This window comes from Euleptes europaea, chromosome 8, assembly GCF_029931775.1.
Source record: "Euleptes europaea isolate rEulEur1 chromosome 8, rEulEur1.hap1, whole genome shotgun sequence".
In the NCBI taxonomy this organism is placed as follows: domain Eukaryota; kingdom Metazoa; phylum Chordata; class Lepidosauria; order Squamata; family Sphaerodactylidae; genus Euleptes; species Euleptes europaea.
In genome coordinates this window covers 20,491,854-20,563,942 of record NC_079319.1, presented here as the reverse complement: position 1 = coordinate 20,563,942, position 72,089 = coordinate 20,491,854, and the positions used below count along the sequence as shown (strand labels likewise).

Sequence of the window (72,089 nt, the reverse complement as noted above, 5' to 3'; positions counted from 1 at the left end):
GAACGCCAAAGTTCTTGCGGATAAGGATGCCGCCGAAGCGGCTAAGGTCGCAAGAGAGAGAGAGGCTGCTGAAGCAGCCAAGGCGGCAGCAGCAAGGGTTAGGGATCGGGCGAGAATGGATACGCGCCCCAAGGACACTGTACAAGGGCTATCAGGTCTGTCTTTTTCCCCGGCGTTCGTCCCGTCGCGCGCGACCCAACGCGCACGCCGTTTGGCTGACCGACGTCGAGACTCAGGAGAGTCTGAAGACGAGGATCTTTATGGAGATAGCTCTCAATGGGCCACGAGCTTCCGGACCAGTAAACCTCATCTCACTGGTGGCCCAAGTGAGGAGGTTCACCTCTTACGAGCCCAGAATCGGGAGCTCTCCGACCGTGTTGATCAACTCCAAGAACTAATGGAACGTATGCTTCAGGATAACAGGCAATTACAACAAACCCTGATAGCCCAAGCACAGCCCGTTCCGATACCGGGTCAGGGGGTGCCCATCCAGCCACCCCAACCACCCGCTAATGTGCCTGCTCCACCCTTGCCTCCCGGAGCTCCCGTTGTTCCTCCGCCCGGACCACCCGTGCAACCGGGCCAACCTGCGCCCGGCCCTTGGAAGCAACTTAAATTGAGGACTACGTACGACGGATCTCTCGAGACTTTGCCTTGTTTCTTGCATCAAGTGGACAGTTATATGCGAGAACAAGGACAACTTTTCCCCATGGAAGATAGCCGGGTGCGTTATGTAGCTTCCCTTCTGACAGGTAAAGCAGCTGACTGGATGGTCCTCCAGTTTGACACCCGCTCTCGGGCTATTCGTTCCCTCAACAACTTCATGACTGCTCTAAGAAGGAGGTTTGAAGACCCCTTCCTGGGGGAAAGAGCCAAAACGGAACTCTTACAACTAAAACAAGGCTCTGCTACAGTTCGAGAATTTGCCGATGAATTTCAACGACTGGCAAGTAAAATTGTAGGCTGGCCCGAGACCACCCTAATTCATCATTTCAGGGAAGCCTTGCACCCTGACGTCCTGAACTGGTCATACATGCGGGGCGATCCCGATACCCTTGAAGACTGGATTCTATTGGCCGAGGAAGTGGAAAGCCGCTGACGCTTTATTTCCCTAGTCCGTCAAAAACACAAGGAAAAAGGCACCCAAAAGCCTCAATCCAAGGCACCACCGCCCGTCCCACGAAATCCTCCACGTCCGCCCCAGGAACGTGAAGCCCGATTTCAGAGAGGTGCCTGTCTTACTTGCGGAGAAATGGGCCACTTTGCAGCTGTTTGCCCGCACCGCCATGAATTATTTCGTCCCAGCACGACAACCCGCGCCAGAGGTCGTCCACCACGCAGAGGCACCGCGGCCACCCGCAGCGCAGCTCCGGGAAGACCCACACCCTCTGCACTCCATGCCGGAGACCCAGCCTCCCTGCCTACTACCAATGACCCCGCCGGGTCTCGGATTACAAGTGCCCCATTGGGGGACAGCTTTCCCTCTTCGGATGAGGAAAATCCTTGGAATTCTCTAGCCTTAAACCTGGAATCTCCCCTCGACTTGTCAAAAAATGGCTCCGGTCTGTGGTGAATGGAGCGTCTCCACAGACCTCTCAGGATCCTCCTGTTAAACCGAATGCTCCTACCAAAATCAAAGAAGTGGACTCCACCGTCTACGTGGATGCAGTTTTACAACACATTAACGGTGGCCCACAACTACCCGTCAAAGCACTAATCGACTCCGGTTGCTGTCGCACTCTCATAAGCGAAGCCACTTTTGCTGCACTCAGAGCCGAATCTGAGGCTTTACCCGCCCCTGTCCAATTTGCCCAAATGGACGGCAGCCATTTCCAGGGGGGTCCAGTTGATCACCGCACCATAGGGGTGGCAATGGGAATTGGCTCCCACTGGGAGCAAATAGACTTCACTATAGCCCCTATCCGTTTTGAAGTGGTCTTGGGTATTAACTGGATTAAAGGACATAGTCCCAGTATTAACTGGGAAACAAACACTATCTCCTTCGCCAGCCCCATGTGCGATCAGCACCGGCAGAACTTTGCACTGTTATATCAGCCCGTCCCAGCATTGGCCTCCGATGTCCCAGCACTTCCAGTCCTACCTAATGTATACCGAGACTTTGCGGATGTCTTCGACCTTAAAGAATGTGATACCTTACCCCCCCCACCGGGCCTCGGACTGTACAATTGAGGTGGTCAAGGACTGCACATTAACCAAAAGTAAAATTTACCCTATGAGCGCTTCCGAGCGCACTGTTCTCCGGGACTTCCTTGACAAAAACCTCGCCAGAGGGTTCATTTGCCCATCGAATGCCCCGAACTCGGCCCCCGCGTTTTTTGTTCGAAAAAAAGAGGGCGACCTTCGTTTATGCATTGACTTCAGGAAACTCAATGCGGTTACCCAAACCAACGCCTATCCTATCCCATTAATATCTGATATTTTGGGACAGTTACAGGAGGGCCGGGTATTCTCCAAGTTAGACTTGGTGGAAGCCTACTACCGAGTCCGCATCCGCGAAGGGGATGAGCACCTCACTGCCTTCTCTAGCTGTTTCGGTATGTATGAATTCCTCGTGATGCCGTTCGGATTAAAAGGGGCCCCGGGGGCCTTTATGCAACTCATCAACGAAATCCTTCATGACTTGCTGTATCGCGGGGTGGTGGTTTATTTAGACGACATTCTTATTTATTCAAAAACCATGGAAGAGCATGTAACTCTAGTCCGAGAAGTTCTGCAGCGCCTGCGCGACCACCAACTCTTTGCAAAACTGGCTAAATGCGAGTTTCATCGAAGCCAGATCACATTTTTAGGATACATAATCTCCCACCAAGGTCTTCGCATGGACCCTGTCAAAGTCCAAGCCGTTCTCGATTGGACTCCTCCCACCAACCGCAAGCAAGTGCAACAGTTTTTGGGATTTGCGAACTTTTATCGAGGATTCATTCCTAACTTCGCCCAAGTGGCCCTACCCATTACTGATCTACTAAAAACCAAAGGGAAAGCAAACACAGCTACCTTACCCTCCGCAAAAATCCTGTGGACTGATCAATGCCAAGCCGCGTTTGTGGCTCTCAAACGCCTCTTCACATCCGAACCCGTACTACAGCACCCAGACCCAAACCAAATGTTTATTGTGCAAGTCGATGCCTCCGATGTAGCTATGGGAGGGGCCCTCCTCCAGAAAGGTCCGGATGGCCTCCTTCACCCGTGCGCTTACTTTTCGAGAAAATTTGCGCACGCACAATTGAACTGGCCCATTTGGGAAAAAGAGGCAGCGGCCGTTCACCATGCTCTGACTCTATGGAGACAATTCTTAGAGGGGTCCAATATCCCCTTCGAGGTTTGGACCGATCACAAGAATCTAGCTGCCCTCACGGGGTCCCATAAACTATCAGCAAAACAACAACGTTGGGCTGAATTCTTCGCTCAGTTTCGTTTCGCCCTAAAGCATGTTCCTGGGAAGCAAAACGTTCTCGCAGATGCCCTCTCCCGGTTGCCACAATACCCGGTAAAACTCGAGAGACCAACTGACTCTCTGTTCACCCCTACGCAAAGGGGAGCCCTTCCTGTACTGGCCGTGCAAACTCGATCTCAGCAACAGCATCCCAGATCCAGTTCTCCAGCACCTCCAACCCGAGCGGCTACCCAACCGCCCTCACAACAACAACGAACCGACGATTCCACTCCTCCAACCCCACCGGCTACCCTACCGCCTACAATCTGCGCACCACCGCACGTAAGCACTACCCCCATAGCTGGTCCTAAGACTACTATAGCCGGGGGGGGGGGGGTTCCCGCCAAGGTTCCCATCTCCGAATCCTTTTTAAATACCCTTCGGGACCACTGCCTTTCTGAACGCTCCACTCACACCCTACCCCCTGGGGTAATAGAACAGGGAGGCTCATGGTACAAAGACTCTAAATTGTATGTGCCCAAGGCACTTCGAAAGGACGTTTTACACTTAGCTCATGGAGTAAAAACGGCTGGACACTTTGGAGTCCTAAAATCTCTCCATTTATTGCGCAGACAATTTTGGTGGGGGGGAATGCGTTCCGACGTTGACTCTTTTATTCGCAGCTGCCCTGTTTGCGCCACAGTGAAACGATCACAAGGCAAACCTCTAGAAACACCCAACAGACCATGGGAAGTAATTGCTATGGACTTTATGACTGATCTCCCTCTCAGCGGGGGAAAGACTGTATTATGGGTTGTGACTGATTTGTTTTCCAAGCAAATCCATTTGGTTCCATGCGCAGGGATCCCCTCTGCTCAAAAAATGGCCCGCCTCTTCGTGACACATATCTTCAAATTACATTCGTTTCCGTGCAAAATAATCTGTGACCGCGGCAGTGGCTTTGTTTCCAAGTTTTGGAAAGCATTCCTCAAGTTGGTAGGGGTTGAACAAGGATTGTCTACTGCATACCATCCTCAAACCGATGGTCAAACTGAACGTGTAAATGCTGTCCTTGAATGTTATTTACGCTGTTATGTAAACTACCACCAAGATAACTGGGTAGAACTGTTACCTTTTGCAGAATATGCCTACAATAATGCTGTACATCAATCTACAGGTTTTAGCCCATTCTATGCAGTGTATGGTCAGGATTTTGGTCCTGTTACTCCCAGAAATAATGTGGAGGGGGAGGGAGATCCTGATGTTGCTTCCTGGGCACACACCCTCTGTACCACTTGGCCTTGGCTTGTTAGCAATCTCGACCGAGCCAAACGCAAATACAAAGCACAAGCTGATAAACATCGTTCCCCCGGGGGCGAACTGCGAGTGGGTAAATTGGTCTATCTTTCCACCAAAAACCTACGTTCCACCCGTCCGTGCCTTAAACTCAATGCTAAATTCATTGGCCCATTCCCGATCACATGGGTCATAAATCCTGTCACGGTGGAATTAGCTCTCCCGAAAACCCTGAGGTGTGTGCATCCCGTTTTCCACATTAGCCTCCTGAAGCCCCATACGGCCTCTCCACAATGGCATCCCGATCCGCCCCCCGAACAGCCCATTATGGTGGGGGGGGGGAAGAGCACTTCGAAGTCTCCAAAATCCTTGACTCTCGTGTCCACCATGGAAACCTACAGTATTTGGTCCGTTGGAAACACTTCCCCCCAGCCTACGACGAATGGGTTCGCGCACGAAATGTCTCCGCCCCCAAACTAATCGATGCCTTTCACACTGCCTACCCGGACAGACCATCCCCCTTACAGACTGGGAGGGGGCCTTAAGGGGAGCAGGATGTCAGGCTGCTATCTCGGTTTCAGTATTGTTTCTGTGTCGGTACTGTACTGTCTAGCCTCAAGGCCGACCACACATACCAAGGCCTGGGAATACTGCTCCTGGGAAAGTTGACTCTGTCTGTGTATGCTGATGTTGTATAATCTCCCGCCATTTACTGCCTTATATTATCGTTCGGCTAGTGAGACTCTCATAGCTGCCATAGTTCCCTGTATGCACTGTATTGCCTTTTTGACCAGTAAAAGCCATCTGCTTGGATTCTATATGACTCTGTGGTGATTTCTGGTTCGAAGGGTCAGGAGCTCACACTTACAGGAGCAAGATTAGTCATAACTAAAATGGCGTCCAGAAGGATAACTCTTTACTTCTCTTTTTTTGCCATCAAGTCACAGCTGACTTATGGCGACCTCTAGTGGGGTTTTCAAGGCAAGAGACGTTCAGAGGTGGCTTGACATCACCTGCCTCCACATCATGCCCCTGGTATTCCTTGGAGGTCTCCCATCCATATACTTGCCAGGGTCGAGGCTGAAAGTGTGTGACTGGCAGAGCAACTTTACATGGCAGAGTGGGGATTTGAACCTGGGTTTCCCAGATCCTAGTCCAACACCTTAACCACTATGCCATGCCAGCTCTCGATCACAATCTCTTAGCCTAGCCTATTTCACAGTATTGTTGTGATGACAACCACATATTACAGAAGGCTTGAATGGTGCCCTGAGCTCCATGCAAGAAGGCAAGAGACAAATCTAGCAAATAAAATGTTTGCCTTCTTTTTCCAAAGCAAAAGAAACTTCATTGGCATCCGTTACAAGTTGGTGGGAGTCATTGAGGTAGAAGAACATATGTTGTCCCTGCACAAGGATAAAGATAAGGAGTCTTTATTGGGTAGAAATTACAAATATGTTATGAACGCACATGAACTCATGAAGCTGCCTTCTACTGAATCAGACCATCGGTCCATCAAAGTCAGTATTGTCTACTCAGACCAGCAGCAGCTCTCCAGGGTCTCAGGTGGAGGTCTTTCACATCACCTACTTGCCTAGTCCCTTTAACTGGAGATGGTTATGGCTGATGGTTGCTTTCTGTTGTTTGATAAATGGATGCTTAAGTAATGGGGAAGAAGAATGGGTTTAATACTAGATTAGAATACCCAAATGACATCTAATAGTTCCCATCCCATCAATTATTTCCCCCCAATGAATTAGGAGTCTAACCTATAGCATGCTGGGACTTCAATTCCATAGAGTCCAATGGCCATTTTCTCAAGGTGAACTGATCTCTATCAGCTGAAGATCAGTTGCAACAGCAGGAGATCTCCAGCCAGTACCTGGAGCTTGTCAACCCTACACTGGCTCATTGTCTTAAGTAGAACATTGGAGTTTCTTTAATTTCTTTACCATCCCAATCCCCTTCCACCCACAACACGAGAAAGATAATTACCTCCCTTGCGCTTCCCCGGCTTACTAGATGACAATAAGGCACCAGTCAATACCGACGCTAGTGCCTAGGCAGCTCAGCCAAATCAGTGGGTTCTGTAAGAACCACATTAAATAGCACTGCCAGGCATGAGATGAGCTCATATGGATTCTGCCATCTGTGATGAATAGATGTATGCTGGAAATAGAGGCAGAGGGAAAATTTCTCTCTCTGGTGGGACGAGTTAAAATTCCAGATTCTCTGCCTCTGACAAATGGGGGGAAAGTGTCATTGGTGTGGGAGCTTTGGGCAACAAGCTGGTGTGGGGGGGGATACTAGAATCGCATTCAGGTGACAGGTAAAGTGGAAATTGGGAGCCCAGCGGATTGCACGTTCAAGCATGAAAAAAAAGGAAATACAAAACAGACGGTGAAATACAGTTACAGCGAGATGAGCTGGTTCCAAGGACATCCTTTATTTAGACTCCCACTCTTAAATCTGTTGTAGTCGGTTATGATGCCGAGTTTCCTTTCACTATCCAGAATTAACGGGGAAATTGTATTAACGATGTGCTAAGGGATTGGCCGTGGTGGCAGTGGAGCCTAGGGTTGCCTACATCCAGGTGGTACAGAAACAGGCTGATAACAATGTGTAATGACAATAGTATATTGAATGTAACAACGTGCTACCAAGCCAATTGCGTATATACAACAAAGTATTTCTCAGTCCTGAGTATATAACAACGTGTACAGAAACGGGAGCCCCGTGGCGCAGAGTGTTAAGCTGCAGTACTGCAGTCAAAAGCTCTGCTCACGACCTGAGTTCGATCCCGACGGAAGTCGGTTTCAGGTAGCCGGCTCAAGGTTGACTCAGCCTTCCATCCTTACGAGGTCGGTCAAATGAGTACCCAGCTTGCTGGGGGTAAAGGGAAGATGACTGGGGAAGGCAACCGCAAACCACCCCACAAACAAAGTCTGCCTAGAAAACGTCGGGATGTGACGTCTCCCCATGGGTCAGGAATGACCCGGTGCTTGCACAGGGGACCTTTACCTTTACCTTTTTACAGAAACGGGACTGAGGAAGAATTGAAACGATCGTATCCCTTTCTACCCTTCTTCACTTGAAGACATCGACCTCGGATTGATTGTTACTGTACCAGGACTGAGAAATACTTTGTTATGCATATGCAATTGGCTTGTTAGCAAGTTGTTATATACCCAGGACTGAGAAATACTTTGTTGTATATATGCAATTGGCTTGGTAGCACGTTGTTACATTTAATATACTATTGTCATTACACATTGTTATCAGCCTGTTTCTGTACTAATTTTCTATCCTTAGGTAATGGTGCAGAGGTGTTGATTTTTGGTTGCTTACATCCAGGTGGTGGCTGGAGATCTCCTGCTATTACAACTAATCTCCAGCCGATAGAGATCAGTTCCCCTGGAGAAAATGGCCACTTTGGCAACTGGACTCTGTGGCATTGAAGTCCCTCCCCTCCCCAAACCCCGCCCTCCTCAGGCTCCACCCCAAAACCTCCTGCCAGTGGCAAAGAAGGGCCTGGCCACCCTAGTGCAGCCTCGGTCAGTGAGGGAACAGCTAACACGAGGCCTTGCTGCTCTGCTTCTAGCGAGGGGCAGACTAGGGAAGGGGAAACTCTCAACCCTTTTCCATCTGGCTTATGGGACGGAGATTGCTTTAGTTTCCCTGGTGGATGATCGCCACCTACAACAAAATAAAGGCAGTAACTCACTGCCGATCCTCCTGGATATGTCCGTAGACTTGGATATTGCCTGCCATCAAATGATTTTGCAATGGATGGGGAGACTGATGGGAATAAAAGGAATGGGAATAAAAGGAATGGTCATGTGCTAGTTCCAACTTTTTCTAAGCGATCTCAGATATTGTCGAAGGCTTTCATGGTCAGAGTTCATTGGTTCTTGTAGGTTATCTGGGCTGTGTGACCGTGGTCTTGGTATTTTCTTTCCTGACATTTCGCCCTCATCTGTGGCAGGCATCTTCAGAGGAGTAACTTCAGTGTTACTCCTCTGAAGATGCCTGCCACAGCTGCGGGCGAAACGTCAGGAAAGAAAATACCAAGACCACGGTTACACAGCCCGGATAACCTACAAGAACCAATGATCTCAGATAGTCATTACCTGACAGCCAGAGTCTTCGGTATTTTGTAAAGCATTATATGCTCCCCTCCCCTTACTGCAAAAAGACTCAGAGCAGCTGTATAGGATCTGGAATGTCACAGGTAGGGTTGCCAGCTCCAGGCTGGGAAATACCTGGAGATTTTTGGGGCAGAGCCTGAGGAGGGTGGGGTTGGGGGAGGGGAAGGACTTCAATGTCATAGAGTTCAATGGCCAAAGCGGCCATTTTCTCCAGGTGAAGTGATCTCTATCGGCTGGAGATCAGTTGTAATAGCAGGAAAACCCCAACTAGTACCTGGAGGTTACAGGGCTCTTTAATTTGGCTACTCAATAATATCATCTGAAGCCATGGAGCTGAGTCACAAACATAAATTAGTCCCCCCCTCGCCCAGCAGATAATCCATTATTCATTTGCCTGAGTCCTGTGTTTTCATCCATCCATCCATCCATCCATCCATCCATCCATCCATTTTTTATTGCTTTTTTATCCCCCCCTCCCCAACTCTTAGGCCTGGCTCAGAGTGGCTTACATAATCCAAAATGTAATAAAAACAATAAAACATTTAAAATACAATTTAAAATAGCCCAGACCAAGCTAATAAATAGGACAATAATGCCCCCGATGGAGCTAAAATAAAAAAATAGCTGTCTGCAGCTCGGCAGATGGATCTGACCACCCCCACGATGGTGTAAGGGGGGGTGGCACTCAACAGCGGGGAAGGGGGAAGGATTAGAGAGGCCAGTATTTATAATGAGAATCATCACTTTACTCGAGAGTGCAGTGATAAACCCATTGCGATTGCAAGTGGTTTCAAGTCACAGTCAACTTAAAATGACCTGGTAGGGATTTGAAGGCAAGAGATGAACAGAGGTGGTTTGTCATTGCCCGCCTCTGTTTTCAACCCTGGACTTCCTTGGCGGTCTCCCATCCAAGTACTAAGCAGGGCTGACTCTGCTAAGTTTCTGATATCCGAGATCAGGCTAGCCTGGGCCATCCAGCTCAGAGCGATAAATCGACCAGTTCAAGTTTAATGACCAAAGAGAGCCTAGGCAATCACTCACAGCCTAGCTGAGAAGCTTCACAAGAATGGGGAACCCAAATTTTATTTTAAAACACCCACCACACACCCTACAAACAACAATCCTGCTCTTTCATAGACCCTGGTGTCCCTGCCACATGGCACAAAATGACAAGTTGCGGATAGAAATAAGAAAATAGGAACAGATGCTTTCACTTCTCTTCCAGTCTCAGATAGAAAAGATTCCATCTCGCTCTAGCGTTTTATAATTAAACTAACGATTTCACGATAATCAGCGGTGAGGCTGCCATTTGGCAAACTAAACACATTCAAAAGTATTATTTTCCATCCGTCATTTTGAAAGCAAACAAAAAAGAGGGGGATTGTGTATGGAGTCTACAAGCCATGAATGTCTACAAGGCACTCCACGAGGCAGATTCCCCTCCCCTTGGGATTGGGAACAGTGTCATTGCTGAGTGGCACCATATCTTTAAATAGGGTTGCCAACCTCCGGGTACTGTGTGTGTGTGTTAAGTGCCGTCAAGTCGCTTCCGACTCATGGCGACCCTATGAATGAAAGTCCTCCAAAATGTCCTATCTTTGACAGCCTTGCTCAGATCTTGCAAATTGAAGGCTGTGGCTTCCTTTATTGAGTCAATCCATCTCTTGTTGGGTCTTCCTCTTTTCCTGCTGCCCTCTACTTTTCCTAACATGACGGTCTTTTCCAGTGACTCTTGTCGTCTCATGACGTGACCAAAATACGACAGCCTCAGTTTAGTCATTTTAGCTTCTAGGGTCAGTTCAGGCTTGATTTGATCTATAACCCACTGATTTGTTTTTTTGGCAGTCCACGGAATCCGTAACACTCTCCTCCAACACCACATTTCAAAGGAATCTATTTTCTTCCTATCAGCTTTCTTCACTGTCCAGCTTTCACACCCATACATAGTAATAGGGAATATGATGGCATGAATTAATCTAGTCTTGGTGGCCAGAGTCACATCCTTACACTTCAAAACTTCCGGGTACTAGCTGGAGATTTTTTGCTATTACAACTGACCTCCAGCCGATGGAGATCAGTTCACCTGGAGAAAATGGCCGCTTTGGACATTGGACTCTATGGCATTGAAGTCCCTCCCCTCCCCAAACCCCACCCTCCTCAGGCTCCACTGATGGCAAAGAGGGACCTAGAAACCCTATCATTAAAGCATGTGCCCCAAATATGTTCTCTTGATTCTTGTACTACTGTCATTTAGACATCAGGTGAAGACCTTTCTCTCAGACTTTTCTTTGATTTTTACTATGGTTGGATTTTTGCTGCCACTTTTAATATTTGTTCAGTTGCTGTTCAGGTTCGATGTTGATGTCATAAACCACTTTGAGAGTTATTAACAGACAAGAGAAAAGCAGGGTAGAAATGTTTTAAATGAAGGTCTATGCCATTCTTTTTTTTAGATAAAGGGAATCTGGGTTCTACTAAAAGTTCATTTGGGGACATACCCTTAAAATCTCCTTGTTTAGTAAAATTGACAGATAACACTCTGAAGGGGTGTTTTATCAGACTTTAGAGACTGAAAAGTGAGAATAAGCAGAACATATAAAAGGGTCCTTGTTTACAGGTTATCTGCAGGGAATGAATCTCAAAATTAGCAGTCAGAAAAACTCCAGGTAACCATTTTAGTGCTGTGCTAATTGAGTCCCTTAGCTGAGTGCAATACAGCCTAATTGGCCAACACCGGCTTAGAAATTAGTACAGTGTCCCACTGGGTTACATTTCAGCGTGCTGTACGTCTGCTTTATAGGCATTTATCTTGTTAAGTCAACCATTAGAGAACTTATAATCAAAGCTCAGGAATGGGTTCACCTACCTCAAATTTCAGATAGTGACCCTCAAGTTGAATGGCAATGCTAATTAACTGGAAATAGCTACCCATTGCTCCAAAGAACCTAAAGCCCACCTCGCCTTAAGGGGAAAAAAAGTCAGTCGGGTGATTGCATCCATGCTGGAAAGTGTTTACAGCCAATCCAATTACTATGGAGAGGCCGAGAGCTTTTGTTTAAAAAGAGAGAAAACACTCCTCTTCAGCACAACATTACGTGCCATTTTGCTTTTCCATACCAACTTCAGTGAGCCAGTATGGTGTAGTGGTTAAAGTGTCGGATCCGGGAAATCCAGGTTTGAATCCCCACTGATGCCATGGAAGCTTGCTGGGTGACCTTGGCTGGTCATACTCTCTCAGCCCTAACCCACCTCACAAGGTTGTTGTGAGGATAAAATGGAGGAGAGGAGAATGATGTAAGCGGCTTTGGGTCCCCATTGGGTGTGAAAGGCAGGATATAAATAAAGTAAATAAATAGATATTGAGCAAGATGTATATAACAGCAGAAACCATTAGCCAATTACACTGGGAAATGCCCATCCATAACTCCTTGGATTCGCTTGAGGTACTTCAGTTGATCAGGTAGTATCATTCCTGTATGGAAAGTAACCTTAATCTGTTGAGGAGTGGGGCATATCAAAGAATGTAAGAACATAAGAAGAGCCCTGCTGGATCAGACCAGTGGTCTAGGGCTGTTGGGGGAAAAAAATCGGTAAAATTCAGATTCGGCAAAATTCAGATGGTTTTTATTCGGGAAAAGGCAAATTCCGAATCCCCCCTATTCGGTATAGGGGGAATTTGGCTTGAAATTTGGCATTCCCAAATAAATTCGGCCGAATTTTGCCGATCCGGGCTTTCCATGGCTCTGGGGGGCATTTTTGGAGGTAGAGGTCCCAAACTTCCAGGGTAGCTTGGAAGGACCCTCCTTGCAAGAACCCAAAGTTTGGTGAGGATTGGGTCAGGGGGTCCGGAGTTATAGGGTCTGGAAGGGGGCAACCCCCCTCTCCATTAAAACCAATGCAAACTTTTTGCATTGGTTTTAATGGAGAGGGGGGTTGCTCCCTTCCAGACCCATAACTCCGGACCCCCTGACCCAATCCTCATCAAAATTGGGGGTTCTTGCAAGGAGGATCCCTCCAAGCCACCCTGGATGTTTGGGACCTCTACCCCCAAAAATGGCCCCAGGAGCTGTGGGGGAAAACCCCCCACAGCCTCCATCTTTCCTACCCCATTTTTCTTCTACCCTACCTAACAACTAGTGCAAAATATTGTCGAAGGCTTTCACGGTCAGAGTTCATTGGTTCTTGTAGGTTATCCGGGCTGTGTAACCGTGGTCTTGGAATTTTCTTTCCTGACGTTTCGCCAGCAACTGTGGCAGGCATCTTCAGAGTAGTAACACTGAAGGACAGTGTCTCTCAGTGTCAAGGGTGTAGGAAGAGTAATATATAGTCAGAGAGGGGTTGGGTTTGAGCTGAGTATTGTCCTGCAAAAGTATTGTCCTGTAAGTATCAAGATAATGTGCTAATGTTAACATACCATACCCTCATTAGCACATTATCTTGATACTTACAGGACAATACTTTTGCAGGACAATACTCAGCTCAAACCCAACCCCTCTCTGACTATATATTACTCTTCCTACACCCTTGACACTGAGAGACACTGTCCTTCAGTGTTACTACTCTGAAGATGCCTGCCACAGTTGCTGGCGAAACGTCAGGAAAGAAAATTCCAAGACCACGGTTACACAGCCCGGATAACCTACAAGAACCAATGAACTAGTGCAAAGTTTAACACCACCAGACAACATCACAAACAAGGCGGCTACCTAGAAGCAGAACAATCAACAAGGACAACCACAACCACACTGACAAGTCTAGACTGTTAACAAAAACCCTAAACACAACAAACCACAACAGAATCAAAAGTGCCCTCCCCTGCCAAACCTAACCCTAAGCCAAGCCAACCACAGCAGAAACCCCCCCCCCCCAATCTCTAGCCTGATTTCACACCAGGGAATCACTGCCATGAGGCAGATGAACTGGATCCCCCCACAGGCAGAAATCACACAGGTGAGGTGACACAACACTTCAGGAACCCAAGTTAACCGCTACCAAAGTACACGGGATCCCCCGCAGGCAGAAATCACACTGGTGAGGTGACACAACACTTCAATAGGAAGAAAGCAAAGTTCACAAGACAGGCCAGAGGCTACCCAACAACTGTTTGACCTTGTAATCTATTTAAAAATCAATATCCCTTGCCCTTTTAAAGACCTAGCTGAGCCTAGTTGTTGAGAAGCTGACCGGCCCTACACATAGGGTTTAAATGTGAGGGCCCAATGTAGGCCAGACACTCCCTAACAGTTCTTATTAATGCGGGACAGTCGGTGAAGTCACCTCCAGTCCTCACCCAACAACACCTATGCTTAAAGCCGTTAATCAAATCAGAATTGGCAACAACTTAACTCCAGCCAAAGATGGCAACCGGTAGAAACAGCAAAAATCACACTCCCACAGAGGCAAGCAAGCCCACCCCCAGCAGAACAGGTTACCCCCTTTGGCTCCCCCCCCACAGAATCTGCTTGCCCCCCAAAACACACAAACACACACACCGGAAAACAGTCATAGAGAAAAGCCCCAAAATGGGTCAAACTGTGGATGTCTTCTCTTCCAGCAGGCAGGAGCAGGCAGTCAGGGAGTCAGTGATCTAGTCCAATTCCAGCCAGGAGCAGCAGGCAGCAGGTCACTTTAGGAGCCCAAGGTTCAGATCAGCAGCAGCAGCAAACACTAGCAAGATGGAGGGAGCAGAGTCATGGCAGCCGGGGAATATTTATTCTCCTCCTGGCCAATTCAGAGACGTTCAAATGGAAGAATCCCTTCTCTGATTGGCCAGAAGAAGACCCAGCTTGGCCACCTATTGGCCACCACTGGTTGGTTGTCTCTCCTGGAAGGCAAGTTCGCTTGCCTTCCAGGAGAGCTCTTTGTTTGCAGGTCCAGAGAAGGCGGGAAAAGGCCGAATCAGGGAACACTGAATTTTGCTGAATTAATTCGGCGTTCCCCTGAATTCACCGAATTCGGTTCGGCGTTTCCCCACCTTTTTTCAATTTGGCTCTATCTGAACTGAAAACAGCTGAATTAGGGAAAATTTGGCTGTTTTCCAGTTCAGATAGAAACGAATCGACAGCCCTACAGTGGTCCATCTAACAGGAAGGGAATTTTCTCCCAGCTACCTAATTTTCAGTTATTTCTTTAGCTTTATTACCATCTGAACCCACATCTCAGTTACTACTGCATCTCCATTAATTTCCTTCTCTACCAATTCCTGCCTTTTGTTGACTTCCTCCACATTTGGCAGTAGGGTTGCCAGCTCTGGGCTAGGAAATACCTGGAAATTTGGGGGGTGGAGCCTGAGGAGGGTGGGTTTTGGGGAGAAGAGGGACTTCAGTGGGGTATAATTCCATAGAGTCCACCTTCCATTTTCTCAAGGTGAACTGAACTCTGTCAGCTAGAGATCAATTGTAACAGTGGGAGATCTCCAGCCACCACCTGGAAGTTGGCAACCCTATCTGGCAGTGGTCAAGCCTTCCCAATATATTGCAGCCTTACAGAACTGCCTAGAAGAATACACATGCCAAGTTCTACTGCCCACCCACTCCCACTTTAAAGAAAAAGTCTAAACAAAAGTTACAGCCCATACTGACACTCAAACTCTGATACATGTCTCATTGTCACCTCATGGCCATCTCTGGTTCTTCAGTCAATTGGGTACTGTTCCTTCAAAATCTGTAGCTTTGTACCAGCTTGAAGAAACAGGTTATAGGAGGCACTGAAAACCAGCTGTAGTTCCATTTTCCAATAGGATCTGCCCTTGTGGGTCTGGCAGTATAGGTACAATAAGTCATTTGTTTTTTCATTGCTGGTTATTTGAAGTTGATAGATGGAGATTGGTTGAGTCATTTGATAAGGGAAAGAAGGCACTCATCCTTCCTGAAAATTTTAAAATAACAGAGATAGTAAAGCCTGCAAAATGTATATCTATTTTTATATATATAAAATGTTAAATATTTTGGCCGTTGTGCTTTAGTGTGGTCCTGCTTATGACCTATTGGTCATTCAAGCAGAACCATTAAAGTAAAAAAAACCAGCTGTTGTTGGCACATGGTATGTTTTCTAGTGGACAAATATAATGGGACTCGTAATAAAAGGAATAGCAAAGGTATCCATTGCCTTGTCTGTATTCACTAAAGAATAATTGGGGACCTTTTCATGTAAACATCTTTTAGAGCAGACCTAAATACATGTTTGAGGAATAGATGCAGCTGTAAATATTTGCATTAGTATCTAATTGGGTTGTAAATCAGACTGATAGAGACACAACACCGGCACCGTGATTTGGACAATGTTCTTCCTTATATAATCCATTACACTTTAAATCAATGTTTTCTTCAGCTGGTAATTGATTTTGGATTACATTTATATCAAGTTGCTTGTTTGGAACAGAAGCTGTTATGATCATCAAGCCACTCAAAAGCCCATTTCACACTGATGCATAAGGCAAAAACAGCCCTTAGATCATAAACGGGAGACAGACACTTTATAGACTCATAAATCCTGTGCAATCTCTCTTGCAATCAGGTTTTCGTAAAGGCACGCTTTGATACATAATAAAAACCCTGAATGAATATCCATTGTTAAAGATTTCTCTAATCACCTACTGCTTTATGTTCTACCAAGAAGTTCCAGTTATGACAAGATTCCACTTTAGATTTATATTCCTAAAGTTCGATAATTAGGGTTGCCAAGTGCCAGGTGATGGCGGGTAAACTACCGCCAATCCACCGGGCTGCCCGCCGACCAACTGAGGGCTGGCGGGCAGCCCGTGCATGCGTGCACATGTGACGCGCCTACGTCAATTCAGGGTTTACCCTGAAGCAACGTGGACGCTCTAGCAAATTCAGCCGAAACTCTATGGTTTCCATAGAGTTTCTCTATGGTTTCCATAGAGTTTCGGCCAAGATTGAGAGTGTCCCCATCACTTTCGAGTAAACTGGAAGTGATGTAGGCGCGTCAGCGGCGGGCGCATCAAGCCAGGCGTACGCGTGCACCGCGCACCCCAGAAAACCTCCCGCCGATCAACCGACGGGACCTGGTAATCCTATCAATAATTAGTCAACAGCACAGACTCCATTGATCATCAGTTCTGTTCAAGTATTTTTTGGGTCCACTATGGATGCTCACATTGGAGCAGTTGCATATGTACCTAGGGTTGCCAGTTCTGGGTTGGGAAATACCTGGAGAATTTGGGGATGGAGTCTGAGGGCGGGGTTTGGGGAGGGGAGGGACTTCAACGGGGTATAATGCCACAGAGTCCACCTTCTAAATCAGCCACTTTCTCCAGGTGAACATCTCTGTTGCCTGGAGCCAGCAGGTTGTAGTGGTTAAGAGCGGTTAACTCTAATCGGAAGAACCGGGAGGTTTTTGGGGCGGAGCCCGAAGAGGGTGGGGTTTGGGGAGGGAGGGACTTCAATGCCATAGAGTCCAATTGCCAAAGCGGCCACTTTCTCCAGGGGACCAGATCTCTGTCGATTGGAGATCAGTTGTAATAGCAGGAGATCTCCAGCTAGTATCTAGAGGTTGGCAACCCTATACCATAGATTTTATGTGGCTTGAATATGTGACACGTTACAAGTTTGCCGACCTCAAACAGACCCTTAGATAAGTTATTCCTTCTTTTTCTGCAAACGTATTAGAAGAATGTCTCATTATCATGTTTAGTAACATACCGACTGCCTGCGGAAACGAGGGGAATTTTCTTGCAATTAAAAAATATGACATATGGTGGACCGTATAGTACAGTATATTTTTGAACTCCAAAAGAAATATGGGTGGTTTTGGGTTTTTTTTTGGTTCTTTTAAAGAAACCTCAAGCCATCTTTTAAGCTCAACTAGAGTAATCTAATTAGAAAGAACATCTGTAAGTATCTTTTGGCATTAGTTAACATCCTATTGAGAATCTGGCTCACGTAAGATGTAGTATTATTTCTTGCTGGGTACAATGGATTTTTACCTGACTATTGTATATTTGTTTAAAATCTAGGGATTTATACTCCCCATTTCTCCTTGGTTTAAAATGGCTTACAAAAGATCCATAAAGCAATTAAAATGGGCAACCGTTGCAACAATCACTGAAACCATTTTTTTCTCACCCAGCTAACAACAGTAAACTATATAGCAGCACACATAAGAGAGCCGCAGCTCCAGTTCCTCTCTCTTCCTAGTCACCAGGTCTAAGAGACTAAGAGAGCCAGCGTGGTGTGGTGGTTAAGAGCCATGGTTTGGAGAAGTGGAGTCTGATCTGCAGAATCCGGTTTGATTCCCCACTCCTCCACATGAGCGGCAAATGTCGATCTGGTGAACCAGGTTGGTTTCCCCACTCCTACACATAGAGCCTGCTGGGTGACCTTGGGCTAGTCACAGCTCTCTCCGACCCCTCTCAACCTCACCTACCTCACAGGGCATCTGTTGTGGGGAGGGGAAGGGAAGGTGATTGCAAGCCAGTTTGAGTCTCCCTTAAGTGGTAGAGAAAGTTGGCATATAAAAACCAATTCTTCTAAGTGGAACTTAGTACATGGGATGGAGCCATTTGGGGTTGTCCTCACTTCTTGGCAATGGATCCTCCTTTAGCTGTTTAAAGGGACAAGTCACTACTTCTTGTAACAAAAAGGTCTTGAAGATAATTCTGTAGAAGGGCTTCAATGAGTCAGAAAAAGAAAACATCAATTGAATAATACTGAACAAAGTAACTTAGAATTTCTGGCAGACTGAAGGGGAGAAATGTTGTGAATTTCCTGCATTGTGCAGGGGGTTGGACTTGATGACTTTGGTGGTCCCTTCCAACTCTATGATTCTATGATTCTACATTAAGGAAATGGTACAAAGGCCAAAGTAGAATGTGAGTGTGGTAAGAATCCTAGCAATTTAGATGTTGACCTATCACATATTGTATGTTGTAACACCTCCAGAATTTTAAGTATAATTGATATGGAACCAGAGAAAATCTTATAACCCTCCCACCTCTTCTGTATCCAGTTAATAAGCAGAAAGAAAGATGGGAGACTGTCTCTTTTTGGCTTCTGTTTTAAAAATAAAATATTTTCCATCACATATAAACCATAGTTGAAAAGATCAGTTAAGAAAAAAACTGTGCTTAATTACTTCTCCCCATCTCACTGTTTAGTAAGGTTGAATTAAACGGGTCTAAAAAAAATCAACTTTCTTGGGCCAGTTCTTAACGAGCTTCCTGGATTGATCGTAATGGGTCAGATCCAAATTCCCACGCATGGACTGAAACTTCCCTGCCTCTTCTCCCTCCCTCTGCAGTTCACTCACTAACAAAACAGACCCAAGCACGGTTACATACCAATGTGCCATCAAGTTGCCACCAAGTTCTGGTGACTCCAGCAAAGAGTAATAGAATCATAGAATTGGAAGGGACCACCAGGGTCATCTAGTCCAACCCCTGCACAATGCAGGAAATTCACAACTACCTCTCCCCACACCCCCAGTGACCCCTACTCCATGCCCAGAAGATGGCCAAGATGTCCTCCCTCTCATCATCTGCTCAAAGTCACAGAATCAGCATTGCTGACAGATGGCCATCTAACCTCTTCTTAAAAACCTCCAGGGAAGAAGAGCTTACCACCTCCCAAGGAAGCCTGTTCCACTGAGGAACCGTTCTAACTGTTAGAAAATTCTTCCTAATGTCTACACAGAAACTCTTTTGATTTAATTTCACTCTGTTGGTTCTGGTCCGACCTTCTGGGGCAACAGAAAACAACTGGGCACCCTCCTCTATATGACAGCCCTTCAAGTACTTGAAGATGGTTATCATATCACCCCTCAGTCTTCTCTTCAGGCTAAACATACCCAGCTCCTTCAACCTTTCCTCATAGGACTTGGTCTCCAGACCCCTCACCATCTTTGTTGCCCTCCTCTTTCTTTAAGGCAAGTGAGAAATAGAGGTGGTTTGCCATTGCCTTCCCTTCCAGAGTTTTCCTTGGTGGTCTCTCGTCCAAGTATTGATCCCACTTAGCTTCTGAGATCTGACAAGACTGGGCTATTCTGTGCTGCCTTCCCTCCCCTAAGCACAGTTGAAGGCAATGGATTTAGAAGGATGCAGCTCTGCTCAGGATTACTCTGAGGGGTCTCCCAAAATTCTGCTCCTGGGGTTGAGGTGATCCTCATGAACAGAGGGTAGGGGATTGAAGACTGCAGGGGAAGAGGGGATTGGTAGAAATCAGATGGAAAAGTAGCAACTCACATTTGCATGGCTATTCAATATTGCCCGACACACACCTTAGCCCAAGTGAGGATAGTACAGTCCACACAGACAGAGAGCTACAGAACACATAGAAAAAAATATTGGCACCTGCCAGGGCTACAAGCAAGACAAAAGATTACCATCTACACAACTATAATTGCAAGCAATTTGGTAGCAATGGTAGAATCACTGTTCAAAATCATAAGCAAAATGTATTACAAACCATTGAAATTAGTCTTGCTATTACAGAAGCAATCAAAATTCAGAATGCAGCTTGTTTTTGAGAAAAGTTAAAAAAAAAAACCCCACCTGAATACATTATTACATCTACCATTGGGATTCTTGTTTTCGGTTAAATGATTTCATTTGCAACTTCTGTTATGGTATGGCATGGTTCCCACCTGGCATGGTTTACATAATGTTCTAGTTTTGCTTTAGAACATTCTCATTATAACAATTACTTTCCTAAGTAATTGCAAACCATTTCGGAAACTATGTTTGCTTTTAACTACTTTTATAAAGATTTGCTCAAATCCAATTTCCCTAATTGCATTATAAAGGTTATGGATGAATTCATATTTCCCATGGTTCCTGCTTAGTGGTTGTAAAAATGATCTAAATATCAATTGTTTGTTGTTTAATTGCCAGGGAATTGAAAATTAAACATCTTTCTACAGCAGATTAATTAGTTTCATGTCCTTCTGCTTCTTAAATTCAGGCACTTAAAACCAGGCAGAGGAACTTAGCATTGCATTTCATGGTTTAGAATTCAAACCATTGCCTATAGAATGAATATAAGATGTGGTAGGATACTGGGGCAGCTTCCAAGTGGGGATTTTTTCCTATGTGGAAAACAGAAATCCCCTAATGTATTTGTAGCATCCACACCATGTGGTGACCAATTTGGGTTGCCAGGTCCCTCTTCATCACTAGCAGGAGGTTTCGGGGGCGGAGCCTGAGGAAAGCAGGGTTTGGGAGGGGAGGGACTTCAATGTCATAGAGTCCAATTGCCAAAGTGGCCATTTTCTCCAGGGGAACTGATCTCTATTGGCTGGAGATCGGTTGTGATATCAGGAGATCTCCAGTTAGTACCTGGAGGTTGGCAACCCTATGACCAACCCAGGCACAATCCATGTGGCTTCCATATTTTCCACTGATTAGTAGCCATCCCGTGTGTGTGTGTTTGGGGGGTCCTTCCCCTTAAAATAGAGACTTAATTTTTGCAAAAGGTCTGCAGAAGCTCTTCATGCCATGGAGGTAAATAACACAGTAATAAGAGAGGGTTTGGTACAGGGAGGCTTACAGCCAAAGGTTAGCCTAAAGGTTTTTCTCTAAACCAACATTCTATATAGTTGTAAATTCTTGGGACCAACCACTGACGCCCATCTTATGATAGCGTCAGGCATGAATTCCAGGCTGTTTAATCATTAATGATGCTATTTTCCCTATTCTTCCATCACAGAATTCAAAATGCCACCCATATGTAGGGTTGTCATCCTCCAGGTACGAGCTAGAGATCTCTTGCTATTACAACTGATCTCCAGCCAATAGAGGTCAGTTCACCTGAAGAACTGGCCGCTTTGGCAACTGGACTCTATAGCATTGAAGTCCCTCCCCTCCTCAAACCCCACCCTCCTTAGGATCTGCCCCCAAAACCTCCCACTGGTAGCAAAGAGGGACCTGGCAACCCTTTGCCGGTAACAAAGAGGGACCTGGCAGCCCTACCCAGGTATCCCAGAGGTCTCCCGTCTTTGGTCAGACCTAGGCCTGCATCGTCCAGGTTGTTATACCATATGTCTTGCTATCATACCCATGTACCATGTTTTATATGAAGTCACATTTTATCTGTCACGAACAAAAGGAAAGGATATCATTTTTACAGTACTCAAAAAAGCAACAAGCCTCAGAGTGACGAATGTCACTCATCGGAAGTAAGCATAAAATATTGACTCGCCTCCCCTCCCCAACCCTTAAGAAAATAATATTTGTGATGCTAAAAGCTGTTTGAGTTTCATCTAATGTGGCAGCTATATGGGCATTGAGAGATAAACATGCTTCCTTGCATGTCACAAAATTAGAAGGGTGCACAGTAGCAGAATAACTAGGTGATTAGATACTGGATGTACCCCGGAGGTTCAGAATACGTGCGCTTCTTCAAACAGCATATGTTTTGTAAAAGTTCACAGTGATTTCTCTGGCAAGATACTGTTGCCAGGGCCAGCTCTTTAAGGAGGTGACTTGAGATAGTTATCTCCAGTGGCAAATTTTGGGGGGCAGCAACCTCCAGTCAGCCAGCAGCTAGCCAGCTCCTACCTCCTATCTGACTACCGATGGGTTGCCGACCTCCAGGTAGCTATATCAGTAACCCAGACCACTATTAAATGCTAAACATTTTATAAGACTTCACAACTTATTTCTATACATACACAAAAGGAACTAGGCAAATATAGTACACAACAAAATTACTATGGGCTGTGCCCGTTAGATCCAATGCAGTCTATTATTCACAGTCAGGTAAAGAGTGCTCCTTATTGTTGACTCCCAAGGGGAGGTAATCCCATCAGCCTCCCCCTCGGAAAATAGTATAACTGGGGACCCCGAGATCCATACGTTACCTTAGGTCTTCCCCTCCATACTTGCTGTCACTCTGCCGGTCTGGATAGCTATGCCAGACCACCCAGCTTTCCAGCCCTGCTGTCTAAGCCATGGAAATCCATATCCCTTCCCCCTCCTTTAGCCGCATGGAACTCAGGACATCTCCGCTCCAGGACAGGTGCAGTATTTCCCCTTCATCAAAACGCCTGCCACATGGGGCAAACGTCTCTATATTCCTCTCTTTGATTCCTAGACTCTGTATGTTGTGTGATGCGTATGTGTAGTTTTGTATGTGTGTGTGAACATATAATCTGAGTAAAATCCTTTTAACCTAATTCCACTGCTTCTGCCTCTTGTTTTACTGGTCATGGTATGGACTCTGGTATACAAAGGTTGCATCCCTGCTTAAATTATGCCCATTGCCGGTTATTGATTCGCTAATTCCCCCATATAACAATTCATAACTGGGTATTTTGGCTAACATTACGCCACCCAGGGTGGCATGGATGCCGGCGGTAAGGCCCAGATGCCATCCTCCTGGCATTGCCACGGCGGCGCCACCCAGGGACATTGGTTCCCGGCATTCCTGGGGCATTCTCGGGGCGTTCCCACACTGGGCCAGGTGAGCAGCCGCGTTGAGGTAGCCTCCTAAATCCTTTCATCCCGGGAAAGCCGCCTTTGCCCTTACCTGGAGATAGGCCAATGGAGCGGTTGCACGGGTTTTCCAGGAAAGGTTTCGGCTTCAGTGGGGGGGGGGACCTGAAACCTCCTTTGGAAACAACGCAGCCTCCAGACGCTGGTGCAGTCCTCCTCCTCGGGAATGGGCTGCCCAAGAGCCCAGCAACCTTCAATCTGTGTAGTCTTTACTCCTTGCCTGGAGAACTTTAGTCTTCGATTTTAACACTCAAAGTCATGACCTGCACTCAGTAATAAGCCTGTGCTACTTGGTGATGGTGCGCTTCAATAAGCTTGGTATGAAGAATGAGGACTCAAAATAGAGGAAGAATAAGAAGAGCAAGTTTTATACCTCGCTTTTCTCTACCTTAAGGAGTCTCAAAGTGGCTTACAATCACATTCCCTTCCTCTCCCAGGAACAGGCACCTTGTGAGGTAGGTGGGCCTGAGAGAGTTCTGAGAGAGCTGTGACTAGCCCAAAGTCATCCACCAGGCTTGTGTGGAGGAGTGGTGAATCGAACCCAGTTCTCCAGATCAGAGTCCACCACTCTTAACCACTACACCATGCTGGCTCTCAACACACACATACATGATGTATAGGGTTGCCCGGTCCCTCTTCGCAACTGGCGGAAGGTTTTCGGGGCAGAGCCTGAGGAGGGTGGGGTTTGGGGAGGGGTGGGACTCCAATGCCATAGAGTCCAATTGCCAAAGCGGCCATTTTCTCCAGGTGAACTGATCTCTGTCGGCTGGAGATCCATTGTAGTAGCAGAAGATCTCCAGTTAGTACCTGGAGGTTGGCAACCCTACTGATCAGGTCATGCCTTCACCGGAGCTGCTTGCCCATGCTAAAAAAATTGCATCAGTTAACATCACAGGGTGATGTCCTTAAACATGGTGGTACTGCTACCCTCATTATTCAAAGCCACCACTGAGTTAAAAATAGGCCCCAAATGTTTTCAGCATAGACACATATCACTGCTAAAATAACATTACTAGTAATGGAGTTACTACAAAATCATCTCAGAAGGGTGGATGTGCAACCGAGGAAATGAAAGAAGCAGAGCCTTACATCAAATCCTGGCTCTGGGGAAGAAATCTGACAGCCAGAAAATCTAGATTTCTACAGACTTCTGATGTTGCAGACTTCCTTGTAATCCTGCTTTATGTGCATATGCTCCAGTGAAAACCTTATGCTGTAGACTTTTACCATAGTTAAGTGCACATCCTAGGCTTACACACTTCCTTCCCTTTCCAGACACTGTCCCTTCTGTGACACAAATTCCCTTCCATGCCTTAACCATTATTTAGGTATACACGCACCTTGACCTTAACCATTTTAACTCCCGAGGATTTCCCTCTTATCCAGAATCTCTAAATCAGCTTTACACCTGTGGTTATGAATGGAACCTTGTAGTTAGTGTTACTGTAGTTAAGAAACTGTGCATCTCTGTGTGTCTGTGACTCCACACATATATGAACCAATATAATCTCTGGCTCCTTTGTATAACGTCAGTTAGACTTTCATGCCGTTATTAGTGTCATCTAGGGTTGCCAGGTCCCTCTTCCCCACCGGCGGGAGATTTTTGGGGCAGAGCCTGAGGAGGGCGGGCTTTGGGGAGGGGAGGGACTTCAATGCCGTAGAGTTCAATGGTCAAAGTGGCCATTTTTCTTCAGGTGATCTGATCTCTATCGGCTTGAGATCAGTTGAATTGGCAGGAGATCTCCTGCTACTACCTGGCAGTTGGCAACCCTAGTGTCATCTGATTTAAGTTATAAAGAAAAAGGCAGAGAAGGAGAATGATGATAGGAAACAGTAAGGCATTCTTGCAGGATTCCATACACCGTGGTGCAACAAGAACGTTTGTTTTTGGTAGCAATTCTAAACTAACGCTTAGTGCCGCATGGGGCATAAGACGCTAGCTTCAAGCGAGACGTTTGGTGTCGTGAATAAATAACCTGCTTTCCATATCGCAGTGAGTGCATTTCCTACTCCCAGTGCACCAATACTGAACTCTGTAGGTGCAAAATAATTGATGAAAGGGGACCTCCGGAGCTGTGAGGCAGGCTGGAACCCCCGTGATCACTGATGATGAAAACATGAGACGTCTCCTTTTGTTTGCGGCTCACATGTCACCGTGCCTCTTCTCCTCAGGTCCCCTGCTGGACAGCTGATGAATGCTTCCAGCAACAGCAGCAATTTATACCTTGCATTGATGCCCACTGGCACAGCATCAGGGGTATCATCTGTTGGCATTTCCATTTCAAGACCCGCGGCGTATACTGTTGCTTGGTTTCCCCTCTGTGCATCAGGAAATAGTCAGCCCGACTGAGTTCATAAATCAGCTGTGCCTTAAGGATCTCCTGGTTGGCTGCAACCAAATAGGATATTATGACACACCTCTAAATAATTTTTAATCTTGCTTGTAGTTAGGGTCGCCAACCTCCAGGTGGTGGCTGGAGAGATTCTGAATAGACCTGGTTAGGATGGCTTTCTTAGAAAGTTACCAGTGGCTGTGTTCTAGAGAGTTCCCGCACTAGCCTTAACTGGACATATCTACTTTCTCATGCGTTAGATGCAAAATTAGTCCTTTGCACTTGTATAGAAAGTAAAATGAAACCCAAAGGGAACAGGGGGTTACTTGGAAACAGATCCAGCCTAACTTCAAGTGACAGCAGCCATGGGTCCACCCTGTGGCCGCCATTTTAGAAGCAGTGGTAGTTATTTAAGAATTGCTGTGAGGCCCCAATATGGATTGGGTATATGGCGCGGGGGCCCAGGATCTCACACCTCTCCCACATGCCCTTTCCAGTGCCAAAACAGGCACAGGGGGCTGCTTCTGCACCTGAAAAGGTCCAGGTGGGAGAGATGAGTTCCTGGGGTTGTCGTGCAGAATGCTCAATACAGATTGGGTCCTCGTGACAATTTTTAAAGAACTACAGCTGCTTCTAAAATGGTATCAATGGCCATGGCCCCTGTCACTTGTAGATTGGCTCTGAGGTATTCCAGCCAATACAACTTTCGAGCACCTCTTCTTTTGACTACAAGGATTTTTTTTTATTTTACCAAATAAAAGTCCTCCATGGGTAACATACTCGGTTTTCTGCTTACTCTCCACCACCAGGGTTTTGGGAAACTGATGCATCAGCACAACATTTATGTCATTCATAGCGCATGAATTTAGGAAGGGAACAGGGGAATCTGGATTTTGAAATAGAATATGATTAAAAAACTTTCTCTATTTCTGTAGATGTTAACATCTGCCCCAAGGACTCATCAAAAATCAGAGTAGTGACTGTGCTTATAAAAAAAATTAATCTTGCAATCTTTCTAACTGGTTGCGGTTGCCATCTGTACAATCTATCTGTTACCACTTTGTACACGTAGGATGGAATACACAATTATTCACAGATGGTAACAGAGTACAGACTGCAGTAAGGCTCAAATCAGTTTCCTGGGCCTAATTGCATGTTACAGGGTATGCCTGTCTGCTACCACCTTATAACTTCTCCCCGTGACTCCAGACCAGTATTTGGTAAAAGCAGCACATAACAGGCCCAGGGTAGAAGAAGAGGAAGAAGAGTTGGTTTTTATATGCCGATTTTATCTACCTTGAAGGAGAATCAAACCGGCTTACAATCACCTTCCCTTCCTCTCCCCACAACAGACACCTTGTGAAGTAGGTGAGGCTGAGAGAGTTCGAAGAGAACTATGACTAGCCCAAGGTCACTCAGCTCGCCTCATGTGTAGGAGTAGGGAAACCAACCCCACTCACCAGATTAGAGTCTGCTGCTCATGCGGAGCAGTGGGGAATCAAACCCGGTTCTCCAGATTAGAGTCCACAGCTCTTAACCACTACACCATGCTGGTAGGAGGGTATCCTTGCGGATTCAGCATCCTTGCTAAAGCTGAGTCCAATCATTGCCTTGACAGGTGACCTCCTTGGAAGAAAAAAGGTGAAATATAAATGCAGTCAATAAGTATAAGCACCTTCAGTGGTTCCCGCCCCCTGAAGATAACAAGCATTGAACTGGTCTGTAGCAGGGAGGAAAATGTAATCTGAAAACATTGTAGAATGTCAACCAATCAATCAAGTTTTATTTCAATACAAAATCAGTTCTGGACAAAAATCAAAGTTAGATAAAAATAAACTAAAATAATAAAAGTTGATGATTCTGGGAGGGATGATTTGAAGAAGAGAAGGAGAGATCTTCTATGGGGAAAGGTTTTCAATTAGCCTTTTACGAATCCCACTAGACCGGAGGCTAAATTTGGCTACTTGAATGGTTATCTCCCGAGAGGAGTTTGCTAAGAGAAGGTTCCAAGGTGTGGGTCAGTGGCAGCTCTGCCTCCCCCTTAATGCATAGCTGGGCCCTTACACAAGAACAGTTCACAGGCAAAAGCAACTCCAAGCAATGTATCCATTGCTACTTTCCAATATTAGGATTATATTAGCCCAACCGAGGGAATGGTTCCGTCTCCTCCGCTTTGTTTGTGGTGCTGGTTTTCTATATTTTCACAGTGTTTATTTATCGTCATATATTCCAATAGTGAAGTGTAGCCCCATTTGTGGATATCTAAATCTGCAGATTGGGGCCACACAGAAAGAAAAGACATTTCTTCCAACTTGGGGGACCCCCAGGTTTGCAGAAAAATCTGAAGTTATAGATAACGGGGTTCCAATAGCACCATTGTCTGCTCACGTGCATATACCTCCTCTGGACATTGGGCTTGGAGGCAGCAGGGGCCTGGCACACATACACTTAGTTGTACATCCCTAAAATAGCTCCTGGTTTGCCCAGAGCAAAATGTGTATTCTTCTTACTTTTTTAGTAGTAATTTGAGCAAGATTCAAGTCCAGTAACACCGTAAAGACCAACAAGATTTCCTGAGTATAAGCTTTTGAGAGTCAAAGCTCCCTTGGTCAGATGGCTGTAATGTTTTCTAATCACCTCCATTGGGAGTCTTGCTGTAAATTGACACAATTTTGACCGTGTTGTTCAGCATCTTGCCATCTTCCACCTTTGCCCCGCCAGTTGGACTGATATCTCCAAAGTCTTTTCTGACAGTGCCCGTGCCTTCGTAGGGTGCTTTTGGTAAGTGGGGCAGGTACCTAGATCAATAATTCAGGAGGCCATTAGTGAGCGTTCCTTAACGGAAGCCTTGTGAACTCTTTTTAAGCACTGAGAAAATGAGTGTAGATTGGGAGTCTTGAATAATGCAGGCTGTGCAATTAGTGAGCCGCTAAATGGCTGCTCATTGAACCTGCGTATCCCTTTCTCCCCCTGCGATGTATAGTGAAGACAGCATCTAGACTCTCTAACTCAAGATACCAAAGGAGCTGAAATCCCTAATCCATTCACTTGAAAACAGTCCTATTGCCCTCAATGGAACTATTTGGAAGAAATGAGCTAATAACTGCTTCCAAGCCAACAGACAAAGCTCCATCTTGTCCTTTACTAATACTTCCCAAATGGATGGATTGCAGCATAAAAAATGCATAAACCCAGGCCTTTAGTGTGGCTCTTCTGCCCCTTTGTTTGATATTTTCTGTCCGTTCTGTATGGAATTGCTGCTTTATTGAATCTGCAAGAGAAAAGCCAGTCAGTATGATAGCTCAGATGCTGGTGGGAAGAAGAAGAAGAGTTAGTTTTTATATGCCGATTTTCTCTACCTTTGAAGGAGAATCAAACCGGCTTACAATCGCCTTCCTTTCCTCTCCTCCCAACCTTGTGAGGTAGGTGGGGCTGAGAGAGCTCGAAGAGAACTGTGACTAGCCCAAGGACACCAACTGGCTTCATGTGGAGGGGTGGGGCATCAAACCTCGTCCTCCAGATTAGAGTCCAACGTTCTTAACCACTGCACCACTACTTTGCCCCTCTTGGTATCCACCATGACAACAGGATTTCCATATGTGTTCTACTGTCTTGTAAGAGTGAATGGCAACCTTTCTACTTCTGTGGAAGAAAGTAAAGGATGTGTTCCCCAGACTACTAGGGTGTATAGCAGGGGTCCCCAATATGGTACAGTGTGGTGCCCACAAAGCATATTTAGAAAGTGGGCAGGTGGTGCTTTTGTCCAGCAGGGCTTCTGATTGGCCATTGGAGATTTGATTGGCTGTGCAGGTTTTTAAAAATCTTGCTTTGGCAACAGCTGGCACCACAACTGTATGACTGCAGTTAAGCTATGGCAGCCGTTTTGTGGCTGGATCCACCACCTGTGGCTGTTATTTTGTGGCTGTTCCCATCACCCTGTGCCTGGAGGCTCAAAAAGCTGGGGCCCTCTGGAGCAGAGGCTAAAGTCCACCATGCCAACACTAATCCAAATGTCTGAAGCAAGGGCCAGGTTTTGTCCTTAATCACATCTCATAGACTGCCCCATAGAATTCAATGGGGATTCAAGACGCAGCTTCTTTTTGCATAGTCCGATTCTATTTCGAGAGCCTCAACGTGGGCTCCATTTCTTGGTCGCTCTAGAGCAATGCTTCTTAAACTGTGGGTCATGACCCCATACGGGGTTGCATAACTGAATGGGGGGGGTCGTGAAAAATTTGGCAACAGTAAAAGGTTTCTTTGTGATATATTATCAGTAAATGTTTGATTTGTATACCTATTTTTTATACCTATATACCCGGGGTCGTAAAAATTTCTCAGGCGAAAAGGGGTCATGAGTGGAAAAAGTTTAAGAAGTTCTGCTCTAGAGTATGATGAAATCCAGTGAGTGTAGTCCTCTGTATTTGTGTGTGTGTTAAGTGCCATCAAGTCGCTTCTGACTCACAGCGACCCTATGAATCAATGTCCTCCAAAATGTCCTATCTTTGACAGCCTTGCTCAGATCTTGCAAATTGAGGGCTGAGCTTCCTCTGTATTTAGTTAACACATATATCCTGTTCCAGAAAGGTGATCTAAATACCAAGACAAGCATCTATATGCAGATTATTTTCAAGAGCAGACTGCAGGAGCGGTCTGCAGGGCAAAACCTCGCGACATCTAACACCAGGGATTGTCTGTAAAATTTCCTTGGTCAGATCATCAGGTGTAGCCACAAAGCCACAAAGCCTCAGCTGATTCATAGGGTCGCCATGAGTCGGAAGCGACTTGACAGCACTTAACACACACACAACCTCTTCCCTATCCACAATGGGTAGCCAGTACTAACACAGATACAGTGAGCAGTAGCTAATAATACACAGAGAATCTCTGTCTGTGAGCCAACAGTGTTTTCTTTTTTTAAAAAAATGCAGATTACATTAGAGTGCAGATACAGCTCGGAAAAGAAGTATATTTTGAGGCAAACTGGTAAATAAGAAAACCCATGAAAATGATGTGTTTACTGCTCCAGCAACTCTCATTTTGCTTTTTTGGCAGTACCAGGAGGATACCACAATAGCTCCTTTGCACAACAACTTTGCAGTAGCTCCCAGGTGGAGCGGTGCAGGTATAATTCACTTGCTTCTCCCACATGACATTTGATTGTCATGACAGAGGAAAAGAGGGCAGTGGGACATGCTGCAGTGGTTTCTGAAGAGCTAATAGCCCTGTTACCAAGTTACAGTGAATGCACATACAGTCCACGTACAGTGTGCACTTGTTTGTATGTACGCTGAAGAAATTCTCATGTTATAGTCAACGTATGTACAGCTGAACATGTGATACAAACCCTACATTTATCCAGCCACTGGTTCCTGGTTTAATTTGTAAAGTGACATGCACCAGATCTTTCTTACACACAGATGTATGCAAGTACTGGCAGGATGAATGTGTCTTCACTGTAATATGTGAATAGGGATAATGTTAAAAGGGAGAGAAGGAGCCCCGTGGCACAGAGTGATTAGCTGCAGTACTGCAGTCAAAAGCTCTGCTCACGACCTGAGTTCGATCCCGACGGGAGTCAGTTTCAGGTAGCCGGCTCAAGGTTGACTCAGCCTTCCATCCTTCCAAGGTTGGTAAAATGAGTACCCAGTTTGCTGGGGGTAAAGTGTAGATAACTGGGGAAGGCCCTGGCAAACCACCCTGTAAACATAGTTTGCCTAGTAAACGTCGGGATGTGACGTCACCCCATGGGTCAGGAATGACCCAGTGCTTGCACAGGGGACTACCTTTACCTTTTCCCTAAAAGGAAGAGAGCAGGAAAAATATCCCTACTAGTGAGGATTTGTGAAGATACAGATTCAGAAAGAAAACAAAGCTGGAGGAAGAGGCACAAACAATGATTAAGTAAGAACGGGATTTGAAACCTGAGGATAACCACAGTGGTTAGAACTTGGGGGCATCATGATAGGATGGTGAATATTACATGAACTACTATCTTTTCTGCCATAAGTCTGAAGAGGAACACAACTTGAAACGAACAGGCAATCAAATGTAGATTGTGCAAGTTTCATACTAGTATTCTGTATGTTAGAACTGATCTTCCAAACCTTCATTGACGTGGAGATATCAGACACCAATAGTGCAGCAGAGAAGTAAATATATGACTATTACTTACCTTGGTGAGTTCTCCCACTCCAAAAATGCAACATGAAAAGTCATAATTGGATGTTACCCCCATAATTTATCTGTACCCGCTTAGTGTTTTGAAGACACTCATGCATCTTCATTGTTTCATTATTTTTAACATTCAAAACAAAGCAGCTTCACTTATTTTCAGTAGAATTTTATTCCTGCATATCAGAACAAGCATGAGAATTATAGTCAAATATTTGAAATACTGTTCTACATGAACAGAGCCACTATTTCTATTCCAAAGAAAAGTCTAATGTGTTAGCATCAGCGTACCCTGAGAGTTTTTGCTTGTAATATTCCTTTGGATGTTCAGCAACTTAGAAAGCAAAGTTGTTAGGAAAATAATGGACATGATTGTTAGCCTTCTGCTTAACACTGTATCAGCACGGCTACCAGAACATCGGACATCCATTGAGAAACTGAATGGAAAAATTTAAAACCAAAACTCCTCTCCACCACTGCTCCTGGTACTTGTTCTCTCTCGACTTTTTAGTCTCAGCAAATCTATGATGCTCCGCGCATATATGTCTCGTAAATTAATGCTGATATTGGAGTCACTGGACATATTCTTGGTGAGCTTCTTCAAGGCTTCACGTTGGCGGAGAGCAGCTTCCTTGATCTTCAGGGTGAAGTAGCAAGTAGAGAAGCGGTCGTTTATGATGGCGATGGGCAAAGCCAAGACCAGTATTCCCGATAGTATACACACAAATGCCACAATCTTGCCAATCACTGTGTCTGGTCTGATGTCTCCATAGCCAACAGTCGTCATGGAGGTCGTTGCCCACCACCAAGCACAGGGCACACTTGTGAAGGTTGTGCCATGGACACCTTGCTCAACAAAATACTCCATGGTGGAAAAGATTGAGATCCCCACCGAGAGGAAAAGCAGAAGCATGCCAACTTCTTCATAGCACTGCGCGATGGTCATCCCTAGAGACCGCAAACCTGGAATATTAAGACAGGTTCGTCAATTGTTTCATGCTCTTGAGGAGATAAAAAGGCGGAAACTTTAGACTGCCCCCTTATCCTGATATAAAGACCTCCGGCTAGGGCAGTGGTTTTCAACCTTTCATATCTTACGTCCCACCAATCACCCATCTGAAGAACCTGGGTCCCACCATGATGGAAGCAAAAAGCCCACTTTTTCTGAGAATGACATTTATACCTTTACAGGCAGTTTGGCTATTATATTGATCATTTACAGTAAATTTTAAGGAGATAAAAACTTTGCAGAACTATTATTTGAAGTGGGAAGGAAGGTGGCATGGTACAGCCTGATCTTGTCAGATCTTGGAAGCTAAGCGGGGTCAATACTTGGATGGGAGACCACCAAGGAAGACTTCTCAGGGGAAGGCAGTGGCAAAACATCTCTGCTTCTCGCTTCCCTTGAAAGCACCTTGCTGGAGTCACCATGAATTGGTTGCGACTTGATGGCACGTATATATGTATTATTGGAAGTAATTTTATTGCTATGGCTTTAAAACACAAACCGACAAAATTAATAATTCTGTTAGCCGCTGAAAATTCTAATGATGCTGCTCAGTGTAATTTTTTGCTGCTATTAACTAAACTAAAATCCATGGAGGAGAGGCAGAAGCACAGTGGCTAATCCATGGCAGGTAGGATTGGCAGGATGCAGTTTGTCAGCAACATTTGCTGGTGGGCAAGGGGAACAAAGAATGAAGAGAAACAAGAAGTGTCCAAGGTTACTATTAGCATGCCAAAAGGTCGCAACTGGATAATCCGTGGTGGCAGGTAGGGTCGGCAGGATATAGTTCATCACAATTACTGGTATAACAGGATCAAGAGATAAGCTTGGAAGCTCCAAATGGGAGGCTAGATCAGCAGAAAGGCTAATATATATCTCAACATGCTGCCCCCACTGGACAGTTAATTAACAGCAATTACTACCCCACATTTGTTTGCTTGTCTTTAAATGATCAGGGGACCAGAGCAACTGCCCTATGAGGAGCAGTTAAAAAGCTTAGGGCTGTTTAGCTTGGAAAGACGATGGTTAAGGGGAGACAGGATAGAGGTCTATAAAATTATGCATGGAATGGAGAGAGTGGACAGGGAGAAGATTTCCTCCCTCTCTCATAATACCAGATCGCGGGGTCATCTGCTGAAGCTGAAAAGTTACAGATTTAAAACAGATAAAAGGAAGTATTTCTTCACACAACACATAGTTAAATTGTGGAACTCCCTGCCCCAGGATGTGGGGATGGCTCTTACTTGGAAGGCTTTAAGAGGGGAATGGACATGTTCATGGAGAAGAGGGACATCCATGGCTACTAGTAAAAATGGCTACTAGTCAAGATGCATACCTATTCTCTCCAGGATCAGAACAGCATGCTTTGGTACATAGGCAGGATAATGCTGCTGCAATAGTCTTGTTTGTGGGCTTCCTAGAGGCACCTGGTTGGCCACTGTGTGAACAGACTGCTAGACTTAATGGGCCTTGTTCTAACCCAGCATGGCCTTTCTTCTGTTCTTACATTCTTAAATCTTCCGATGGGATGTTAGCAAATTCTCTCCCTGCACTTTGCATCAGGTGGAAGGGAAAGCCCCCACCCCCAGCAACCCTCAATTCTGTAGCCATGGCAGTTGGGAGTGAACCAGCATTCAGGAATGTAGAACAGTTTCTCCTTGTGTCTTGGATGCAACAGCTCTGTAAAATCCTCACTCGTGTTTGCCCTTTTAAAGCTGGCTCATGATCCATTTGAGTTCTCTTCGAGTCCTTAGCTCTACTGCGCAATCTCCCATTTTTGCATTTTAAAATTCTCTTCATTGAATAACACCTGATGTTCATCTCCTACACTTCCCCAAATGTATTTTAGTGGCAGCAGCTAAAAATGCTCATCCTTGGGATTATGGCCTTAGAAGGGTGGTCTGTACAGCAGCACAATTCAGGCTAAGAAGGTCCCAAGAAAAAGGGATGTCACTCATCTTCCTGTTACTACTCAGTACCCTTTCAGGGACTTGTGGTATGATGATTAATCCATAGCATACTTCATAGCAGGATCTGGATATAAGAGAACTGAGTGGGGATTGTAAACACCAGCATGGTGCAGTAATTAGAGTTCCAGATTGGAAAGTCCCAGGTTCAAATCCCCACTCTGCCACAAAGCTAACCTGGTGCCAGTTACCCTGTTTCAGCCCAACCTTCCTCCCTCACAGGGTTGCTGTGACGGCAAATGGAAAGGGGGAAGGATTATGGGCTGGGTCCATCAAACTGGATCTTACCCTATTCCCCTCCTTACTACAACTCCCATCCCCCATGGCTTTTGTTCATGCAGATCCCACAATCCCCAGCACAGCCTTTTAAAGGAGATCCCTCCTTCCTTTTTCTGTAGCAGAAAAAGCTGGTTGGATCAAATCCTGTGTTCTTTGCCCTCAGCTCCTTGGAGAAAGGACAGGGTTTTAAAAAGTTGTGAAATAGATATGAGGCACTCATAAGAAAAGCCATGCTGGATCAGGCCAAGGCCCATGAAATCTATCAGTCTGTTCACACAGTGGCCAACCAGGTGCCTCTAAAAAGATAACTGCAGCAGCATTATCCTGCCTGTGTTCCACAGCACCTAATATAATTGGCATACTCTTCTGATCCTGGAGAGAATAGGTGTGCATCATGACTAGTATTCATTTCTGTTAGTAGCTATGAATAGCCCCCTCTCCTCCATGAACATGTCCATTCCTGTCTTAAAGCCTTCCAAGTTGATCTAGTTCCCTAACCATTTTGGTTGCTTTATTCTGCACCTTCTCTGCAATATCCTTTCTTAGGTAGGGTTGCCAGATCCCTCTTCGCCACTGGCAGGAGGTTTTTGGGGTGGAGCCTGGGGAGGGTGGGGTTTGGGGAGGGACTTCAATGCCATAGAGCCCATGGCATTGGTCCAAAGTGGCCATTTTCTCCAGCTGAACTGATCTCTATTGGCTGGAGATCAGTTGTAATAGCAGGAGATTTCCTGCTACTACCTGGAGGTTGGCAACCCTATTTTTTTAGGTGTGGTCACCAAAACTGTACACTGTGTTCCAAATGTGGTCTCCCGATAGATTTGTACAAGGGCAGTATGACAGCAGCAGTTTTGTTCTCTATTCCTTGTCATGGCCAGCATGGAGTTTGCCTTTTTCACAGCAGCCGCATACTGGGTTGAAGTCTCACAATCCTCCCCACCATTCATGGAAGTGATCCAGGACACTGTGTGTGTAGGAGGAGAGAGATCGGTCTCTTCTGAGCCCTGCACTAATTCATCCATGGATGTAGTACGGCTGCCTGCTGGCAGAAATGTACCGAACTAAAAATATTCATGTTCACAGAGGTCCCCAAATCAAGTGCTGCACAGCATGTGTGAATCTGCCATCTCAGATCCATCACAACAGTCACAGCTTTCACTCCAGCAGATGTCACATCAAACAATTTATTTAAAAAAAAACACATTTCCAGTCCTCTCTTCCATTGATCCATGTCAACCTCCAGGGCAGCTAATAACACTGCACATTAATTCTCCTCAGTGCTTGCAGTTCACACATTCGACTGTGAGTCCCTGACCAACATACAGACACATCCCGATCCTACTGCTTTTACAGTGCAATCCAGTCCGAAGTAACTGAAGGTTCCCCATAATATAAATGAAGGTTCCCCAACGGGTTGAAATTAAATCAAAAGTTTCCGTCTAGACATTAGGAAGAATTTTCTTACAGTTATAGCGGTTCCTCAGTGGAACAAGCTCCCTTGGGAGAGGGTAAGCTCTCCTTCCCTGGAAGTTTTTAAGAAGAGGTTAGATGGCCATTTGTCAGCAATGCTGATTCTATGTCCTTAAACAGATCATGAGAGGGAGGGCATCTTGGCCATCTTCTGGGCAGGGAGTAGGGGGTCACTGGGGGTGTTGGGGGGAGGTAGTTGTGAATTTCCTGCATTGTGCAGGGGGTTGGACTAGATGACCCTGGTGGTCCCTTCCAACTCTATGATTCTAACTCTGCATAGGACTGGAGTGTTGCCATGCACATCCTAAGCAGTGGTACCCCCTTCTAAGCCCACTGACTCTGTTGAAAAGATACACTGTCAGAATCCCAGCTGATTTTGCATTAAGGGTACTTAACTGTTCTCCAGGGAGGGAAGGCACCTCATATCTATTCACAACTTTTTAAAACCCTGACCAGTCTCATCAGATCTCGGAAGCTAAGCAGGGTAGGTAGAAGAAGAAAAGTGACTAGCCCAGGGTCACCCAGCAGGCTTCATGTGTAGGAGTGGGGAAGCCAACCCGGCTCACCAGATTAGAGTCCGCCGCTCATGCGGTGGAGCGGGGAATCAAACCTGGTCCTCCGGATTAGAGCCCACCGCTCTTAACCACTACATCATGCTGGCTCTCCACTTGGATGGTACTTGGATGGGAGACCACCAAGGAAGACTCCGCGGAATAAGGCATTAGCAAACTACTTCTGCTTCTCACTCGCCTTGAAAGCCCCTTGCTGGGGTTGCCATAAGTCGTGACTTGACAGCACCTAAGTATGTAACTACTCTCTAAATATATAGGAAAGAGAGCCACTGCTGGGAACTGTACTGTTATTACAATGGTGGCAGCCTAAACTAGTGCGGGTTTGCAGGGGGGACTCAGTTGGCAGCTGCCAGACTACTACTTCAAAGCCCAAACATTTTCAAAAAGAAGACCAAGGCTTTGAGGGGGGGGGGGAAAGTCCAGTTTTGCAGCTTAAACTAGTAGCTGACGGAGTTTATAGTTCAAACTAATGAGATATTTCTTCTCATTTAAATTCTTTTTATCCACCTCAAGCAGTTCTCTCTAAATATCCAGCTGAGAAAGACCATTACCTCAAAACGGAAAATGGCTCAGAGAGTTTTTGATTCTCCGCAATCTGCCCAGAGGAGGAATGCTGTGAACCATATAGCTGGAGTCTTCAGAGATCATAGCAAAACGCAGCAAAGCGGCAACAGGCAGTGGTTTGATGGAGCAGCCGCTGTACTTGGCTGTGTGGCTGCAACATGTTCTGGCACATGACCTTATGTCTCTAAACACAGAAGCGTTGTGGGTAAAGGCCCTCACTTTGCACGAATCAATTGTTATGTTGCCACCAATTCTGATACTCGCCAGTTTCTTCTGTCATTTCCAAGTACGGTACACCAGTGGTTCCCAAAATGGGCAGTACCACCCCCTGGGGGGCGGTGGGATTACCTAGGGGGGCACTAAGAGGCAAGGGGGCAGCAGGGGGCGCTAGAGATGGGCCTCTTCAACTGGGTATTCACTAATTTACAATAGATCAAGTTAGGGCACCATGCTGGCAAATTTGGTAGAAACTATCAGAATTGCTTTCGACTTTGAAGAGCTGGGACCACTGGATCAAGTTCTTCAGTTCTGTTGAATAAATTTAAACTGAAAAGTTTTAATTTGATTTTGAATAGATGTGCAATTCATTGCTACTGCTTTGAAATTTTATTGTTATTACCTTCTTCAGTGAGTCGGGCAAGCCCCCGTTTCGAATAATGCTTCTGATAGGATAGGGTAGGGGGCGCTGGGGTTGAGTTTGTAGAATCAGGGGGAGGTGGCCCGAAAGGTTTGGGAACCAGTGCTGTACACGATTCCTCAGTCAGTAAACTCTGGCCAATTTCTCATCGACACAAATATAAGGGAGAACGAAGCCCCTAATGTGAGAACATCTGGCATTCCTGCGCCTGGGGCGGGGTCACACGTAGATGCCCTCTGAGTCACTTCTGGCAAAAGCTGCCCCCAAACTACCAACGTGCCACAAAAAATTGCCCCGTTTATCACAAATGTCACAAATAACAGAGATAGGGTTGGCTTGTTAGGCTACTGAAAAACTGGGGACTTACTTGTGAGTTTGCACTGTAGGCAGCATCATTCTAAACTAATATAGTTCCATTCTTTTCCTTTTCTTCCTGCAAGAATTCTGGTATTGTGATGGAGTCGCTAGAGCAGTGATACTTCCTCAGGAACCACTCTTCTGAGCACCGTTTCGCCCAATACGGTGCTTGCCCCATGTTTCAGGAAAACCAGGCAAGGCCCTTGCTCAGTAGGACTTGTGGTTGGCAGGTGGCTGCTGGAACAGGTAAGCTGTGACCCTCCCAGGGATGGAAGTAAATTTAGCTCTTTGAGTTGATGGTAACTACGAATGGTGCTCTCTGCAAGCAGCAGAGTGAGCACCAGCGTGGTGTGGTGGTTAAGAGCGATGGACTCTGATCATGGAGGAAAGGGGTATTCATGGCTATTAGTTAGAATGGATACTAGTCATGCTGCATACCTATTCTCTCTAGTATCAGAGAAGCATGCCTATTATTTTGGGTGCGGTGGAACACAGGCAGGATGGTGCTGCTGCAGTCGTCTGGTTTGGAGGCTTCCTAGAGGCACCTGGTTGGCCACTGTGTGAACAGACTGCTGGACTTGATGGGCCTTGGTCTGATCCAGCAGGGCCTTTCTTATGTTATGTTTGATTCCCCATTTCCCCACCTGAGCGGCAGACTCTAATCTGGTGAACCGGGATGGTTTCCCCACTCCTCCACATGAAGCCAGCTGGGTGACCTTGGGCTAGTCACAGTTCTCTCTGAACTCTCTCGGCCCCACCTACCTCAGAAGGTATCTGTTGTGGGGAGAGGAAGGGAAGGAGATTGTAAGCCGGTTTGATTCTCCTTAAAAGGTCGAGAAAATCAGCATATAAAAACCAACTCTTCTTCTTCTACCACTGGGTAGGACTAGAATTGGTAGATCCAGGTTCAAATCCTACTCAGCACAGCTGAGACTTTAGGCCAGTCACTTTCTCTGAGCTTAACCTAACTCACAGGTTTCTGTGGGGATAAAAGAGGGAGACAGGAGAATCACATATTTTACCCTGACCATCTTGAAGGAAGGGTGAGATAAAAACATCATGGGTCAATCTAGGATGATGTTTTCAGGTCAGCTAGCTGATAACACAATGCTTCTATGCCTTTCGGATTTGATAATTTCATTTACTTCATTCCCAGAGAAGGAACGGAATTATTATCATTTTTTGTGAACTGCTCAAAATAGTACAGTCTACATTGCCATCCATTTGTCTCCAGGCTTTTATTTCAAAAGTAACAAAATTATGATATCTTTATCAAATTATTGTTCCAGAGTGTTGGTCTGCAGAAGAAGAGTTAGATTTTAGTCCAGATATCTGACAAAGGGAGCTTTGACTCTCAAAAGCTGATACCCCGAAAATCGCACTGGTCACTAAGGCCCTACTGGACTCAAATCTAGCTCTTTTACCAAAGCATGATATCCTTACACTTAACAACTTGTTTTATGACAACCAAAGTAGCAGAAGGTAATATAAGCAGTATGAAAGTGATGAATGTCCTGCAGGGCAGTGCGCCAAATCGGTTTAATTAATCTGCGTTCAGCCTAGCCCCACAACCAACAGCTGTAGTGGTAATCCTATTTTGGGACTGTATCTCTTCAAAACACCACTCACACTTCTGAATGCTTGTCTGTGCAAAACCAAACAAAAAACATGCATATGGTGCACTAGAAACCAGGTGTGTGTGTGTGTGGGTGGGTGGGGGTGAAGGACTACACTAGTTTTCTTCCTCATGAGTGATATTAGCTATGGGGCACTCAGTGTAGCTACCCTGGGCTCCATACTGGCTGGTGGGGGGGGGGAGGGTTGACCAGCAGTGACTCGAGAAGTGGAGGCAAGGGACAGAGAATTGGGGGGGGAATCCTGACTGCCATAAGCCACCTTGGCTGCTCCACTTGCCCTCTCTACTGCAGCAACCATTCGCGAGGCAGTGGGGTAGGGTTGCCAGGTCCCTCTTCGCCACCTGTGGGAGGTTTCTTTGGGGGTGGAGCCTGAGGAGGGTGAGGTTTGGGGAGGGGAGGGACTTCAGTGCCATAGAATCCAATTGCCAAAGCAGCCATTTTCTCCAAGTGAACTGATCTGTGTCTGCTGGAGATCAGTTGTAATAGCAGGAGATCTCCAGCTAGTACCTGGAGGTTGGCAACCCTACAGTGGGGGCTCCCCAACTGCTGTTCAACTGCTTTGCTCCAGGACATGTCGACTGAGTTGAAGTGAGGAGCAGAGAGAGAAGGGGTGCTGGGCTATGCAGGGTGGGTGTGCTATACAGGGCCCATCCGCCTGCTCACTCATCCTCCTGCCAAGCCAGACAGCCCCAACCAGGGAGTTGGCTAGCGGGGGAGCAGTTCACAGTGCCCCCTTCCCTCTAGGTCCCAGTCCTACCTCATTGCCCACAGAGAGGGCCCATGCATGAGCGAGCCACATGAGCCTCCTTCTCACCTGCAATGCATTCAGCAGCCGACCAACACACTGCGTGCCACCTGCCGCTGCCCCCATAGAAGCAAACAATTCACAGGGGATTAAGGTATGAGATAATGGGGAGGGCCCCAATTCTTCACTTTCCCCCAGAGCCCCTGAATCATTAAGATCACATGGTCACATGAAGTTGCCTTATACTGAATCAGACCCTTGGTCCATCAAAGTCAGTATTGTCTACTCAGACCGGCAGCGGCTCTCCAGGGTTTCAAGCAGAGGTCTTTTCACATCACCTACTTGCCTAGTTTCTTAAACTTGAGATGCTGGGGATTGAACCTGGGACCTTTTGCATGTCAAGCAGATGCTCTACCACTGAGCCACGGCCCGTTCTTCCTCCTCACAAATATACTTATAGTGGCAATAGAGCAGAGGATGATCTGATATCTGATGGGAGTTGTGCTGTTTTCTCCGGTGTGTGGGGACAGGGAGGAAGAAGACTGCCAGTGAGGTTAACAGAGCAAGAACAGTGAACAAGCTATATTATGTGTCAAGGGAATCCACTGGAGCAGTGGGAATATTGTCTTTGTATGTGGAGGTTTGTGCTTTGTTACTCTTATTGATGTATGTGAGATTGGCACATGCAAGACGTTCATGTGATTATCTGTCTGCTTCACAATGGGGAGGGCAGTATGTTTACACAAACAGGCAGCCTAAAACATCTGTTCCTCTGCAGCAGCAAATTGGTTCCTGCAGCTTAGCTCCACTTTAGATGCTTACTGGGACAGCGCCAACTCCCTGCTCCCCAAACATAATGCAACATGGAAGGGCTATGGCTCAGAGGTTGAGCATCAAACAGAAGGCCCCAGGTTCAATCCGTGACACCTCTAGTTTAAAAGAACCAGGTGATGTGAGAGACCTCTACCAAAGACTCTGGTAGAGCCACAGCCGGTCAAGAATAGATTATACTGACCACGACAGATCTATAAGGAAGGCTCATGTCACTGCAGAGCCCTTTAGATTGGCAAGCCAGATTCATACTTTTGTGCTTGGCTTGGGGAACCAGAGCAATATATCTAAACGGAGTGCCCATTTCACACATCGTAATGAGCATCCGGTGGCGGGCCGAAGATGGCACCTGCTCCCCTGCCATGGGAACTGAATCCTTGCCCAGTGAGCATTTGAAACAGGCTTCAGCCTTTCGACGTTGCCCCAGCTGCTACAGAATGTTATGTTGGCAACATTCCTCCTCAGAGCTGGGCTGAAGGCAACGCTTTGAACAAGACTGAAATGCTCCATCAAGATCGGGTCTGTCCTCAAGACCCTAAAAGGCCCCACAGGAGTAGCACAGCCAGCATCTTAACACATATTCAGCAAGCCTAGGCAGGTCCACTCAAAGTAAACTCCGTTATAATCAATGCCGTTTAATCCCAGGAAAGCATTCTCAGGATTTCAGCCACCCTTCTATAGCTACACCCTTTTGCGCCAAGCGCTGCATGCAGTTCAACGACCTCCAAGAGAAGTTGCCCTAGCTGATCTTTAAGCCACTCTTTTCAAGCACTTATTTTTGTGGAATGAACCTGAATGACTCAACACGCCCTTGCGATTCTGCTGGGGAAAAGCCTCATTCCCCAAGTGCGTTAATCACATCTTTTACTCTATGCATGATGGAACTCTTTTCATTAGAATGTTGTTGCCACCTATGATCTTTCTCCTCCGGTGTTCCTTCTATCATTTTCGCCTAGGTCTAAAGGAAAAATCCTCCCGGTTGAGGCATTCTCTCTCCATTTCTGATTTTCTACTAAGGCCAGCCTTGTTATTTTCCACCATCAAGCTTCTGGGAAGGCTTTGGATCATGCATGAACAAAGCAGCATGCTCCAGTTACCCTAGCAAGGGGACCAACACAATTGCTCCTGCTGAAGCAAGCAGCTATGGTGGGCGAGTCATCCCGGCACCCAGCTGCTTGTCCCCAAATGGGTCAGCTTGCCACAGGTTGCCCCGGCTTCTGCCAGAGGCTTCGGGTTGAGGTCCATGCCATCCATCTTTTGTTCAAGGAGCAAAACAAGCACCTTCCTGAACTTGTAAACCCTTTGAATGCAATGGCAGATAAGTGGCATATAAATGTATCAAAGGAACAAGCAAAGGGGAGCTTTCCCACGAGCGAGATGCTCTGCCTTACCTTCGGCGATTTTACAAGGCAGATTTAAGAAGCTTCCAATAACAGAATGGGTGTGCCGGGGAATTGGAGTCTAGAGAGCATGTTTTGCTCAGGTGCTCCTTCTACGAGGAAGCTCGTTGTAAGCTAATCATTCCCCTGCTCGGCCAAATCGCAGTCAGCTCAGATGAAGGGAGAATTAAGAGTCTCCTCTGGGAAGGGAATGTCCAGATGGCAAAACAGGTAGCCAAATTTTGTGCAATAGCATATAAAGTTTGACCCCTAATGTTGGGCAATTGCAATTAGATTAAATCACAATTTGGTCAATTTTAGTCGATTATAAATTATTTGGAAATTTTAATTAGGAATGTTTTTCGGTTGAACTGCTGTATTTTTTTTACCTTTTGTAAAAACATGTTTTTACTGGCTTATGCTGTATTAATAATAAATCTGAGTGTGCACCCCCTATTTTTTGGCAGTACAACATTCCCTCTATTCAGCCAAGGACCTGCCTGCCGGTTTGAGGAGTGCTATCGTGGCAGAGCTAGTGGCAGATTTAGCAACCACAAATTTTGGTAGGCTACCAGGGAAGAAACTCGATTCATCTGAAATGTGGTGTGGGAGGAGAGTTTTACGTATACCAAGAAATGCTAAAAAAGACACATAAGCGGGTTCTAGATCAAAGCAAGCCTGAATTCTCCCTAGAAGCTAAAATGACTAAACTGAGGCTGTCATATTTGGGTCCCATCACAAGAAGACAAGACTCAGTGGAAAAGACAATAATGCTAGGAAAAGTTGAACAAGCAGGGAAAGAGGAAGACCCAACATGAGATGGGTTGAGTCAACGGGCCCTCACTTTGCAAGACCTGAGCAAGGCTTTTAATGATAGGATATTTTGGAGGTCATTAATTCACAGGGTTATCCTAAGTCAGAAGCAACTTAACACATATACACCAAGGCCAGTCAAAAGGCCAGTCAAAATGGATATTCTCCTGGACATTATGCATTTTGCTTCATATTTCTAAAATTCTCCTTTCACTTTCCCCTTTTTCGTGGGAGGGGGATGCCTCAGCCACAAAGCAGGTTGCTAAATTTTGCACATATATTTGTAAGACTTGCCACTTAAGAGTGGGCCTCGGAAATTTTATGGAGTCTTAACTTTTTAACTTCCCGCCATGTAAGGAATTTTAATTGATACAATAAGGGTGTATTTTTATAAGTGTGACAGGTGGCTTACAGTTTTGTATTTTATAAGAGTACATATATATATTGTCTGGCTTGAGCCGTATCAATAAACATTCATTCATTCATTCCCCCTTTTCGAAACAGTACACGAATTTCAATCCCCAGAAGCATCTCCCACAGTTTGGATTTACCTGTGGAATGCCTGCCCAGCTTCAACATGCGGAGAGCCCTCAGCAGCCTCAACACCTGCACAGTGCGCCCCATGTTTTCCAACTCCTGGGAACTTCCTCCACCACGCAAGCTCTCTACCAGCAGTGTTATGTAGAAGGGCAAAATGGCCAGAAGGTCTATGATGTTTGCTACTTTCCTCATGAAGTGGCACCTGTTCCTTGCACACAGGATGCGCAAGGCGAACTCCCCTGTGAACCAGGTAATACATACATATTCCAGGATGTCTAGGATTTGCAATGGCAGCCCGCTCAGTTCCACCGAGATCAGAGCCATGTTGGCGATAGAAATGATCACAAAGGCCATGGAGATGGTGCCAAAAGTTCGAGCAGCTACAGAAGAACTGGGGTTCTCCAACACCTCCCAAAGCTTCTGCCTGACACCAAAGCAGAGGCTCCCAGAGAAGTCTTCTTCCTCAACTTGGGAATCCAGTTTTTCAGTATCTTTCTTGATATCTAGGACTTCGCTCAGTTCCTTCCTCCTGAAGTACCTGTTGAAAAGACCCAACCACAAATATACATGTTATAAAACACTGCATCATAAGAACATAAGAAAGGCCCTGCTGGATCAGACCAAGGCCCATCAAGTCTAGCAGTCTGTTCACACGGTGGCCAACCAGGTGCCTCTAGGAAGCCACAAACAAGACGACTGCAGCAGCACCATCCTGCCTATGTTCCACAGCACCCAAGATAATGCTCCTCTGATACTAGAGAGAATAGGTATGCAGCATGACTAGTATCCGTTCTAACTAATAGCCATGAATACCCCTTTCCTCCATGAATATGTCCACTCCCCTCTTAAAGTCCTCCAAGCTGGCAGCCATCACCACAACCTGGGAAGGGAGTTCCACAATTTAATTATGCATTGTGTGAAAAAATACTTCCTTTTATCTGTTTTGAATTGATGGATTGATTTAGGAATGATCTATGCCGCCTGTCCAGAGAACCTGCTTAAGGAGTCTCATGAAGGAAAACATGATAACATCATGCACTCATAAAAACAATCGCCCTGACCTGGATGGCCCAGGCTAGCCTGATCTTGTCAGATCTCAGAAGCTAAGCAGGGTTGGCCCTGGCTAGTATTTGGATGGGAGACCTCCAAGGAATACCAGGGTCATGAGCAGGCCATGGCAAACCACCTCTGAATGTCCCTACGGGGTTGCCAGTCAGCTGTGACTTGACAGCAAAAAACCCAAAAACAAACAAACCACAATTAAAATACACTCACTGTTAAAAACCTCACCATTAAAAAAAAACCTGGTCACATCATAGCTACAGCATCAAACACTCAGCAGCTTAAAGGAGTCGTTCTAAAAAAGCCCTTAGGCTACAAGCAGACTGCATTTTGAAAGATCAAACCACACAGTTAAAAAGTGTGGGTAGAAAGAAATGTTTTGGTCTGACACCTAAAAAAAAAAGAATAGGGTAAGTGGCAGGTGAGGAACTGTATTCCATAGACAAAGTGCCCCCACTGAAAATCTCTTCCTCTATGCTTGTAAGGAGGACCTTAATTGGTAACAGTAAGGGGGGAGGTGGTGAACACATGAAGTTGCCTTATACTGAACCAGACCCTCGGTCCATCAAAGTCAGTATTGTCTACTCAGACCAGCAGCAGCTCTCCAGGGTCTCAGATAGAGGTTTTTCACATCACCTACTTGCCTAGTCCCTTTAACTGGAGAAGCTGGGGATTGAACCTGGGACCTTCTGCATGCCAAGCAGATGCTCTACCACTGAGCCACTGTCCCTTGGTGCTTCAAGTGTCACGCTCCCAAGCCATTTAGAGCTTTAAAAGGTAAGAACCAGAACTTTGAACATCTGAAGAAATTACATCCCAGTGTAGAAGTGTGGAGAAGGACACTGTGGCCTTTGCTACCAGAGAGACGTCCAAGGTGAAGACCATCATCTCAGTGATCCCAGTCTGGCCCCAACTGTCAACCAGAGACTGGGAGGGACCATGGCTCAGTGGCAGAGTTTCTGCTTGGTATGCAGAAGGTCCCAGGTTCAATCCCTGGCACCTTCAGTTAAAGGATCTGACAGTGGGTGATGTGAAAGACCTCTGCCTGAGACCTTGGAGAGCCCCAACCAGTCTGAGGAGACAACGCTGACTTCAGTAGACCAGGGGTCTGATTCAGTACAAGGCAGCTTCATGTGTTCAAGAATGACCAGCCACATGCCAGTTTACTTCTGGAGTGGCCAACCCCATACTGGATCTTTACTTCATCCTCCTCCAATGCAAGTCATCACTAGATTCAACAACCACCATGATTCTCCCAATGACTCTTTCTCCATGCTTTTGGGTCTTCTGCTAGTGCCCACCAACCCACCATGTCTTGTTTAACCCTTTTCCGGGTCAGCCCTGGCTAGTACTTGTATGGGAGGCCACCAAGGAAGATCAGAGTTGCTGTGCAGAAGCAGGCAATGGCAAGCCACCTCTGTTCATCTCTTTCCTCAAAAACCCTACAGGCTTGCCATAAGTCAGCTGCGACTTGACAGCACTTCATGCACACTTCACTCGCACAAACAGAGACTTGGGGCGCTTTCACACATGCCAAATAATGCACTTTCAATCCACTTTCAATGCACTTTGCAGCTGGATTTTACTATGTGAAAAGGCAAATTCCACTTGCAAAGTGGACTGAAAGTGGAATGAAAGTGCAATATTCAGCATGTGTGAAAGCACCCTTGAACACCTGAAACACATGAATCTGCCTTATACTGAACCAGGCCCTTGGTCCATCAAACTCAGTATTTTCTACTCAGACTGGGAGAGGCTCTCCAGGGTCTCAGGCAGAGGTCTTTCACATCACCGATTTGCCTAGTTCCTTTAACTGGAGATGCCGGGGACTGAACCTGGGACCTCCTGCATGCCAAGCAGATGCTTTACCATTGAGCCACAGCCCCTCCCTTGATTTCTACCCAGTGACCATCGAGCGCTCACCTGTCCCGGCAACAAGCGTCAATGCTGAGCTCATCCAGCCCCCAATACTGGATCTCCTGCAGAAACGAAAGCGCGCATAGCTGATCCATGACATGCAGCCGGCCGGTCTGATAATAATTGTGGATGTAACGGAATGCCTGAGAGCTCCGGTCAAAGAAATATTCGTTCTCCACCAAGTTGGCATCGTCGCAAAGATCCAGGAGGCTGGAGGCGGCGTCCCGGGCAGCCGACACCACCACTGCCAGCTTGCCAAGACGGGTGTCTGGGTAGCAGCACAGCTTTCGCTGGGACAGCACAAAGCGGGCGCCTCCCACGTTGACGGTGATGCGGTCCAAGGCTGGGGCTTCCCGCTGCAGCAAGGACCCGGACTCTTCCTCACTGCAGAAGACGCTTGAGTCCAATGAGCCCAAAGACGTGCTCTTGTCCAGCTGCTCTGCAGACGCCCCGGAAGAAAGGGACAGGCAGCAAGGAGGAGACTTCATCCTTCAGCTGCCAACAGCAGCTTCTGCTTCTCCTAGGAGAAGGGGAAAAAACCCACAACCACGCTAAAACTGAACAGTATGTTCCGGGCCAACAGGCTACATGGCTGCCTCTTGAATTCCAAGCATCTTGAAATGAAGACAACAATATTTGAGATCTCTCGGATAGTTCAAAGATCAGGGGTTCTAGGTATTTGGTTCATTCATTATCACACTGCCCAAGCTTAAACACACAGGTCTGTATTTCTTCCCCTGGCATTTGTTTTAGTTGTGGAAATAACATCTTTAAAAGGAGATACAAAGCAGGATTTATTTATCTTGTTTTCATTGTTTTATTTTAAGAAATCTGGAACCCAGAAATTAAAGCATATTACCTTGTGACTGGTTCCCTAACATTTAGCATACAGTATTTTGGTCACATTATAAGACAGGAGTCAATGGAAAAGACTGTCATGCTAGGAAAAGTTGAGGGCAGCAGGAAAAGAGGAAGACCCAACAAGAGATGGATTGACTCAATAAAGGAAGCCAGGGCCCTCAATTTGCAAAAACTGAGCAAGGCTGTCAAAGATAGGACATTTTGGAGGACTTTGATTCATAGGGTTGCATGCGTCGGAAGCAACTTGACGGCACTTAACACACACACACACACAACTACTGGAGAAACTTGCAAGCTGTGACTTTTAGCAATGACTATCCCCCAAAGCTAAGCAACCCTCTCAAATGGCTTAACAAAGAAATAGTTCATAACTGCTGGATCTTTTTTTTAACGCATAATTAAAACAAAGGCACAGGACTGAAATCTAGTTACTGGCTAACCAATAAGTATCCCTTCACAACCTAATTCATAATTGTGCCCCTAGGTCCCTTGCTTAATTAACAAGAGGGGCACTTTTAAAGCTGTTTTATTTTAATGAATCCTGCTTCAACTCATTCTCTCCCTTGTGTATTTTCTTTGCAGTTTTCCAGCTTTTATGGGTGTCCAGCTGCCCCTAATGTTACAAACACTTAAAGCAATCATAATAATTCAGGTCCTGCTTTGCACCTACCAGTCCATTAATCGACAGACAGCTAGGATCCAGTTCAGGGTCTCTTTTCACAGAGAGGTTGAGGGGGGGGGGGAGCAGCAAAGTTGCTTTAAGTTCATTTTTAATGTATCTTTTAAAAATAATAATAATGATGATGATGATGATAAAAAAGTCCTATGCTGGATCAGATCCATCATGCCAACTCCCATGGCCGCTGAAAGCGATGAGGAATGCTAAAGGCATGGAAAACCATTTTTTAAAAAAGGCAAAATACTTCTGAGCCTGGAAGCATAGAATCATAGGACTAGATGACCACCAGGATCATCCAGTCCTACCCCCTGCACAACGCAGGAAACCCACAATGACCTCCCCCCTACACCCCCAGTGACCCCCACTCCATGTCCAGAAGATGGCCAAGATGCTCTCCCTCTCATTATCTGCTTAACAGTGGGTAGCCGTGTTAGTCTGTCTGCAGTAGTAGAAAAGGGCAAGAGTCCAGTAGCACCTTAAAGACTAACAAAAATATTTCCTGGCAGGGTATGAGCTTTTGTGAGCCACAGCTCACTTCGAAGAACTCTAGCTCATACCCTACCAGAAAGGGCAAGAGTCCAGTAGCACCTTAAAGACTAACACAAATATTTCCTGGCAGGGTATGAGCTTTCGTGAGCCACAGCTCACTTCGAAGAACTCTAGCTCATACCCTACCAGAAAGGGCAAGAGTCCAGTAGCACCTTAAAGACTAACAAAAATATTTCCTGGCAGGGTATGAGCTTTTGTGAGCCACAGCTCACTTCGAAGAACTCTAGCTCATACCCTACCAGAAAGGGCAAGAGTCCAGTAGCACCTTAAAGACTAACACAAATATTTCCTGGCAGGGTATGAGCTTTTGTGAGCCACAGCTCACTTCTTCAGAATCTGAAGAAGTGAGCTGCGGCTCCTGAAACCTCATACCCTGCCAGGAAATATTTTGGTTAGTCTTTAAAGTGCTACTGGACTCTGGCCCTTTTCTATTATCTGCTTAAGGTCACAGAATCAGCATTGCTGACCGATGGCCACCCAACCTCTTCTTGAAAACCTCCAGGGAAGGAGCGCTGCCCACCTCCGGAGGAAGCCTGCTCCACCGAGGAACCGCTCCACCGGTTGGGAAAGCCTTCCTAATGCCTAGACGGAAACTCTTCGGATTTAATTTAATGGCAACCCGTGGGTTGAGGTCCGACCTTCTGGGGCAGCAGAAAACAACTCAAACAGAAAACCACAAAACCTTACAATCGGCCAATGGAGGGGAGAAAAAAAAATCCTACAAACCCTATAGCGTGGATCTTACCTCCCATGGAGGTTAGGAGCCGAGGCTCGCCCTCCGCCCTGCCGCTCCGCACGCCGCTCCTTGCGGGTCCGCCCGGCGGCTCATCCCCCCTCGGCCGGCCGGCGGAGAGGAGAGGAGACCCCGAGGTGGGGCTGGTTTGTCGGCGCCGACCGCCGCTGCCCAGGTCTGCAAAGCACGCGAGGACGCCCGAGCGCTCCCCTCCCCTTTCTCTAGGGTTGCCAGGTCTCTCCCCGACCCCGGCGGGAGGTTTTGGGGGCGGGGTTTGGGGAGGGGCTCCAGTGCCGTAGAGTCCAATGGCCCAAGCGGGCGTTTGCTCCCGGGGAACGGATCGCTGCCGGCTGCAGATCGCTTGTAATGGCAGGAGGCGTGATAGAGGTCTATAAAATGATGCCTGGTTTGGAAAGAGTGGGCAGGGAGAGGTTTTTCTCTCTCTCCCATAATCCTAAACTAAAGACATAATACTAAACTAAAGACAATGCTTTTGTGGGTTATCCGGGCTGTGTGAGCGTGGTCTTGGTATTTTCTTTCCTGACGTTTCGCCCGCAGCTGTGGCAGGCATCTTCAGAGGAGTAACACTGAAGGACAGTGTCTCTCAGTGTCAAGTGGGTAGGAAGAGTAATATATAGTCAGAAGGGGGTTGACTATAAATTACTCTTCCTACCCACTTGACACTGAGAGACACTGTCCTTCAGTGTGACTCCTCTGAAGATGCCAGCCACAGCTGCGGGCAAAACGTCAGGAAAGAAAATACCAAGACCGCAGTCACCCAGCCCAGATAACCCACAAGAACCAATGAGCTCTGACCGTGAAAGCCTTCGACAATATTTTAAAGTCAATGCATTGACCTGGGCTGAATAAAGACCTTGCATTCGTGGCTCGTGACCGATGCTGATTTCTCCACACCCATCTCTCCCCTGGACATCACAGACTCTTCTGCAGACCTCATCACATCACGCCTGCTATTCACATTTAGAAACTGTCGTTGCTGGGCATCTCGCAGGATATGTTATTAGATCTTGGGGAAACGGAAGCTTTTACCAAAATGAAAAAGCGCATTAAAGAGCTCGATTATAACAGCACTACTTTTCGCGCTCGTCGCGTCTGTTCATCCCAGTTCTTCGGAAGACCCCCTCCACGTGGTCTGCCTGCCTATACATATTAGCTGACAACTCCTCGTCTCTGTAGAGCTTTTTGCTTGGCTAGATTGAATGCTAACCCTTCTATGGTAATGCAGGGCAGAATTCTGAATATACCATACTCAGACAGGATCTGCCCTTGCTCTTCTGGCTCTATTGACTCATTAGCCCAATCCTTTTGGAATGCCGCTTTTACGAGGAACTTCGATCGCACTATATTTCCCCCCTTTTAATATACAAATCCAATGCCTCTGTGACTGACATAATACCTTTTTTACTAAGCGATAGGGACCCCAAGGCTACATTGTCAGTGGCAAGATTCGTGTCAATCCTTATATCCCTCCAACACTAGATATATGCTGCTCAAGATCAATTGATCAAGGAGCTTCTAAGGGATAAAAGGAAAAAAAAGGCTATTCACATTTACATACTAATGCTTGTCTGAATTCACTCTCCTCTACTTAAAGACAGATGGATTCACATTCTAGCTGTATCTGAAGAAGTGAGCTGTGGCTCACGAAATCTCATACCCTGCCAGAAAATATTTTTGTTAGTCTTTAAGGTGCTACTGGACTCTTGCCCTTTTCTACTCTCCATAATACTAGAACGCAGGGTCATCTGTTGAAGCTGGAGGGTGAGAGGTTCAAACCAGATAAAAGGAAGTATTTTTTCACACAACGCATAGTTAAACTGTGGAACTCCCTGCCCCAGGATGGGGTGATGGCTGCCAACTTGGAAGGCTTTAAGAGGGGAGTGGACATATTCATGGATGAGAGGGGTATTCATGGCTATTAGTTAAAATGGATACTAGTAATGCTGCATACCTATTCTCTCCAGGATCAGAGGAGCATGCCTATTATCTTACCTTTCTCGTAACCTTACCGTTCTCGTAAGTAAGCCTGGGGAGGACTAGTGCCTGCTCCGGGGTTACCAACCTCCAGGTGGTAGCTGGAGATCTACTGCTGTTACAATGGATCTCCAGCCAATAGAGATCAGTTCATCTGGAGAACATGGCCGCTTTGGCAATTGGACTCTATGGCACTGAAGTCCCTTTCCTCCCCAAACCCCGCCCTCCTCAGGTATTTTTTAACTAGAGCTGGCAACCTTAGTCGGCTCCTATCCTTGTTTAGTCAGAAACCACACAGGACACCAGGTTCTTGGGAAATTTCAGGATCTGTAGGTTGACCAAGGGGGCAAGTTCCCCCCCCCCCACACACACACTTTGGCATGCTGTATTATGCTTAGAAATTTGTTTCCGTTAAAAACAAACACATGAACACATGAAGCTGCTTTCTACTGAATCAGACCCTTGGTCCATCAAAGTCAGTATTGTCTACTCAGACCCGCAGTGGCACTCCAGGGTCTCAGGCAGAGGTCTTTCACATCACCTACTTGCCTGGTTCCTTTAACTGGAGATGCCGTGGATTGAACCTGGGACCTTCTGCGTGCCAAGCAGATGCTCTACCACTGAGACACGGCCCCTCCCCAAGGGGCACTTCCCGACAGCTTGGAGGCTTCTAGCATTAGCACAGAAACAGTGTGGAGGTGTTTCTATGCTAAGCCTCCAAGCAAAAATGGGGGAGTTAGAGTGCATGGTTTTAAGGGAAAACATAGATATAGTGAGCATTACAGAAACCTGGTGGAGGGGAGAGAACCAGTGGGATACAGCCATCCCTGGTTACAAACTGTATAGAAATGACAGGGAAGGGCATATTGGAGGGGGGTGTTGCTATGTATATCAAGGAAGGCATAGTGTCTAATAAGCTAGAGACCATAAAAAGGGCAGACTCGTCCACAGAATCCTTATGGGTGACGATTCCGGGCCCCAAAGGAGATTTAGTACTGGGGACGTTTAGTACTGGGGACATTCTATTGGCCCCCTGACCAAATGGCTCAGGGTGATCTTGAGATGGAGAATGAAATTAGGGAAGCATCTAAAGGTAATGAAGTAGTAATAATGGGAGACTTCAACTTCCCTCATATTGATTGGATAAATGTATGTTCCAGTCAAGCCAAAGAGATAAAAATTTTAGACATCCTAAATGACTGTGCCCTCGAACAGTTGGTCATAGACCCAACCAGAGGGGAGGCGATCCTGGATTTAATACTCTGTGGTGCTGCCAGTGATTTAGTGGATGTAGTTGAGCCAGTTGGTAATAGTGATCACAATGGCATCAAATTTAATTTATATGCAAGTGGGAAAGTGACTGGGAAATCTCACACAATTACCTTTGACTTTAAAAGAGGGAACTTCTCTAAAATGAGAAAACTGGTAAAGAGGAAGTTGAAAGGAACAGTCAGGAAGGTTAAATCTCTTGAAAAGGCTTGGGGGTTACTCAAGTCCACATTACTAGAGGCTCAGCTAGCTTGTATACCGCAGGTCAGGAAAGGTAGTAATAAGTCCAAGAGGTCACCACCATGGCTAACGGGTAAGGTGAAGGAAGCAATTAGAGAAAAAAAGTCTTCCTTCAGAGACTGGAAGGTTTGCCCAAACGAGGCGAACAGAAGCAAACACTAACTTGTACAAAGGAAATGCAAGCAGATAATTAAAGATGCAAAAAAAGATTTTGAGGGGCATATTGCTAAACACATCAAAACAAACAATAAGAAATTCTTTAAGTATATTAGGAGTAGGAAACCAGCTAGGGAAGGGGTTGGACCACTGGATGACAATGGGAGTAAAGGAACTCTAAGGGAGGATAAAGAGATTGCTGAAAAACCTAAATGAATTCTTCTCATCTGTCTTCACTGTTGAAGATACAGGGCAGATTCCTTCTCCTGAACAGAGATTTTGGAGAGGGGAAAATGAGGAACTGAGGCAAATAGTGGTAACAAGGCAGGAAGTCCTAGAACGTCTAGACAAACTGCAAACTAACAAGTTACGGGGACCAGACGGTATTCATCCTAGAGTTCTTCAAGAACTCAAATGGGAAATTGCTGAACTTCTAACAAAGATATGTAATATGTCTCTTCGATCAGCCTCTGTACCAGAGGACTGGAGAATGGCCAATGTAACACCCATTTATAAAAAAGGTTCCAGGGGGGACCCAGGAAATTACAGGCCAGTTAGCTTAACGTCTGTTCCAGGTAAATTAGTGGAAAGCATTATTAAAGATAGAATTGTCAAGTAAATAGAAGGGCAAGGTCTGCTGGGCAAAACCCAACATGGCTTCTGTAAGGGTAGGTCCTGTCTCACTAACCTATTAGAGTTTTTTGAAATTGTCAATAAGCATGTGGACAGGAATGAGTCTGTGGATACTGTGTATTTGGATTTCCAAAAAGCTTTTGACAAAGTCCCCCACCAAAGACTGCTAAGCAAACTTCATAGTCCTGGGATAAGAGGACAAGTCCTCTTATGGATTGAGAGCTGGCTGAAAAATAGGAAGCAGAGAGTAGGAATCAATGGTCAGTTCTCACAATGGCGGGATGTGAGCAGTGGGGTGCCTCAGCGATCTGTGTTGGGACCAGTGCTTTTCAACCTGTTCATCAATGACCTGGAGTTGGGGTTAAACAGTGAAATAGCCAAGTTTGCAGATGACACCAAATTATTTAGGGTGGTTAAAACAAAATTGGACCGTGAAGAGCTCCAGAAGGATCTCTGCATACTGGAAGAATGGGCATTAAAATGGCAAATGAGATTCAATGTGAGTAAGTGATGCATATTGGGACCAAAAAATCCCAACTTCACATATATACTGATGGGATCTTTGCTGGCAGCGACAGACCAAGAAAGGGATCTTGGGGTGGTAGTGGATAGCTCAATGAAGATGTCAACCCAGTGTGCGGCTGCTGTAAAAAAAGGCAAATTCCATGCTGGCCATAATTAGACGAGGAATAGAGAATAAAACTGCTGATATCGCCCTTGTACAAATCTATGGTGAGACCACACTTGGAATACTGTGTACAGTTCTGGTCACCACACCTAAAAAGGATATTACAGAGCTTGAGAAGGTGCAGAAAAGAGCAACCAAAATGATTAGGGGACTAGAGCAACTGTCCTATGGGGAGCGGGCTGTTTTTCTTGGAAAGAAGGTGGCTGAGGGGAGACATGATAGAGGTCTATAAAATTATGCATGGTTTGGAGAGAGTGGACAGGGAGAAGTTTTTCTCCCTCTCCCATAATACTAGAACACGGGGTCATCTGCTAAAGCTGGAGGGTGAGAGATTCAAAACAGATAAAAGGAAGTTTTTTTCACACAACACATAGTTAAATTGTGGAACTCCCTGCCCCAGGATGTGGTGATGGCTGCCAGCTTGGAGGGCTTTAAGAGGGGAGTGGACATATTCATGGAGGAGAGAGGTATTCATGGCTGTTAGTTAGAATGGATATTGACATGCTGCAAACCTATCCTCTCCAGGATCAGAGGAGCATGCCTATTATTTTGGGTGTGGTGGAACACAGGCAGGATGGTGCTGCTGCAGTCGTCTTGTTAATGGCTTCCTAGAGGCACCTGGTTGGCCACTGTGTGAACAGACTGCTGGACTTGATGGGCCTTCGTCTGATCCAGCAGGGCCTTTCTTATGTTCTTATGTTCTTATGACAAGCTCTGCTTCAGCCTGGCCCGAAGCCCTCTCTGCCCAGGCAACCCACCCGCCAGGATGATCCTCCAAGACCCCGAAATATGTCCCCGCCTCCATTCCGGTACTCTCCCTGTTGGTAGAAAAGAGCAAGAGTCCAGTTGCACCTTAAAGACTGAAGAAGTTCTTGAAGGGTAGGAGTTTTCGGGAGCCACAACTCAGTTCTTCGGATACCAATTTTGTTAGTCTTTAAGGTGCTGCTGGAATTTTGCTCTTTTCTATTGCTAGTGACAGACTAACAACGCATTCTTAAATTGTGGAACTCCCTGCCCCAGGATGGGGTGATGGCTGCCAACTTGGAAGGCTTTAAGAGGGGAGTGGACATGTTCATGGAGGAGAGGGGTATTCATGGCTACTAGTAAAAATGGATACTAGTGATGATGCTTACCTGTTCTCTCCAGGATCAGAGGAGCATGCCTATTATATGAGGTGCTTTGGGACACAGGCAGGATAATGCTGCTGCAGTTGTTTGTGGGCTTCCTAGAGGCACCCGGTTGGCCACTGTGTGAACAGCCTGCTGGGCTTGATAGACCTTGGTCTGATCCAGCATGGCCTTTCTGATGTTCTTAACAGGGCTGCTCATCATCGTGATCTGTCTCCCTGTCGGGTGAGTCTACCCAAATCCAGTTCCATTTACTCCGGCAGTCGCTGATGTTGAGGTATTCCAGCCTAAAGAAACCAATTTCTCCTGGAATAACTCTGTCTAAACCTCCTTTCCGCTTTTGTTCCTCAAGTTTCTTTTGTAACATTACACCTTTGGATAGTAGGAAAAAGCAAGACGCCAGTAGCACCTTAAAGACTAACAAAATTTCTGGCAGGGTATGAGCTTCAGTGAGCCACATCTCATTTCTCTCCTTGGACTCAGGGAAATCGGTAAGCTGCACCCTTTGAAAACCAAAACAACGAATCTAAATTCAATAAGCGTTCATACCTGACAATGTTACAGAACAAATTCGAGGGCAGCTTGCTTGAGATCCGCTTTCCCTTTTACTCTCAGGTGTCCTTGGAGTCACAAGCAGCAGGGTTCTCCTCTTACAGCCTCTGGAGGGGAAGGAGCATCAGCTGCTAGGATGCTTACAACTCACCGGGAGACCCAGAAACATCTGCTGCTCCTTTTCATTTATGCACAGGACAGATGGTTTATCCGTTCCTAAAGCATCCACTTTGTAGGTCTAAACAAATTTCTTCCCTGAAGTAGCTCAGTAGGAAAATGCAGAGACTGATCTCTTGTCTGCGTCGTTGCTTCCAGTATGGAAAATCTGGATGTCATGGCCTACGATATTCAAAATGGAAGCTGAATATACCACACTGGGGTGTGTTTTTTTCAGAGAAATGTTTTGACTAATCAAATGGCAGGTTTTAATTTTTGGGGTATATATTCTTAAGCCCACGATTTGATTGTGCCATTAAAACAAAGTGAACGCAAGGGCTAATTTTAGAATCTCTTTTCAGCACTAGAGGTCTGAAGCATGAAGTAATACAGCTCGATTCGAGTCCAGTGGCACCTGAGAGACCAACAAGATTTTGGGGGGGTATAAACGTTCGAGTGTCAAAGCTCCTTTCATCAGGATGTGACATCTGACAAAAGGAGCGTTGCCTCTTGAAAGTGTATACCCCGAAACTCTTGTTGGTCTATAAGGTGCTACTGGACTCAAATCTAGCGGTTCTACACCAGATCAACACATAGTTAAATTGTAGAACTCCCTGCCCCAGGATGTGGTGATGGCTGCCAACTTGGAAGGCTTTAAGAGGAAAGTGGACATGTTCATGGAGGAGAAGGCTATTCATGGCTACTAGTCAAAATGGATACTAGTCACGATGCATACCTATTCTCTCCAGGATCAGAGGAGCATGCCTATTATATTAGGTACTGTGGAACACAGGCAGGATAATGCTGCTGCAGTTGTCTTGTTTGTGGGCTTCCTAGAGGCACCTGGTTGGCCAGTGTGTGAACAGGCTGCTGGACTTGATGGATCTTGGTCTGATCTAGCATGGCTGTTCGTATGTTCTTAGCACAGCTACCCTCTAAAACTATCTGCATGGTCCTAGTAATTTTGAGTGTACGAAGAGCCCCTTTCCTTTGCCACCAGCCAAACTTCACAATCAGAGAGAAGGGATTTCAGGGCACAGCTCTGACTTTCAAGGCAGGTGGACTGTTCTGCTCCTCTACCTTTTTGAGCTTATGCATTGAGTTGAACAGAGCCAGAGGTCACTTGGGTCTGGTTAACTCAGGTAAGCTAAGAAAGGTGGGAGAAGGGACTGCACCTCTTTAAGTGGCAAGCAGCAGATTCCAAGTTTGAGTATTTCTGTCCCTCAAAGAACCCAGGGGAAGAGAAAAACGAGCACAACACAGAGAATGGTTCTGTTTCTTTTTTGCTGGGTCAGTTTCTATTTGCACGGTGTTTCTAACCTAGGAGAGCACTTCCACACACGATTCTCTACTTGCAGTCTGAAGTGATGGAGTTCATTTTACCACCTCTCTGCTACCCTGTTCCTCTGCTGGTGTTCCTCTGCCTGTTGTCATTCCATGTGGCAGTGAGGTGGGACCATGACTCAGGGGTATAGCATCTGCTTTGCGTGCAGAAGGTCCCAGGTTCAATTCCTGGCATCTCCACTTAAAAGAATCAGGTAGAAGGTGTTGTGAAAGACTCCTGCCTGAGACCCTGGAGAGCCACTGCCTGTCAGAGTAGGCAGTACTGACCTCAGTAGACCTATGGTCTGGCTCAACATAAGGCAACTGCACATATGATAGATGGTATTACATGACTGAGAGGTCAGGAACAAACTTTGGTTTGTTCATGACAAGAATGAACCTGGTTTATCCTCAGCTGATGTGCTCCCTTTTCCTCCTTCACTGGCCCGCAAAGCTGTGTTGGAAGGTTAAGCATAATGGCTACATTGAGAGGTCAGGAACAAACTTTGGTTTGTTCATGGCATGAATGAGCCTGGTTTATCCTCAGCTGATATGATCCCTTTTTCTCCTTCACTGACATGCAGAGCTGTGGTGGAGGTTAAACATTTCTTTGTCTGAAAGAAACCACAATTGAATTTTACTCCCAAATCCAGGACACTTTACAAATTGAAGATTGTTCCTTGCCTACAAACTGGGATTCTAAGACAGGAGTCAACTGTGGTTTAGGATCCCAAGTAGTAGACAATGAGATGTACTACAATGTGCTAATCTGCCAAATATCACAATGAACTGCAGTTTCCTTTGGGCTAGAAAGTCCTCAGTCTTGGTTCTATGAGTGAAGGGAGGAGGGAGAAAAGAGGGGTGTGTGTGGGCTGGAGGATGAATTGAGCTCATTTTTTGCCGTGAATGGACTGAAGATTGTTCCTGACATCTGAATACAGGCAATATTTCAGGTCCTCACGACTTGTGGTCCAGCGAACCAACTGCAGCCCATTGTTGTGCTTTCTTGCTGGCCTACAAAAATAAGAGTTGTCAAATGCCTAGAAGGCTGGTAGAGTGTGGTCAGCTAGGTGAGGTTTAGGCTCCCCAATTTCTTGGGCTTAGTTGGGAATTCCCAGCCCCAGTCTTCTGCCCTTGAGAAATTGTGGAGTAGTAGAAAAATAGTGACACTCCATAGTGACACTCTAGGAATTTCCCCAATCTCTAGGGTCTTCAGGCATTTATGAGGAAATTTCTAGAACACCACCTAGAAGTGATCTCACATCCTCCTCAAACTCTACTCTCCCAAGGCACCTTCCATCTGGCAGCCATAGCATGTAAACTATGGTGTTATGAGAACAGCACAAACCAAGAGATGCTTTGTTCAATTTTTAGATTTAATTTTTGAGAAACCTATGAGAAAGACCACGGGAAAAGCTTAGAATGTTCTAAGAAATAGCAAAACAGTTTTTCTATTCCCAGATTTATCTTCGGGCTTAGCTCACTCCTGAGTCCTTAAGATGAAACAGCATCTTGCTGCTGCCTTAAAGGCAGGATGATGCTTGCTGAACTGCAGGGCTGCAAAATGGCTGCAAAGACATGACATTGATAATGATTTTCAGTCAAACTACACTTACAAGCACAGCATCACAACAAGTAAAAGTTCACAGTGCTTCGCCCAGTACTAGCATTTATATTCCATTAAGGGTTAACCCTTGCATAAATGGCAGAGAATTTGTCTCACTTTGGAATATATGATTTCCAGAAGCTGATTTGGTAGCAATTGGTGGCAATTTCAACAGCATTAGACATCTCCTGTGTCTATATTTTATAGGTAATTGGCACACATATTTTTTAGAAGATAAAACAGTCGCTGCTAGAAGCAAATGTGTCATTTCTTATGCTAATGACTTCCGCAATTACAGTCTTAAAAAATGTCACTTTCTTTTTTTAATTTGCGAGCAGTCTGACATCCATCGTTAAGGCAGACAAGGGATTTATGCACAGCTAGAAATACACCCCTAATCTGTGAACAATTTGCACAGCCTTAAGCAATGCTGCCACTGTGGTGCTGATCTCTCGTGTGTGTTTAAAGACATGGCTACTCCTAATCTTTACATACAGTTAAGTTTGAAATTATACAGGGAGATTAAAAATGAGAGGAAAACACTCATCTTTGCAAAGACGTTGATTGCACCAAACGGTGTTCATTACATCCATGGTACCTTGGGATAGATCCAGTGGAAGGTTTCTGCAAACCGAGGGGATTTCCATCTGTGGAGCATGACTTGCCTGCCTCCCCCTCCCACTGCAGCCTGAAATACTCCCCAAATACTGCTCCTGGGAGAAAGGGGACTCCACTAGAACAGTACTAGAAGGAATCACAGGTCTGCCATGGAAGAGAGAAACGGATAAATATATCTGACAAATATCTGCGAGTTCCATGCTTAGAATGTAATTCCCAGGCATGCACAGGCATTGGATTGCCAGCTCTGGGTTGGGAAATACTTGGAGATTTTGGGGGCGGAGCCTGGGAGGGCAGGGTTTGGGGAGGGGAGGAGCTTCAATGGGATATAATGCCATAGAGTCCATCTTCTAAAGCAGCCATTTTCTCAATGGGAACTGATCTCTGTCGCCTGGAGATCAGTTGTAATCCCAGGAGATCGCCAGCCACCACCTGGAGGTTGGCAACCCTACACAGGCATGGTTTGGATCAGGACCATGATGCAAAGGGCGAGGGGCCTTAATCCTCATCACAATAGCCATTTTCCTCACTAGAACCCTCCCTGGGTAGCTGTTATTTTTCCTCATTGGGGAAACTTGTGTGTCCATTGATACCCATAGTTTCCCCAGTGGGCAGTTTCAGTCCAGGGAAATGGCAGGGAGGGCAGGCTTAAGGAGTCCCGATCTGAATCAGGTCCACACACACCTGGAAATTAAGTTCCCTTCACCAAACTCCAAAAGCAAGCCTAGTCGAAAGAGCCAGGATGCTGATGTGTTGGTGGTGGTGGTGGGGACACAGGTTTTTATAATGTATAGCGAGGCCCTTCGGTGGAAGAGATCTGGCAGAAGAAGACATTTCGCACAATTTCTCTTCCTCCAATAATTCTCCTGTAAATGTATAAAGAGTTGTCTTGGTTACATCAGATTTATTTGAAGATTTACTGCATTCGCCCTAGCTGCTGCTGCTGCTGCATGGGGGTGGGGTGAGGGACAGGGAATAGCATTGGGGGCATTTCGGGGGTCTGCAGTGGGAAGGAGGAATAGGTTAAATTGCTCCTCTCTCTGTTAATGGAAAATTTAGCTTGGATGTAACCCTCTCTTTTCATTTGTATTAAAATTTATTATTGCTCAACTCACGCTTTTAGGATGAGATAAGTTGTATCCCATTTTCTCGAAAGGAAGACTAGATTTTATCCACAGGTACGCTATCCAGAAAAAGAAGGGTCCTCCTTAAATTTGTATTCAAGTCATGTCCAGTAATAAAAAGAACCTTTTTTGTAATACTTTTTTTTTAGGGGTAATCTTACATTCAGGATCATGTTCCTTTTGGGTAATTGCAGTAAGTGGAGAGGAAAAAAAAATGCATGTTATACATAATAAAACATCTTTCCTCATTTGCAGGATAGAGCCCCCAAGCCCCCATCTTAGATAACTGTGAAAAGGGGAAAAAACACAGTCCTGTTTAAATCTTTGGAGATGTTTTTCTCCAAGATAGAAAACACTTCAAATATGATCAACAGGGTGAGAGGTATTCTGTTAGAAATAGCCATCGCCACAGACAACCAGGGCTATATTTACTCTAGATATTATTGTACCGCCACCTGCTGGCTGGTTGTTGTCCCAAATCCTGGCAAAGTCTCTTGCATATAATTGCAGCCCAGGTCCAATTTGTGATTTTGGTTGGGGTTCAGAGTCAGAGCCATACAGGGGTGTGTGTGTGCAAAATCCTACCCTTCTTAGGGATGTTCTAGCCCTTTTCTTGAATTTCTACATTGAATTAAAACCAGTATAATATTTCTAGTATGCTTACTGACACAGATAGAAGAGAAAATATACAAGTGGGATTTCCCCCCAATTTCTCATCAAGAGAAAACCTGTTGCTGCCTTCTAGTATTCTGGCCAATGAATGCAAAGGCACTGGATCAGTTGGCAAGCACCTGGCACTATTTATTTAGATCATTTTTAGCTTACATTTCTTCGAACCTAAACTCAAAATGGGTTATAATGGTTACAGTAACAATATGCAATTTTTAAAGGGTCAGGTATTTTAATGGCATTTGCCATATTAATAAATGAATCTGAAAGGGTCAGGTTCATGTTCCCCAGGTTGGACTCACTTTACCCACAGCCACGTCACAGTTCTAAGCTGAATTGGGCTCCTACCAATTTTTAGAGCAACATTCCCCACAGCTGTTGTGTGGCTGCAGGGAAAATGCAGGAAAAGTGAGTTGGGTCATTGTCCAGATCTGACTCTTACAAAAAGTCACAACTAGATTGTAGGTAGGTAGGGCTGAGAGAGTTCTGAGAGAACTGTGACTAGCCCAAGGTTACCCAGCAGCCTTCATGTGTAGGAGTGGGGAATTGAACCTGGTTCTCCAGATTAAAGTCCACCATTCTTAACCACTACACCATGCTGGCTTTTTCTTCAATGTGATTGTACAAGCTGAATTTGGCATTTAAATTCCATTGCTTTTTCTTTTGGATTTGGAGCCCAGAAGGCCCCTGGCATAGATCTAAAAGAATTCCCTGCTGCCCTGATTCCCTGGAGTCCAGAGAATCAGGGTGGTGTGGATTTCTCTCCAATCCCTTTTTCAGTTTTGGATATTTTTCTGGTTCTGGTTTATTAACCCGAATGTTTCCGGGTTTGATAAACCCAAACCCAAAAAATACTGATTTTTTTTTTTTTTTTGCACACCCCTAAGTAAAAAGGTAGGATTCAACGAAAAAGTTGGCTGGATTCAACCCTATATTTACCACAGATATCTTCCCCAAACCTGTATTTTCCATTTATCCACTTTTCTAATATGACTATCTTATCCTTCAGAGACTTTTTACTAACTCTTTAAATTCATTCTTAACCCCTGTCTTTCCACGTGTGCCAGTTCTTTTATCCCTTTCCTACTCTCTTTTGAATAGTAAGCCTCTTTGGGGCAGGGGGCTATGGTTTTTACTAGGCACACTGTTCATTCATTCATTCATATATACATACATACATGCCATTGCTGATAAAATGCCATCGTCACCACTTTGAATGGATCAAATTAGCTGCAGTGATTTGTGTGTATCATTTGTACAAATGGGGCAACAGACAGGAAATTAAAGTATCTCTTTTGGCAACAATATATTGTAAAACTTAGAAAATCCTATATGCTGTACATACTTTGAAACTATTTATGTTTCATTGTTCAGGAAGAAAGCCAGATTATAAGGAATGCGAAATGAATGGGAAATGTCAGCTCTGATGTAACACTGCCATCTGCTGTTGCCTTTCCTTTATAATTTGCCCAAAATGGCTATAGACAGCAAAAGATGTTGGGCTATTTCATACATTACCCCTGCCAAAATGTCCATCAATCCTGTGTTGCCGGTGCGTACGATTTTGTGTATCAGGGGAATCTACTGAATTATACTCTGAATTGAAAAATCCTTATTGAATTAGATCAAAGACCCAATATTCTTTTTTAGCTGCTGATGAATTATCTTCTCCCACAAGATGCAGGTTTGGAGCTGCATTAAAGGTGTTTTTTTTTAAAGATAGGGAGATCGATCAAGAGAAAATCAGTTTAAAATCTACTAAACACAGACTAAATGCAGGCTAATTACAGCTCTGAGAGCTTTCCTGAGGGGAGGGAGTCTCTTGGAGGTGGCGTGACCCTGCGCCAGTGTAGGTGCCCACTTATCACGGGATAAGGGGTACTTACGCTGGCATGGAGGGCATTCCTGTTGGCACCTGGGTGCTTTGGAGCTGTGTGGGGCTTCCCCGCTGGCTAAGCCTTTCCGGGAACTAAATCCTGGAAGAGAATGGTGGTGTGGAGGGTGGTCCCAGTGTTGGAGCTTGCTTTAGTCAGCTTCTAACCCCTTCTAGCCCAGGAACGCCCCTCACTGCTGTGGCAGGGCTATGACGCCTTTTTATGGTGTCACATCCCCGCTGTTTTCAATGGGAACATTTCCCCCATTTTTGCCTTTTTTCTTTTAAAAAAGGCTTTGTTTTATTCTCCATGGTGGCTGGGAAGCATCTGAGGAGGTGGCATGGCTGTGCTGCTCCCGTCCGCGTGGATCCACCCCCCACCCTCCAGGAATTGGCTGCAAAAGACAGCCTTCTAAATCTAGCCATAGCAGCCAGATTACCATTAGCACCGAGTTGGAAACACGATTCTTTGCCAGATATGGAGACTTGTATGTGTAAGAAAAGATACTTTACGATCATGGAAGAAATGACTACGCATAAGAATATGTGGGATGAGAAAACATTAGGAGAAATTTGGAAATAACTGGCACCCTTCCATAAGCTATTGGAACAGAATTAAACCCAGTGAGAATGAGCAACTGACCAGGAAGGATATGTTAAGGCTATTGTAGATAGCTCAAGGAAAATGTCTACTGTGTGTGTGTCTCAGCAGTGAAAAGAGCCAATCCAGTGCTAGAGGTTATTAAGGAAGGGATTGGAAAACAGCCAGCATTGTAATGCCCTTGAATACACCTATGATATAGCCACATTTGGAACACTTCTGGACTGCATATCTTTATATAGTTCTGGTCTGCCCATCTATAAAAGGATAGAAAAGGGAAAACCAAATGATCCAGAGGTTGGAACCCCTTTTTCACGAGGAACGGCTGAAGAATCTGGAACTTTATAGTTTAGAGAAAAGAAGAGTTTTATAAAATTAAGCATGGAACGGAGAACTTTTTTCTCCCTCTCCCATAATAATAGAATTCACAAATTCCGAGGAAGCTGGTGGGCAACAGATTCAGGAAAGAGAAAAAGGGAAGTGGTGGATTCTAATCTGGAGAACCGTGTTTGATTCCCCACTCCTCCACATGAGCAGCGGACTCTAATCTGAATGAACTGGGTTGGTTTCTCCACTCCTCCACATGAAGCCAACTGGGTGACCTTGGGCTAGTCACAGTTCGCTCTGAACTCTCTCAGCCCCACCTATCTCAGAAGGTGTCTGTTGTGGGGAGACGAAGGGAAGGAGATTGCAAGCCAGTTTGATTCTCCTTGAAAGGTAGAGAAAGTTGGCACAGAAAAACCAACTTCTTCACGAAAAAAAAAGAAGGAATTAACTTGTGGCATCCGCTGCCAGAAGACATAGTGGCGGGCATTAGTTCAGTCAGCTTTAGACAGATGAGCCAGGGTCAGCTTAATTTACCTCACAGGGTTGTTGCCAGGATAAAGTGGAGGAGAGGAGGAGGATGTAAGCTGCTTTGGGTCCACATTGGGAAGAAAGGAGGGATATAAATAAGGTAAATAAAATAAATTTTAAAAAATCAATTCATGAAGGATAGGTTCATTAGCCATAATGAGTAAATGGAACTGCCATTTTCAGAGACAGTAAGTCCTCGGTGCTGGGAGGCCACAATATGGTGAAGCTTGGTCTCCATGCTCTGCTTGGAGGACTTCTGGGAGCATTTGTTTGGCTTCTGTAGCTCTGTTCACACATTACAGTGAACCCACAAATTGTAATTTGCAGTTATATTTATTTGTAGCAGAAGTGTAGCATTCTGCTGTGGTCAAAGGTGACCAAAGGTGTGCAAAAAGTATACATGTTTTCACCACCATGAATCAGAAATGTGTGAAATTAAGCTCTCAAGACAGAGAAAATAAATTGTCATTATTCTGAAGCTTTTTTATAAGGAACCAAACAAAAGCTCAAGAATTCTGCCTGCTGTCCCAAACATTTTTTTTCTTCAAATGCAGATTAATTTAGTTGTGGCTTCAGATTACCTCTTCCCACATCTTTTGCAGCTGCTGTTGTTGGTATATGAGTGGTTCCTCCCCAATGATCATAAGGACAAAGTCAGCTCAGGGCACTGTGTGACCCATCAAGCTAAACACAGCCAGTCCCCTTCTCTTCCCCACAACAGGCACCTTGTAAGGTAGGTGGGGCTGAAAGAGTCCTGAGAGACTAGCCCAAAGTCACCCAGCAGATGTCATGTGGAGGAGGGGGGAATCAAGCATATAGCTCTGGGGAAGTTAATGCTGTCATTGGGACAAGAGGAGGGGAGGAGAGTTGGTTTTTATACCCCACTTTTCTCTACATTTTTAAGGAGACTCAAACCGGCTTACAATTGCCTTCCCTTCCTATCCCCACAACAGGCACCTTGTGAAATAGGTGGGGCTGAGAGAGTTCTGAGAGAACTGTGACTAGCCCAAGGTCACCCAGCAGGCTTCATGTGTAGGAGTGGGGAAACAAACCCAGTTCACCAGATTAGAGTCCGCCGTTCATGTGGAGGAGTGGGGGAATCAAACCCAGTTCTCCAGATTAGAGTCCACTGCTCTTAACCACTACACCACGCTGGCTTTATTTATTTATCATATTTATATGCCACTTTTCTCTTGGAACACATAGCTCAAAGTGGCTTACAAATGCTAAAGGCATACAGTAAAATCTAAGAGGAGTAGCATCACTTAAAATGTGAATATGTCAAAATGTATCTCGCTAATACCCCTATTACTTCAAAATTCAAAATTGGAGAAAGAATGAAGAAAAACCCCATATCAGCAAGAAAACAGCTACAAACAAACAAACAAACAAACAAACAAAAAGGTATGAAACACAAAAATTAAGAATGGGGAAACAGAACACAGAAACAGTGACAATCTGCAGGTCAAAGTAATAATCAGGCCCTCCCTTCCAAGTCCCAGAGCCAGCGTAGTGTAGTGGTTAAGAGCAGTGGACTCTAATCTGGAGAACTGGGTTTGTGAAAAGAAATGACCAAACATTCATCCTTCAGATGAGTGGATCTAAGCTCAGTGATGTGTTGCCATTTCAGCCAATGGCAATGCTCTAGCTCTTCCGCCCACATATTAGTGATCTGTCTATTAGAGGCTGAGAGCTCAAATGTATTATGGCTTGGATCCAGACTAGCACTTCCAGGAGATAGAATCATAGAGTTGGAAAGGACCACCAGGGTCATCTTGTCCAACCCCCTGCACAATGCAGGAAATTCACAACTACCTTCCCCACCCCCAGTGACCCCTACTCCATGCCCAGAAGATGGCCAAGATGCCCTCCCTCTCATCTGCTTAAGGTCATAGAATCAGCATTGCTGACAGATGGCCATCTATCCTCTGCTTAAAAACCTCCAGGGAAGGAGTGCTTACCACCTCCCGAGGAAGCCTGTTCCACTGAGGAACCGCTCTGTTAGAAAATTACTCCTAATGTCTAGACATCTACATAATGTGTTTATACAAATATGTGTACTGTTTCCTCTTTGGTTCACTAATAGGCGTTTGGTTCCAGAGTAGCGTTTCCATGGGCACAAAGATTTCCACCCACAGAGTGCAACGTTCTTGCCGCCTCTCTCCTGCAGCAGCCCCAAATATCCCCCTTCACCTGCTGCAGGAAGGATGAGGAAAGTCACGCTCCAGGGGTGGAGAACTCATGGAAACACTTATCTAGCACCAAGCCTATGCCTGGACCAAAGAGGGAAATAGCATGTAGATATGTATGCATACTATATCCCTGGCTCATCACAGAGATCCAGTGTGGTGTAGTGGTTAAGAGTGGTGGACTCTAATCTGGAGAACTGGGTTTGATTCCCCTCTCCTCCACATGAGCAGCAGACTCTAATCTGGTGAACCGTGTTGGTTTCCCGCCTACTCCACATGAAGCTTGCTGGGTGACCTTGGACTAGTCTCAGATCTCTCTCAGCCCCACCTACCTCACAAGGTGCCTGTTTGTGAGGAGGGGAAGGGAAGGGAAGGTGATTGTAAGCTGCTTTGAGTCTCTTTAAAGGTAGAGAAAAGCAGCGTATAAAAACCAACTCTCCTCCTCTTCTTCTTGTCCCAGTGACAGCATTAACTTCCCCTGAGCTATCTGCTACTCCTCTGTGAGATAATGTTGCCAACCTCCAGTTGGTTCCTGGAGCTCTCCCACTAGTACAATGAATCACCAGATGACCAAGATCAATTCCCCTGGAGAAAATGGCTGCTTTGGAGGGTGGACTCTATGGCGTTGTACCCTGCTGAGGTCCCGCCACTCCACAAACTCCATCTTCCTCAGTATCCCCCCCCCAAAAAAAACTCCAGGTATTTGCAACTCATAGCTGGCGACCCTATCTGTGGGGTTATTCACCCTAAGGTACACTTTCACTACATTATTGAAACCCTGTCATAATCATTCATTATTTTTGGTCATAATCTTCATTCAAAAGTGCCTGTACTTCTTCAGCTAATTTTAGTCCTAGAAACCACATTGGTTACCATGGTGAGTACTGGAAAATGCTATCTGTCTAGAAACCTTTCAAGGTTCTCATGCTAGTATAACAATTAGTGATGTGTGTCATCTGTTCAAATGATAATTGGATTGTAAACTGAACTGCATGTGTATTCTCACACTGCCAAGAAGGAACTGGGGTTTGCATGTAAGGGAACGTACCAGTCCAGAACAAAGATGTTCATTTCCACTTACCTCCGCCTGCCACCCCAGAGGACTCTAGGGAAAAGGCACTGACAACTGTCAGTTTCCTGCCTCTAGCTTTGGAAATTCCTGCTGCCTTGGGAGGATGGAGTTTGGGGAAGGGAGGGAGCTCAGATGCAATAGAGGCTACTCTCCAAAACTGCCAGAGAGACTGATCTCTGTAGATCCGTTGTAATTCTGGGAGAACTCCTGCTTACATAACATATAGCTCCAATAAACACCATCTCTCTGCATGGCTTCATCCTAGATTTTGCTGTTTGTAGGCATGTTTAGCTCCATAGCTAATGTTTTCCCATCTTCTCAGCATGAGTTTGGTTGGTAATAAACATACTCTAATTGAATTTGCCCAGCTTTATATATGTAATTAAATAAAGCTGCATTTCATATTCTGCTCATAGTCTCATTTACATGATTGGAATTATTTCCTTCCCTGTCCCATATTTTCCTGTAATGGTGGAACTGTGCAGGTTACAGATGTGTACGGTTCATCATTATAAGAGAACAATCACAGCCTTTTTACATTCCTGGTGAAAATAAGTGCAGAACATCAGGTGAATCAGCAGAGCTTTTATTGCATACAACAGATACGAGAAAATCCTTATGTGGAAATCTTTTTAAATGGTGGTTTTCAAACTGTGGGCTAAGCCCCACTTGGAGAGTGAAGGATACCTGGACATGTTACCTTAAGCAGGCAGTCTCCACTTAAGTTTGGGGAATTAGCTGGAGACAGAGAGTGAGGGGGGGGTGTAACTGGGATTGGTAACCTATGTATACCAGGATCGTCCCTGGTGAGCTCTTAAATGAGCAGGTGGTTGTAGAATTGAAATGGAGTTTATTTAAGAAAAAAAAACCCAAGAAATATATTTCAATTAATGAACGTACACACACAAAGCAAAGAAGAGCTCAGCTGACTAAGAGAAAAGGGAGGAAGTTGGATAGGGTTTCACGGATGGGTTATAGTTACCATTCTTGAAGGGATATCCAGGGAAAGCAGCATTGAGGAGGAAAACAACCAGTGTTTCCAGGAGCAAAAGAAAGAGCCAACACGCAAGTGGGGGTGAGTGCACGAATCCAGGACACACACACACACACACACACACACACACACACACACACACACACACACACACACACACTATTATGGCTCAAAGAGCCAATATTTATACCCCAAAATGGGTCCTGAGGCGGTATGAGGTAAGCTGGTACAAAGCCAGAGACAAAGAATTGATTGCTTTCCTGGGGTTCTGACAAAAGGATAGGAGAGGCTTCATTAGGTCATCAGAATCCAAGAGAATGCCTGGGCTACTCTCTTGAATACTGATTGGTTGCTGGGATGGGTGCAGATAGGGTAAGTAATGGTCTTCTTGGAGTGTTGATTAAATCACCTTAGGTGACACAATGAGGATTAGCTAGCCCCCATTGTCCAGCCAGGCACACCTTAGGCCAGGGGAAAAGTTCAGTTGCCAACCTCCTTCTTGCCCAGACCTGACACAGGGTGGATCCCAAAACTCTCTGAAGGGCATCCATTTTGTGGAGAGCACTGTCTTATTTTTATGCCAGACTTTGGCCCCTGTGCCTCTATGGTACCCTCTAATGGGAGGAGCGGTCCGACTGCTTATAGTCAGAAAGTTTCAGAGAAGGATGAAGACAGATGGACCTTGTAGAGGATTAGGGTTGCCAACCTCTAGATTAGGGTTGCCAACCTCTAGGTGCTTAAAAATATATACACTAGTGCTGTATCAGTGCTATATAAACAAAAGGCAGCACATGGGCTCAACACGAATAAAATATCCACAGTATAGTTTGAATTTCAAGTATTTTTCTTATTCTTATTCTTATCACTATAGGGCTTATAATATTTACAGTGTAAACAACATAGAAAATTTACATTCATAAATGTTTAAGCCAAATACATATGAACAAAGCGAAAAGGGACCGAAGTACTAACAAACCCCATGAAAGGTGAATAAAGTAAGCTGTGGTCGGGCGCAAGAGTTCCTTCACTCATGTCACGGTGTGATCCTAAGCAAGCGTCCGAGAGACCACGGCAAACGCCCAAGGCTGTGGTAATCTTCGCCCCGTAGGGCGGAGAGTTGGGAGACTCCGATGTAATGGAGAAGGAATGAGCAAGGTTGGAAACGCTTTTCCCGGAATAAGTTTTCGCTGTTAAGCTTCTCCAGCTGGAGAATTCCTTTGTGAATCCTGGCAGCAAACCATTGTGTTGGTGAGAGAAAAAAAATATATTTGCTGATACATTGGCTGAAGAAGCTTAACAGCGAAAATGCGAGAACTTATTCCGGGAAAAGCGTTTCCAACCTTGCTCATTCCTTCTCCATTACATCGGAGTCTCCCGACTCTCTGCCCTAAGGGGCGAAGATTACCACAGCCTTGTGTGTTTGCCGTGGTCTCTTGGACGCTTGCTTAGGATTACACCGTGACTTGAGTGAAGGAACTCTTGCGCCCGACCACAGCTTACTTTATTCACCTTTCATGGGGTTTGTTAGTACTTCGGTCCCTTTTCGCTTTGTTCATATTTATTTGGCTTAAACATTTATGAATGTAAATTTTCTATGTTGTTTACACTGTAAATATTATAAGCACTATAGTGATAAGAATAAGAAAAAGACTTGAAATTCAAACTATACTGTGGATATTTTATTCGTGTTGAGCCCATGTGCTGCCTTTTGTTTATATAAAACCTCTAGGTGCTAGCTGGAGAGCTCCTGCTATTACAACTGATCTCCAGCCAATCGAGATCAGTTCCCCTGGAGAAAATGGCCACTTTGGCCATTGGACTCTATGGCATTGAAGTCTCTCCCCTCCCCAAACCCTGCCCTTCTAAGTCTCCACCCTCCAAAATCTCCAGGTATTTCCCAACCTGGAGCTGGCAACCCTATAGAAGATGCAACTCTAGCCGCTGTTCAACCCCATCTTAGGTT

General features: G+C 45.6%; 1 protein-coding gene across 1 annotated transcript; it reads right to left on the bottom strand.

Moving 5' to 3' along the window:
* Positions 1 to 32,242: 32,242 nt before the first annotated feature.
* KCNV1 (potassium voltage-gated channel modifier subfamily V member 1) lies at positions 32,243 to 48,052 on the bottom strand. The gene is made up of 3 exons (XM_056854515.1): positions 47,571 to 48,052; positions 44,597 to 45,123; positions 32,243 to 32,754 (listed from the first exon to the last, which is right to left on the bottom strand). Exons 1-3 carry the CDS (start codon positions 48,050 to 48,052, stop codon positions 32,243 to 32,245), a joined length of 1,521 nt encoding a protein of 506 aa, XP_056710493.1.
* Positions 48,053 to 72,089: the final 24,037 nt, after the last annotated feature.

Coding starts and splice junctions, on each gene's coding strand:
- KCNV1 (XM_056854515.1), bottom strand. CDS start 48,052: ATGAAGTCTCCTCCTTGCTGCCTGTCCCTTTCTTCCGGGGCGTCTGCA. Junction 45,124..47,570: donor GACGCTTGTTGCCGGGACAG/GTGAGCGCTCGA, acceptor TCTTTTCAACAG/GTACTTCAGGAGGAAGGAAC. Junction 32,755..44,596: donor GCTGGGCAGGCATTCCACAG/GTAAATCCAAAC, acceptor TTAATATTCCAG/GTTTGCGGTCTCTAGGGATG.